We start from the raw sequence: 72,089 nt of genomic DNA, 5'->3' as shown, positions 1-72,089 counted from the left end.
CTGTTGAAGGAGCCTTGGTGAATTGCTGCAGTGTATCTTGGTGTATGGAATGGCACATTGGCGAGACCATGCAGATGCTACGACAATGGATGAATGGACACCACTCAACAATCACCAGGCAGGAGTATTCTCTTCCTGCTGGGGCTCTTTAGCAGTCAAGGGCATTCAGCCTCCGATCTTCAGGTAAGCGTTCTCCAAGGCAGCCTTCACGCTTCAACGCTTCAAAGCTCGTGCTACCAAATAAACCTGTTTGATTTTAAGCTGGTGTTGTGAGACTACTTACTGTGCCTACCCCAGTCCAACGCCGGCAACTCCACATCATATCTTGGAGATGATACATACTGCTGCTACTGTTTGTGGTGGAGGAAATGAATGTTGAAGGTGGTGGATGGCATGCTGCACACAAAAAAAAGCACAGACAGCTTCAGTATCTGAGGAGTTGCGAACAACTCCACTTCTGGCTTTATGATGGAGGGAAGCAATTGAAAATGGTTGGGCTTAGGACACTAATCAGTGATGTCCTGAGACTGAACTTATTGACCTCCAACTAAAACACTGACACTTTCTTTATGAGTACTACATTTCATCCTCTTTACATTTCAAAGCATAAGGTTAGAACTTTTGCTTTGGGAAACTGTGTGGGAAAACCCACCCAAAATGAATTCAAATTCAGTGCAGGTTAGATTACACTTAAAAGTTTTCGATATAAAGTTTAATTATTAATGTCACAAGTGGGTTGCAATTAAGTTACTGTGAAAATTCCCCAGTCACTACACTCCCGCACCTGTTCGGATGCACAGAGGGAGATTTTGGCATGGCCAATCCATCTAACCAGCATGTTTTTCAGACTGTGGGAGGAAACAACACTGCAAGTTAGCATGGCCAATTCACCTAACCAGCACATCGTTCGGATTGTGGGAGAAAACCAGAGCGTCCGGAGGAAACTGACATAGACACAGGACAACATGCTAACCATTAACATGATGACAAAGATAAAAGCTTCCTTGAAGCGGACAATTGAGCACCTCACAGATGTTCATTGAAAGATTTAAGAGGGATAATCTGGTTAGCAGAAAATAGGTTTATCTCAAAAAATTAGCATTTAATGTGAGTCCAATCCATCATAATCTCTCAGTAATCTGATTTAAAGTCATTGGAAATAGTTTTAAAACATCCTATACTGAACCATTTATTTCTTTTGCAGACATTCATCAGTTTCTTTGTAAGTTAAATTTTTTTAATGTTAAACTTTAACAATGTACCTATTAGTGCCTGAGGAAATTACGCAATTAAAAAGCCTTCCCAAATGCAATTGACCTGGGGTCATGGCCAGTTCTTTGGACCAGCATAATAAAATCACAGAATCTCAAGTGCAGATGGCTTTTGATGTATACACATTTACAACTCTGCATCTCCTGTGTTGGCTCAGTTGAAACTACCTGGATTTCACCAGCATCACTGAGTAAAGGAGCAGAAACTTTATCCTCTGTCTTCCTCTTTGCATGTTATTTTATTCAATTATGAATAATGACCATTCGGCCATTGCAGAAAATTATTTTGCTGTGATGTGTGAATTGGTTAGACCGCTGATCATTTATTTCTTGAAACCAAAGTTGCAAATCCAGGGAAGGCAGATTGAATAGCCGTCTCCTCTTTCTGACAGCTGTTTGGTATTAATTGGCACTAGTTCAATGGGCAAACTCCGAATGGCCATATACGTAAGGCATACAGCAAATGGAAATGTTATATTGGTTCAGTTGGAGTTCAGGGACAGTGTCAAGGAGCTGTGCATTGCTTTTGACTCATGCAATACCTGACTTGATACTGTTTGATGTTATCATTGATTGAAGGACAGAAATCTTCATAGAAGACAGAATCCTACAGTACAGAATTGGGCCATTCGGTCCATCAAGTCTGCTCCAACTACAATCCCTCCCAGGCTCTATCCCCATAACCCTATGCATTTACCCTAGCTAGTCCCCCTGACACTAAGGAGAAATTTAGCACGGCCAATCCACTTAACCCGCGCATCATTGGACTGTAGGAGGAAACCAGAGCACCCAGGGAAAACCCATGCAGACACAGGGAGAATGTGCAAGCTCCACACCGACAGTGATCCAAGCCGGGAATCGAACCCTGGTCCCTGGCGCTGTGAGGCAGCAGTGCTAACCATTGTGCAGCTGGAATTTTATTGATTGATTTGTTGGAAAGTCAGGAGGTAACCACACTTGGCCATGGGACCCCTCATGGCAGTTTTAATGCAGAAGGCACTTAACAGTCTGCAGTCAGGACTTTTAACTCTTTAAGAGATGAGGTTTAGCCCTCAGGAGCTGCAAGGCAGCCACAGGGCTGCCAGCTCCCCAGTCCTGTCAGTGCCACTGGGAGCTGTGGACACTGCTGGGAGGTGAAAAGGTAGGACCAGCAGCATGGAGTGGGTATTAAGTAGGGTCAGGCTTACTGGGACCAATCAGCCAAGCATGAGTATTTGTGAGGGCAGACAGTGTCCTTTCAGTGGGGACAGCCTGGAAAAAGGCAATTAAATGGCTCTTAATTGACTACTTAAAGATCTCAGTTGGCCAAAGGGTGGGAAGGCTAACCACTCACTCAGTTTTGGTCTCCATATCTAGGGGAGTATATACTTATTTGCCTTGGAGTGCACTAGCTTGGCTCCTGCGATGAAAGACTGGCCTTGCTGAGATGCTGAATAAATTGGGTCCATACTCTTTGCAGCTTAGAAGAACGTGAAGTGATCTAACTGAAACATACAAGATTCTGCAGGAGCTTGACAGGATGTACACTAAGAGGTTGTTTCTCTTGGTTGGGTAACCTTGACCACAGATACTGTGGGTGGAATTTTACTGCCTCACTCGTCCAAAATCGTAAAATCCCCTCTGAGGTCAACAGACATTTCCGTGGCCTGCCCCTCGCCTGCTCCAATATCTGTGGCAGGTGGGCTGGTAAAATTCCGCCCACAGTCTCAGAGGTCAAATATTTCAGAAGTGAAAAGAAATTTTCTCAATCACTGGGTTCTGAACATTTGGTATATCTGCTTTCTTCTCCCTCTCTCCCTATTGTCCCATTTCTTCTTCTCTCTTTTCCTGTCTCTCTCCTTCCCTTGCTCTAATTCACCTACCTGCCTCACCTCTTCTCTCCCCATCAACAACATTCCCTCCTCCAACCCAACCCTTTCCGTTCCCTCTCCACTCGTTTTCTCTCTCACCTCACCTCTTCTCTTCCCTCCCTAATTGTTGCAGTCCTAACCTTCTCTCCATCTATTCTCCCTGCCCCTCCCTTCTCCATATCCCTCACTGTCCTCTCTCCATCCTCCCTGCCCACTTTCTCCGCCTGCCATGCCCTCCCCTCCCTTTCAACCGCTCCCTTTCATTCCCTCCTTCAATTTGCCCACTGCACCCCCTCCGCCCCAGCTCCTCCCAAGCCATAAGTCTCCCATCTGCCCCTTCCTCTCTTCCCCAGTTTGGGTTGCTCTCTCAGGGCTCATGAATTTTAAAATTGATTTCTTGGCCCTTATGCTATCATCCTGAGAGCTGGTAAGGAAACACTGTACTGTGAACAACAGTATCCAGACAAAATGGACTGTGTTTAGGCCCCAAACGTTGAAGTACTGCATGCATGCAAGCTGTAAAATAGTGATTCACATAAATCACAGCAGCATCGGTCAGGATATAAATCTCTACTGTGGCATAAATCACTGAAAGCAGGAAGATTAGGGTCTCTGTCCTTAGCCCTACATAAAGCTTTTAATAATCATCATATGAGTTAATAATTCAGCAGCAGATAAGTGCATCCTTTCCGACCCTCTATGGTAACCAGGTGAAATGATGGTGCACATTGTATCCCAAGACAATGAAATCCAAAACAACACATGCCCACTTATTCTTTTCTAATATAGTGCTCCAGCTGGACACGTGCCTGTGGCTTTCTATCAGCTGTATAGCGCTTCTCTTTGGTGCAGTCTGAGGGTTGGCATCAGAGCAGCTACTTGGTTGCTCTTGCTCTACATCAAGATACAGGGCTGAGGTGGCCCTCATTTTCTGGCAGGAAGCAACTGCAGGCTGCATCTTTGAAGCTTATTTATTGGCAGCGTGAAGTCACCAACCATGCTGTACCAGTGCAGAGAGTAGTCATGATGTGGAGATGCTGGCGTTGGACTGGGGTAAACACAGTAAGAAGTCTCACAACACCAGGTTAAAGTCCAACAGGTTTATTTGGTAATAAATGCCACTAGCTTTCGGAACATGCTGTTCCTTCGTCAGGTGAGTCTACAGCGTGTTCCGAAAGCTTGTGGCGTTTATTATCAAATAAACCTGTTGGACTTCAACCTGGTGTTGTGAGACTTCTTACTGTGGAGAGAGAACAGAGCAAATGTTTCAAGTCTGGATGACCCTTTGTTAGGGCTGTTCTCTCTCCACAGATGCTGTCACAACTGCTGAGATTTTCCAGCATTTTTGGTTTTAGTTTCAGATCCCAGCATCCGCAGTAATTTGCCTTTATGTTCTACCAGTGTGGTGCTGTGAGGAGGAATGCCAGAATCTGGCATATGTTGCAGCCCTGAGAAACAACTGGTCCAATGGCAGCTATCAGCACCAACAATAAGGTGTATCAATATAGCGTTCAATGTACTAGTTTCACAGGGGTCACTTAAGGCAATTTTGGGGCAGATGACCAAAAGTTGGGTTGGCAGATTTTGAGGTGTGTCTTACAGGATGAAAGAAAGATGGAGAAGTAGAGAGGTTTAGGGGGACAGAAATTCCAGAGCTTACGGCCTTGGGAGCTGAAAACATGCTCACAAATGGTGGTGCAGTTAAACATGGGATGGTCACGAGGATAGGATTAGGACGTGGGGTTGTGGGGCTGGAGGAGATGGCTGGAAACCACCATGTGGACTGCTCACTATTCTACCCTTTTATTCTTCCCAGAGTTGCGTCTCTGTGAGCTGGTCCCTGGCCATTTCTTAGGTGGGGTCTGCTATTGATTCTCATAAGGCTTTCATTGTTATCTGCAACAAAGAAAATTTTGCCACAAAGGAGAGCTGTAGGTTGAAGATTCACATCTGTTAGTTGCTGCACATTCTCAGAGAGTGACCTCCCAGCAAGCATTTTGGTTTAATATTTCAAGAACATTCATTTTTTTCAGGCAAGAACCCACAGTTCAGAACTGTGATGATTCACAGGATTGTAAAAGCAACAGGATGGGTGTTCACTCGCTAACTCCATGTTGGCAGTATGCTGCCAACCTCTTTATTTCCCTCAGCGAAATGAGATGTCTCCTCATTAGCACCATGGTCTTCTTTGAATAAGAACTGGAAGATGGTGATGGGTCTGTCTCTGTTGGATATTGTGTGCCATTTTCAACTGTGAAGTTTAGGAGGGTGATTCTCCCAGCCTGGTGAAGGGAGATGTAAGTGGAGGCCGTATAGCGGGATTCCCGCAGGGTGCCATGGCCTCCGCGCATCTCCAGCCGCCGGATTTCTGGCATTGTCAACTCTGCGTCTGAAATCGGCGTGGAGCTGATTAAAATATTTAAATAAACATTTCAATCTCATTAGCGAGCCCAGGTCTGAATTTTCGGGACCACTAGCCTCTCCCCTACACCCCCACTGGCCAGGAGTGTTTCACTCCAGTGAGGTTTATAATAGCTCCCCACTTGTGGGGAGCTGGTGACCCATTCCCACTGGAGTGAAGGGAGGCCTTGGAAGCCCTCTAGGAGGTCGGGGGTAACAGGGGTGCACCCCCCTCCCCCCACCCCTGGCCATTGTCAGCTTGACAGTGCCAGCCCAACCCCCTGGAACTGGCCAAGGGGCAGAGGCAATTGGCACCGCCCACAGAGCATCAGGCTGTGCCAATGGGTTGGGGCCAGGGAGCAGGATCTATTGGCAGGGCCTGTGGTGGGAAGATTGGTTGTGGGGTGGGAGATTCCCGTTGCCACTTGGCAGTTGTGACTGGTGACAGAGGGAGGGCGGACGGCGCTCGGTGCTGGCCATTGGAGTTGGCGGTCGAGGTTGGGCTGTGGTGGGGGAGGGGGACTGCTGGTGAGAGGGGGTATCAGGAGATTGGGACTGCGGGGTTGGGAGGGATCGAGGCAGGTTTCGTGGATGGGGGGTGTGTCAGGGCTGGCCTGGACATGTCCAGAAGACTAGCAATTGAGCTGTCCTGCCATAGGGAGGCCGGCAGTGTGGGGCTACTGCGCATAGAATCATAGAAACCCTACAGTACAGAAAGAGGCCATTCAGCCCATCGAGTCTGCACCGACCACAATCTCACCCAGGCCCTACCCCCATATCCCTATATATTTTATCCACTAATCCCTCTAACCTATGCAACTCAGGACACTAAGGGGCAACTTTAGTGTGGCCAATCAACCTAACCCACACATCTTTAGACTGTGGGAGGAAACCGGAGCACCCAGAGGAAACCCACGCAGACACAAAGAGAATTGCAAACTCCACACAGACAGTGACCCAAGTTGGGAATCGAACCCAGGTCTCTGGGGCTGTGAATGCGCCAATCTCTACTGTGACAGATCAGCGCATGTGCAGTGGCCTGCCCAGCACTATGCTCTTGGCCTCTCCAGTGGGAATAGGCCCCACCCATTGAATTTTATTGTGATTCACCAACCAGAAACCAATGGGATTCACTCCAGTCTTTACCCAAATTCGGCCCTTGGAATTTTTTTGGGAGAACCCCAACCTTTGACTTACTGCAGGGGAGTCTACCAGGTGTGTGTGTTCCTAATGAATGGGAGAGTTACAGTAAGAGATGTGAGGGTTTAAGCCTTTAAAGATAGAGAAAGGAGTTTTAGGACTGTATATTAATAATTTAAAAGTTAGCCAGGTAGCCATTGTGCAAGATCAGAATTTGCAAATTGTCAAGGGTTAGTTGTTAAACCACTTGATGCATCAAGAGAGTGATTAATAAACCAGTGCAGAGGGTGGAGAAGGAAGAAGAGGTGGAATGTCTGGTGTCTTTCCATGCCTGCACTGGTGAAATCATGGAGCTTCTTTTGGCACTGTTCTACCATCCTAGAAGTGAGAGGTTTTCTCTCTATCCCATTAACACCTCTCTCCAAAAGATATGAACAACATTTTATCAGCAGATGTGGTGTAAATGCAGTGACAATAGTAAAATCATTTTAAAAATCATAAAATATATATGGCTTGAAACTTGGCTTCCTTGCAGACATGCTACAGTGCTGACCTATATGGATTGTGGATGGCACAATTAAACAGCAATGATTCTTACATCTTCATGTGGCAAAGGACATCAGGTGATGAGCTGCACATTCACGTATGTGCCCAATATTTTCCTTCTTTTTATTTTGCCTATTTTATTTTCCCTTGTCCCTTCACCTTTGGCAATGGCTGTTAATGGGCTCAGATGCATTTCAAAGTCTTCAAAGAATTTCAAGTATCTATCTCCTGTTGCGACAGTCACCTCTAATTGGCCACATTCCACCAAGGTTGATGCAATTTCTGCTCCCATCATGATGTCCTCCCCGGGCCAGTTTAAAGGAGCAACTGCCCATAGAAGCAAAGAATTAATAACACTTTGGGAGTGTTATGTATGTTGGGGCATAGCCCCTTTATGGGAATAAGTCATGCGACCTCAGGTGCAGGATGAGCTGTTGGGAGTGGGCAGTCTACATTTGGAATGTGGAACGCATAGACATAATAAAGAATTGCATTCCCTGATGTCTGCTTGTGGAGTAGTTATTGAGGAGAAGCCTCAGTGCAGCAAGATTTAGCAGGGAAAATTTGATTTGGGTAGTTTTTTTGTTTTTAGCGCCAATGGACTCCAAAAAGAATATCTAGTGGAGAAGATTGTTTCCTTTTAACAGAACCTTTAATGGAAGGGAAAGATGGTGGGCTCTGTAATTGTGTCTGTTCTTCTTTGCTAGTTCAACTCTCTGATTCTGTCATCCGCTGCAACGAGGTGTTCCATGCTGCTGTGACCTATGATAGATGAAACATCCTTTCCCTATTCACCTAATCAGAATGAAAACCTCTTAAGTCAGTTCATATAAAGTTTCCTCTACCATCCTGGTGAATCTATGGTATCTGCTTTCTATGACTTTGTTGCCCTTTTTACAATGAGATCCCAGAGACAGCAGGCAGCATTTCAACTGTAGCTTAACCAGTGAATTTTATATAAAATTATCATTCCTTATTTACTCACGTACTCTATCAAACCCAATAGGATGATTTATAAAAATTGGGTGGGAGTTACATACTTTCATTTGTGTTTTTTTTCTTGCCTTCTTGCATCATTGTAGAAACTTTAATGTCTGTGTCGATATGCGCGATCTTCTTGGAGATCCTCACCGGTTCACGGTGTCAGTGGTAGCCATGATGTGGAGATGCTGGTGTTGGACGGGGTGGACTGGGGTGGGCTCCCCAGTACAATGCCAGCCTCTGCACATCACCCATACTTTCACTTGAACCTACCTAAATCATTTGGTGTGAGCCAAGCCTAATATAGAAAAAAAGTTATTGCCTTATATTAACAACCTAATGAAAGTAATTTTTCTTTAACCTCATACAGAGAGCAAGTCTAAAAAAGGACATAACCAATGATGCGTAAACTGGTTCTAAAAGTTTTATTTAAAGCATTTCCTGCTTCCTGACCATTTTGGGCTATTTGAAGAGGATTATTCATTTAGGAAATCTTAACAGGATCTGCTTGTCAGGCTCAACTCTCAGGATTTGTGATTCTGAATCACAATAAACATGATGGCATTTGCAGATGCTACAACTGACATCACTTAGAAGTGCAGATAGAGATCAGTTCTGTAGACTGCTGAGTTCAACTCCTCTTTTCATGAAGCTGCTGTGACCTAATTCTGATTGGATTTATTCATCACAGCGGACAAGTATTTGTGTTTTGAAAACCTAAGCCAGCATAATCAAATTATACTCTAGGATTTGGGAGGGAAGTTATTTTTGATAAAACTGTAACAGGGCATAATGACATTATAAGATAGATTTCCCATCATAGCTAAACAAAAGCTGTATTTGTTGGCACTGTGGTAAATAGTGTAGTGCAAAAAAATACTTTATGTTGCTTCCTGGTGGCGATGACTTTTAGAAATTATTTTATTCCTGGGAGTGACAGACTCTTGTCAACATTTCCGATGCATTATGTGGCAGTCAAGTTATGCAATAAGTGACTCAGTAAATATAGGTAATTTGAATCCCTGACAACTATGAGATATATTATGAAAACTGTCACAACCACAAGAAAGATTAGAGGCGTAGGCGGCATCACTTGAGAAACATCCTGTCAATATATTTTCTAGACATATATAAATACAATAGAGCATACAATACTATTGCCGGTAACAAAAATGCATTTCCTTAATTGTGCTTGCACCTGCATTTATTTCTAATAAAATACCTGGAAAAGATGTTGGGCAAAAATTTAAAAATGAATGTTGAAAGGGTTTGTGTCACCAAAGATCCCGTGGGGTAGATCTTTGAGGACAGAATTTTAATGCCAAGGTGAGGTGGGTTCAGCTGTAGGCCAGGAATTTAAAGCCTTGTAAAGTGGCTGGAAATATGATATGATCCCACCCACATCTGTAGGCGAGTTTGCTGGCGAGCTGGAGCCTGAGTGGTGTTATCTGATAAGTGATTCAATTATTCAAAGAGGCAGTTAACTCAGAATTTAACCAAGCTTTCTGGCTTTAATAACCAGCACACAGGTTCTTTTAAGCTGCATGGAACTTGCTAAGATTAACTTAGGCGAGAGCACAGCATGGGGGTCCTGGATCAATGAAGCTGACAGGCTAGGAAGCCTGCAAACAATGAAACTGATGAACTCCAGCCATGTCCAGAGGAGTGGTTGCTGCTCACAACACCATCTTCTGAGTGTACAGTTACTGCTTGCAGGTGATTTCTAACTCCATAGAAGTTAGTTCACCTGTTCAGTGGTGGAATCTTCAGCTCTTGGCAGCAGCAGGAGCTGTGGTGGGTGGGGAAGCATGATTTGGCGGGAGGCCAAGGAATAGTTCTCTGACATCAGAAGATTAATTAGGAATTTTGTTCTTCTGACTTTCGCGGTAGCTCAAAGGTTGATCTATGACGGAAACTCCATTTGCATCTCATTTAAAGCCTAGAACACCAGACTCTTGTTCTCCCTCCAAACTAAGCACCTCATCAGCAGGAATTTAGAACATTCTGTTTCATAAAGGGGCAGCATGGTGATACAATGGTTAGCACTGCTGCCTCACAGCATTAGGGACTCAGGTTCAATTCCCACTTTGGGTCACTGTCTGTGTTGAGTTTGCACATTTTTCCCATGTCTGTGTGGGTTTCCTCCAGACGCTCCAGTTTTCTCCCACAGTCCAAACATGTGCTGGTTAGAATGATTGGTTATGCTAATTTGACCCTAATGTTAGGAGGATTAGTAGGTTACAGGAATAGGGCCTGGGTGGCATTGTGGTCCATGCAGACTCAATGGGTTGAATGGCCTCCTTCTGTTTCCCGTGCTGTGTTGTTCTTTGTTCTTTGATAGATGCTCCCCCACCTTACCATTGTTCATTTCAGGTTCCACGGTTGCTAGACACCTCCATCCCAAAATCCAGAAGCGGCTGTAGGCATCCTTCAGTAAGTACTAATGAGTTCACATCATGTTGGTCCAGATGTAGTCTGGATTGGTGAGATTTCTCACTAGCAACACAGACAATTGGGCGTGTTGTGGATGTTGCGGGGTGAGGGGGCGTTGATGATGAGTGTGGGTGTGAGTATGATTCATAGAATCATAGAGGTTTACAGCATGGAAACAGGCCCTTCGGCTCAACTTGTCTATGCCACCTTTCTTTTTAACCAGGATCTTTGTTTGCATCCCGATGGATTTGGTGCAAGTTAACAAGAACAGCAGTAGATGTGCTGAGTCATGGGTCAAGCTGAGCAATGTTATGGAGGTGAAAGCAAGTAACCTTAGTGATCGTGCGAATATATGGGCATAAACTCAGCTAGGGCACAGATATGACAGCCAGATTGTGAATAGACCTGTGAACAGATTTAGTCTCAGCCTGCTGCCAGGGAGAGGGATGGAAAGAGTGAGTAAGAAGTAAGCACCGTGGTAATAAAGAATAGACACACCCAAATAGTTAACTAATAAGTTACTATTGCAACTTGATCACTCTACTGTTAGTGCCATTTTTACCTCGATCAACGGGAAAAACAAGTATGGGTGTTAACCCTGAAGGTTTGAGGCTTGAAGCGAAATGAAAGACTGAGTTGGTGAAAAAAAAAATTATAATATGGAGTTTGAAAGGTGGAAGGATGGTTGCTTCCTCTGGTAGTGATAATGTCCCAGATCTTCTGGGCCTTCCTCCAATGGGAAGTTGGATGGGTGGGAAAACCTAATCGGGCTGGAGATTAAAAATCAGTTTCTCAATGACAGGATGAACGTTTACAATGAAGTTCTCGGGATGTTAAAGGCAGGTTGAGCTTCCCAATGAACAGTGTTGGAAATCCTTTTGCATGTATTTGCAAGTCAAGCATGCTCACACCTCACCAGAAGGTACCCCCCCTTGCCCCGTCCAAATTAAATTCCCCCAGAACTTAATAATAAAAACATTCATCTTTATGACTGCATAAAAGTGGTGTGCACCTGACCAGGAGGATTTCCTCCTGGACTTTGAAGTGAGTAGCCACTGTTTTAGTCTTCTTGGAGACCACTCACAAATTTCAATCTCTTAACTCTGATCAGGTGCTGGTAGGTCAAGCTGTGTGAAGGCTGGATGGGGAAGCAGTCAAAGGGGGGAAGGGTAGAGTGAAGGCAGGATAGGGGAGGCAGTCAAAGGGGGAAAGGGTAGAGTGAAGGTTTGATAGAGGAGGCAGTCAAAGGGGGAAAGGGTAGAGTGAAGGTTTGATAGAGGAGGCAGTCAAAGGGGGAAAGGGTAGAGTGAAGGTTTGATAGAGGAGGCAGTCAAAGGGAGAAAGTAGAGTGAAGGATGGACAGGGAAGCAGTCAAAGAGGGAAAGAGTGGAGTGAAGACTGGGTAGAGGAGGTAGGCTCTGGTCAGGTGCTGCTAGGTCAAGCTGTGTGAAGGCTGGATGGGGTAAAGAGTGAGGCTGGGCAGGAGAGGTAGGCTAAGGTGATGAAGGGTGGTACAGAAGTAGGACATGGGAGGCAAGTTGGGGGGTAGTAGGGAGAAAGGGTGGAGCAACTTCATCTGGTGCAGAAGGCGAAGTCGCAAGGGATCAGATGTGAGCTGGCAAGGTGGATACAAAACTTGCTTGGTCAAAGACAAAGGGTAGCAGTGGAAGGGTACATTTCTGAATGGAGGGCTGTGACAAGTAGCATTCCTCAGGGATCAGTGCTGGGACCCTTGCTGTTTGTAATATATGTAAATGATTTGGAGGAAAATGTAACTGGATTGGTTAGTAAGTTTGCAGACGACACAAAGGTTGATGGATTTGCAGATAGCGATGAGAACCATCAGAGAATACAGCAGGATATAGGTCAGTTGGAGACTTGGGCGGAAAGATGACAGATGGAGTTTAATCTGGACAAATGTGAGGTAATGCATTTTGGAAGGTCTAATACAAATAGGAAATAGACAGTAAATGGCAGAACCCTTAGGAGTATTGATAGACAAAGGGATCTGGGTGTACAGGTACACAGGCCACTGAAAGTAGCAATGCAAGTGGAGAAGGTAGTCAAGAAGGCATACGGCATGCTTACCTTCATCAGCCGGGACATTGAGTTTAAAAATTGGCAATCATGTTGCAGCTTTATAGAACCTTAGTTAGGCCACACTTGGAATATAGTGTTCAATTCTGGTCTCCACACTACCAGAAAGATGTGGAGGCTTTGGAGAGGGTACAGGAAAGATTTACCAGGATGCTGTCTGGTATGGAGGGCATTAGCTATGAGGAGAGGGTGGAGAGACTTGATTTGTTCTCACTGGAATGACGGAGGCTGAGGGGGCGACCTGACAGAAGTCTACAAGATTATGAGAGGCATGGGCAGCGTGGATAGTCAGAAGCTTGTTTCAAGGGTGGAAGAATTAATTACTAGGGGGCATTGGTTTAAGGTGCAAGCGACAAGGTTTAAAGTAGATGTACAAGGCAGATTTGTTATATAGAGAGTAGTGGGTGCCAGGAACTCATTGCCAGGGAAAGTACTGGAAGTGGATACATTAGTGACTTTTAAGGGGCATCTTGACAAGTACATGAACAGGATGGGAATAGAAGGATATGGTCTCCCGGAAGGGTAGGGGTGTTTAGTTAAGTTGGGTAGCATGGTCAGTGCAGGCTTGGAGAGCTGAAGGACCTGTTCCTGTGCTGTAATTTTCTTTGTTCTTTGTTCAAAGGCTAGAAAAGGGAAGGAGGGCCGGTGGGAAAGGGTGGGAGGGTGGCTGGAGAAGGAGGTCAGACTTTATGAGGTTTGTTTAGAAGGGTAAAGATGTTGTACATGTCATGATCCTATTGTAGGAAAATGAAAAGCCTTTCTAGACAGTGAGCATCATAGAAAGGTGGAGCTAAAGGTCATGTCCCATGAGTTCAAGAGTTTGTTCCTAGGAGTTTGAATGAGAGTACCAGGAGGCCACAGACACAGCAGGGAGTTGGATCAGGTCGGATGGTTGTGCAAGGCTCATGTGGGGGTAGTGGGTGGTCTCATTGAAGGGGATAGGTGTTACTGAAAGTCAGGGTAAAGCTGACCTGAAGAATGGGAGGGATTAGGGTCAAGAGGGGCATGGCATTGTCACTGGAACTGGAAGAAAGCCAGGAAAGTCCACACAATTAATAATTGGGTCCAGGATAATAGATTGTGATTGAAGGGTTACAGGAGGGAGACGAATGATAAGGTGGTAATTGTGTGGTAGGATGAGGGAAACTTGATGGAAATCAGAGGGAAGGTAACAGGTGATTGATGTGCTGGCAAACCTCACATGCACCATGCTGAAACTGTGAAGGTTGTTGCGCAATTCATAAAACTCAAACATTTGATATGGGAGGAATCTCTTTGCAAGTGGGAGGATTCTTGGGGGAGGAAAAATTCTTTGTCTTTTTTGGCTGGCTAGAAGATCCACTGCAGAGAGAACCAGGCTCAGCTGAGCTCTTGTCTTGTGGCTACAAAGTTCAATACGTCACATTGCTCCATGACTAATAGATCATGTTCACAGCAGTAACCCATCAGGGTCTGAAGCTGCTGTACCGTGTGCGGTGATTGGCATCTGCTGCTGTTACAGGCAATGACAAAGGGAGAGAGAGAGGGAGGGAAGGAGGGAGGGAGAGAGGGAGGGAGGTAGATACCGACCAAGAGGACAGTGAAAGGGATGGTGATGATGAGAACCAGGATGTCACAGAGGAACATGAAGAAGCCTTTGTAATTCAGGTCTGTGACAATCTAATAGCTAACAGGCTAAGCAAGCGGCCAATACATATCTTTGACTATTTTGTTTGCTATCCTCTACCGGCTGGTAACTCACATTATATTTCCCTCTCATGAGCCTTGGTTTCTGATAATTGAATTAAATTACACTAAGATCTGGCCCCCTGTTGGTGTGATCCTTTGCAACCATCAAGCTGTGCTGAATTGCAGAGCCCTTGTGCCAAATGCAAGTTTCAAAATCTGCCCAGCACGCCCTTTTCCAGTGACTTTGGACACCTGTAATTAGATGTTTCTCATGCCCTCACAAGATCTATACACGTGGCAAATTGAACATGAAACCTTGCCTGGACAGCAATGCATTCATGTCACCCTCATACCTGCCCCCATTGGGGAGCAGACCTTGCAGTGAGCTCTGTCAGGTGATCCAGGAACATGGGTGCACAGCGAAGAACAGGATGTGTAGATCAGGATGTGTACACAGGAACAAAAAATAATCAAAAAGGCCACCAGGATGCTGGTTTTTATCTCAGGTAAGCTGCATTAGGAATAAAAAGAATTTAAGCTTCAGTTTACAAAACCTTCCATGTGGAGCTGATGACCTCACCCATTAGTTGCAACATCAGGAGCTAGGCTTGTTCCACTGGTCTGGGAAGCCACGACACAATTTTGCCTGCCTTAGGCAAGTCGTTGCCTAGTTTCTGCCCCATGTTGGAGAATGCTGGCAGTTCATCAGTCCCAGCAGCGCCACTGAGAATGATGGCCAGCTTAGGGATTGCACCCAGCTCCAGACTAAGCCAGTGATGGAGGCCTGGGCCGGAATTTTACCGCCTCGTCTGCCCCAGAAGCAGGGCAGGCAAGGCTCACAGAGCAGCATTCTCCGTTGACCTCAGGCAGGATTTTATGAGCTCAGGCAGGCGAGGTGTTTATATTCCAGCATAGGAGTTCAATTCAGTGGGGTGAGTGTGCTGGGACCCATCAGGCAGATTCCAGCAACATGGGGGCTGTGAGGGGGAGGCAGCAATTGGCAGGCCTAGGAGTAGGAGGGGTGAATCAAGTGGGAGCTGCTGATCTATTGGCAGGGCTTTCTGAGGGGCACAGGGTACCTGAGCAGGAGGAACCACTCCCAGAGGCTGCTGGGTATACCTGGGTATGCCATGTGCATAAAAAACCAGTGACAGCGAGATGAGAGCTTTAAGTAGCCACTTGATCAATGAGGGACTGAATAGATTGGATTTATAATCAGGAGTTTGTAAAAAATGAGAGGTGATCGAATGGAAATGTAGAAGATTCTGAAGGGGCTTTACAGCATAGACACTGAGAGGCTTGGTTCCATTGGTCAGAAGATCTAGAACATAGGGGCACAGTCTCAGGTTAAGGGCCGAATCATTTAGGAATGAAATGAGAGGAAATTTCTTTCATGCAAAGGCCTGTGAAGTCTTGGAATTCTCTATCCCAGAGGGTTGTGGATCCTCCAACATTGAATATATTTAACACTGTAATAGATAGGTGGGGGAGGTGGTGGAAATGTGGATTTGAGGCAGAAGATCAGTCAAAATCATATTGAATGGCAGAGCAAGAGCAAAAGACCCTATGGTCTACCCCTGCTGCTATTTTCTATATACTTACATTAATTTTGCCCAAGGGAGGGCAGGCAGTCTGTCACCTACAAATACCAGTAAAGTGGATAATCGCCTGTATGCTTCAAGCCCCTTGCTACAATCCCAACTTATTTTATGCCCCTCCAAACACTCCACCCCCCCACACATTATTTTATGCTCTCCCCACCACCCCTGTGAACTCACCCCCCCTCCCCCCCCCCCAAAACTGTCCACAGCCTTCTCCCAGGGTATAAGGGGGAAGTGTTAAATTCTGGCCTTGCACTGATCCCATCTGTAGTATTAAATTTAGTTTTATGCGCTGCATCTTAGGAAAGATTTATTGATCCTAGAGAGAACGTAGCACAAATTCAGCAAAATTATATCAGAATTCTGAAGCGAGGTTGCATAAACTCAGTTTCTGTCCTTGTGTTTGGATGGTTAAGGGATGATCTCAAAAAAATTTCCTGCGGTGTGGGAATTCAGAATGAATGGCTTTCATATTAAAATTAGAACAAGGTCCTTCAGAGTGAAAACATGAAGTACATTTTCACACCAAGCATAGTGCAAATTGAAAATTTAGCAATTCTCTCTAAAAGGCTATGGATGCTGGGACAACTGATCAAAAATGAGATTGAAAGATTTATGTTGAAGTATGGATAGCAAGTAATATGTGTGGGGTTCTGGGAATAGGGCCTAGGTGGGATTGTCGTCGGTACAGACTTGATGGGTCAAATGGCCTCCTTCTGTACTGTAGAGATTCTATGATTCTAATATGCAACAAAGATGGTAAATGGCATTGAGGGGCAGATCAGCTATGATCTAATTTCATAGTGGAATAAGGGTCAAGAATGCAAATATTCTACTCCTGTTGCTAATATAATCCTAATGGGTAGAGCTGGTGTTAAAACAGTATGGGCCCTTCATCATTATATGCAAAGGACATAACAGTTGTTTTGCACAGTTGCTCAGGAAATAAGTGCAACATAAACCAATTTGTGCCCCACAGATGGGTGGGTCAAAAATCTTCAACTTTTCTCTGCCCAAGAGCAGAGCAGAATGATGCTAAAGAGAATGCAGGATCAAATCTCGGTTAGTTAATTCATTCAATGGGCACCTGCTCTAGTGTGAGCACAAAATGAGCTCCTGCCATTGAAGTAGGGCAGGAAATGCAGCATTGGCAGCAAATCCTGCACTGTAATCCAAGTTTTCCCACAGATCAATCTCTACAGAGGACCAATCAAGAAATTCTCCAAACTTCTCCATCAATCTAGAGACCACAATGGCCCCCAGCTCTGCCCAGGAACTGACCTGACTACCATGTTTAACTTCAAATCCAGGCTGCTAGGCATAAGGGAGGGCAAGTCTGAGCTCATTCTTGATAGGGTAAAACCCTTCTTTTCGATTCTTACTCCATCTAATATCATATACCATAAGTGGATGGATGGGAACCCTGTCTGACCTAGGTCCCACCTAACATTGTTGGGTTGGGTTGGACACTACCCTATCCAGGTCCTATTCAAATTTCCTCTTGGCTAAACTGCACCTGGTTGAATTATCTTGGCAATGCATCCCTGGCTCCACTTCTGTGCTGGTGCTTGTGGAGTCTGGGGAAATTTTTGGATAGACATGATGTGGATAGACATGATGTGAGAAGTCACACAATAGCAGGTCCAATAGGTTTATTTGACATCACAAGCTTTCGGAGTGCAGCTCCTTTTTCAGAATCTGATGGAGATATCTTTTACATGGGGTTGTCTTATTTTCATAAAGCCATCCACATTCCAGCTGAAATAGTTGAGTGGGAATGTAAATGTTGTGCAACATTGCCACCTACTGGTGGATATAGCTTTGGAGCAAGTGATTATGAAAAAGGTTCTGAAGGGGCTTGACAGAGCTAAATACTGGGAGGTTGCTTTCTTTGGCTGGGGAATCTAGAATATGAGGCCCAGTCTCAGGACAAAGACAGAACTGAGATGAGATGAAGAGAAACTTCTTCACTCAAAGGGTTGTAAATCTTTGGGATTCTCTACCCCATAGATTGGTGGATGCTCCATTGTTGAATATATTCAACATTAACAAGAAGTTATATTTATGTAGCAACTTTAATGTAATCAACCAACCCAAGGCACTTCACAGGAGAATTATGAAAGAAAATATGACACTAAGTCACATAAGGAGATAATAGGTCAGATGACCAAAATCTTGATCAAAAGGGATCAAAAGTTTTAAGGATTGTCTCCAAGGAGAAAAGCAGTGTAAAGACATGGAGATGTATAGGGAGGGAATACCTGAGCTTGGGGTCAAGGCAACTGAAGGCACGACTGCCAATAGTGCAGCCATGATAATTGGGAAAGCACAAGAGGATCAGAGTTGAAAAGCAAAGATTTCTTGGATGGTTGTGGGGCTGGAAGAGATTACAGTGATAGGGACAGGCAAAGCCATGGAGTGATTTGAAAATTTTAAAGTCAAAATGGTGCTTTACTGAAAGTCAACATAAATTACAGAATGATGATAGAGATTGGAACTTGCTGTAAGTTTATCCATGGGGAGTAGAGTTTTAGATGACCTTAACTTTGTGGAGTATTGAATATGGGACATCAGCTTGGCGTGTGTTGGACGAATTGAGGCTTGTGGTAACAGAGGGTTGAATTAGGTCCATGCCTGAGGTAGACAGGCTTTTTATTTTGTCCAGTAAATGAGACAGAAGAGAGCTTAGAGTTACAGAGTCTTCCAGCACTGAAAAGGCCCCATTGGCCCATCAAGTCTGCACTGACAATAGCTACCACTAAAGTTGCACTCATCCCATTTTCCAGCACTCGTCCCATATCCTTGAATGCTTTGATGTTTCAAGTGCTCATTTGAATACCCTTTAAAAGTTGCAAGGTTTTCTGGCCTCTACTACCTTCCCAGATAATGCATTCCAAATTCCCACCACATTCTGTGTAAAACAATGTTTTCTCAAATCCCCTCTGAATCTCCTGCCCCCCAACTTAAAACTATGCCCCCTAGTGATTGACCCTTCAACCAAGGGAACAGCTGCTTTCTATTCACCCTGTCCCTATCCCTCCATAATCTTATACGCTTCAGTCATGTTCCCTCTTGGTCTTTTCTGCTTTAAATAAAATAATCCAAGCTTATCCAGTCTCTTCTTACAGCTCAAATGCTCCATTCCATCCTGGTGAACCTCCCCTGTTGTTAGGATGTAACCAATGATAACATTGGATCTGTTGTAGTGTGACCAATGGTAACATGTTGTAAGAGTCAGCAGACCCAGTAAACTATGTAACCAATGACAAAATGATGTGGTGGTCAGCTGATCAGCTGACTCCATATAAATAAGAAGCTGCTGGGGTTTATGGGAGTTTGGAATGGCCCAGCGTGAGGCCTCAATTGTTGGAGTAATGAAGTTTCTTTATTAAACCTTTTTCTTTGATTTATAAGTTGGAGTAAGTCTTTATTTTATTGCCTACAACTGAAGCCTTCCTTCTGGTGGATCAAGACCTTTACCACCTCTAATGCAATCACATCCTTCCGATAGTACCGGGGTAGGGGTGTTCTGCAATCTGTCTTGTACCACTCTAGAGCCCTGAAATCTGAATGTTACAATCTGAGTTCAAATCCTGACAAAACCAGAACTGCACATAGCACTCCAGTTGTGGCTTACCCAACATTCTGTTCAGCTCCAATGTTACCTCCTTGCTCTTACACTCTATGCCAAGACTAATAATAGCAAATGTCTCATATACCTTCTTAACTGTCCTGTTTACCTGTTCTGTCCCCTTCAGGGATCTGTGAATCTGTGCATCACCTCACACTTATCAGGGCGTAATACCATCTGCCACTGCTTGCCCATCTGACCAACCAATCTACATCTCCCTGTAACCTACAACCTTTTTCTTCAATATTAACCACCCTACTAATCTTGGTGTCATTTGCAAACTTGTTTATCATTCTCCTCCCCCCACATTTTCATCAATATCGTTTATGTATATAACAAACAATAAGGGTCTCAGCACTGAACCTTGTGGCATGCCATTAGACACCAGTCTCCAGTCACTCAAACAACCTTCTAACACCACCCATCATGTCCTATCACTAAGCCAGTGCCTGGTCAACCTAACCAGTAATCCTCTCCCACTCCATCTAGATCCAACAAATGGGGAATGACTGGTCAGGTACTGTGCAAGGATGGAATGCAGGTCAAGTAGTGAGGCTTAGGTTGATCTTGCTACCTAAATGTCCCCTCATTTACTGTGACTAGCTTGTCCAATTCAGACAGGGTCACATTGGAGAATCCAGTTGTGGATCTGTATATTTAGGAGGTCAGATTTGGTTAATCCATCTTCAATATTTTATTTCTAATAGTTAAAGCAGCTAATTCTTTATCTAAAACACACCTTCATGCTTACAGTTACATGATTTTTTAAAAAATGTCTGAATTGGCATACCTAAAGAAGCCACCAATTAAAATAGTCCAGCATTCCTCCATTTTGTTTTAGTACAGTTTATGGGCAGGATTTTATGGCCTTGCTTAGCCCAAAAACCTTAAATCCTGCGTGAGTTCAATGGACCTTCCCATTGTCCGCCCTTCATTCTCTCTGATTCCCTTGGCGGGCGCAATGGTAAAATTCCGGCCTATAACTCTGAGTCCATTACACCTCATTGTTCCACACATGGCTCGAGAGACACAGGCAGGTGTATGGAAATAACCAGCCTGTCCAGGATCCCCACAAGTAAGATGATTCTCCTTATATTTTAGGGGTGTTTTCCACCGCTAATTAGTTCATTATTTTCTACATATGAACTTTTTTGCCAATTTTATGTTGCCAATTGTAAATATATCAAGTTATATAGACCTTTTAAAAATACATAGAAACGCCAAGCTGTCTATACACTTATGTTTAGACCTCGTTCTACTAATCATTTAAGCAACTCATGCTAAAGAACCATCTGGTGTTCATTCGTTCCATAATCAAATAATTATGAGAAGGTTTCCTTGTTACAGAGCCAGTCCCTATCTTACTGTCCTTGGCTAGGTTAATTTAGCTGATATGGGAACTGACAAACCTTATTATATGTATGACTGGTTAATTACAATGTTAGTCAGTACCTGTACTCCTGCTGACAGCAATATGAATTAAGCATCTTATCTATGTGATGATCCCAACCTTGGAGATGTGTTAGCCAGGAACAGCTTGAGGGTATGGATGTGGCAAATTCATGCTGATAAACACATCACAATATTTTTCTTTTTTAATATTGAGTGTAATATTTATCTATGACATGTCAGGTTGTGAGTTTTTTAAAATTCATACTGACTTCTATTTTGTAAATCCTATGTGGCTTTGTACAGATTAAGGCTAAGACTCAATTGATGGCCAATAAACAATGCTATGTTACTTAAGCAGACAAAGGTTATAATCCGATACTGCGAGGTGGTGTGAGAAAAGGATGAACTCTCTGTCTGTGTCTACTCATTTAACACCTTGTATGCACTTTAGACAAAAGCTATACAAGAATAATGGATGCTTATTGTCATTCTGTAAACTTGGCACCATCTGTATCCCCATGTGATAATTTGCTGCCAGCATACTCAGCGATAAATTAGATCAAATTTGTAGTTTTGCCACCTTGATAATCAGAAATGTCAGATACTCTAAGCATAGAAAGAGAATGATTTGATCAAATTGCCTGAAAACTAATAGAAGATTTAAAGAAGAATGATGGGAAGGATCATTAGTAAGGCAATGCAATAAATTGTTGATAGAAGATGGGTTGAATTTATTCAATTACCATCCAATATTAAGCAGTACAGGAGGTGGAGAAAATAAGAACGATGCTTTCTCTGTTAATACAGGCTAGTTGCCTTACATACTGGAGGCCCTTTTCCAGCCCAGCTACAAATGTAAATCTGAGTAACTGTAAATGAACAATGTCAATAGCATCTTAAATTTAAATAACATCTTTAATATAGAAAAATGCCCCAACATACATTACTGAAGTGCAATAAAAAAACTGGATGCAAGGTCAAAAAAGGAAATCTTAAAATGACTAAAACTCGTTCAAAGAGATGAACTTTAGAAGAGACAGAATGGAGAAGAGATGTGGTTGGTTTGTCAACTTCATAATAGTGTTTGAGAAATAGACAGAGGTTGTGGAATTGTTGTATTTGTATTTCAAAGCGTTGTGAGAAAACAGTTCTGCTTAATCATAAAAACTTCAGGATATCTAAAACTTTATAGGACTTCCCTCTAGGAAAATTCTTTTACCATATTTACAATTCTTAACAACTTTCAGGAATTTTCCACTCAGAATTCCCTTCTTCCTTCATTAAAAGAAACAGGATCGTAATGGACCAGGAGAAAACGAGGGAAAAAACTAAAGACCATAGACACTGTCTTGTGCATCATAGAATCAACAGTGCAGAAGGAGGCCATTTGGACCATTGAGTCTGCATCAATCACAATCTCACCCAGCTCCTATCCCCGTAAACCCTCATATTTACCCTGCTAATCCCCCTGACACGCGGGTCAATTTAGCATGGCCAAACAACCTAACCCACACATCTTTGGACAGTGGGAGGAAACCAGAGCACTTGTAGGAAACCCACACAGACACAGGGAGAACGTGCAAACGCCTCACAGACAGTGACCAGAGATGGGAATTGAACCCAGGTCCCTAATGCTATGAGGCAGCAGTGCTAACCACTGTGCCATTGTGCTGCCCATGCATCCATGCATTCTCCCTGCAGTGCGGGATACCAGCTGAAGACTCATTTTTTCAGTTTTGCAGAAATTTTTTTTACAGAACTGTTTCATAACGTTCTAGCAAAACTTCCTTGTGGTTAAATTTTATGCCTGGAATAGTGAAGGAATATATCTTAGCCAGTTTATCTACTTACTTGGTATCTTTATGGATCTATGGCCATGCACCCAAGCCTATTCTTTCTCATGAAATTGGGAGTGATGGTGACGGATGCGCATCCTGATGACACCCTGCACTCTTGCAATATTTTAGTTGGTGAGCGCAGGCAAAGATTGGTAGCATGTCCACTCATAGTTATTGAGCCAATTGGGATCATCTACCCAATTTCCTGGAATGTATGCAGCCCATGTGATTTTTAGGTTCTCGCTCAGGTAGAGCGAGCATGTAGGCATTCCGTCTACAACTTACTCTTCATCTTGGGGGGCAATGGAGGAAGTACCTCAAACTGGAGGCCCCTTCATAATTGGGTCACCCCCTTCTCCAGGACCTGGAAACTCTAACCGTCCCTCTCCCCCCACCCCCGGTTGATACCTTGATCGTTACCCCTCCTAATCCCCCAGGACATCCCAAATTATTATGCCCCCAAAATCCCTGGGATTAATTTGCGGACAGTCCTAGGGCTGTGTTGCAGGCAGAGCCTGCAGTACCTCTTCTGACAACTGCAATGCTGTGACTGTTTGGCTGATAGCTCTCCAAGGCAGGACTTCCCTTCAAGAGCAGATGCAAGTCCTGCCCACTGGTAATCAATGCTCAAATGATTAAGAAATGGCAGTGGGCTTTTGAGAGTTGGCAGAAGTGCATTACGCACCGACTCTCACTCACCATCCTCAAAATTCTTCCCCATGTTTTTCCTTGCCTTGTTTATTTTCCCAAAATGCATTACTTCCCAGTTCTCTGGATTGAATTCCATTTTGCCACATTTCTGTCCATTTGACCTGACATCCCCCTGACATCTTCCTGCAGTCCACTGCTTTCTTCCACACCATCAATCACATGACCAATTTTTATGTCATCTGCAAATTTCTTAAATATGTCCCTTTCCTTTAAGCCTATACTATTGATATCCGTCACACTGCTGCTAATATACACTCCAATTGATGTCTTTGTATCTGCAAAGATTTATTTCCAAAAAATGAATTTCAGTATTTCCCCTTAACTTGTTGTTGCAATATAAAGGCTAAAAAATGGTTTCATTAGTACCTTCCAAGAATGCCCTCTATAGCTGTTACACTGATTTTATCCTGGTTAAAATCAGAGGAATTGAAATCCCCGACTAGTATTGCCCTATTGTTTTTGCTTTTTAATTATTTGTCAACCTTGTTACTTTTTTAAATTCAATCATGGGACATGGGCATCGCTGGCTTGTCAGCATTTATTGCCCATCCCAAGTTGCCCAAGGGCAGTTGAGTGTCAACCACTGGAATTACATGTAGGCCAGACCAGGTAAGGATGGCAGATTTCCTTCCCTGAAGGACATTAGTGAACCAGATTTTTTTTTCTGACAATTGCGTTAGGGTCACCAGGAAATTTTTAATTCCAAATATTTTTTATTGAATTCAGATTCTACCATCTGCCGGGGTGGGATTTGAACCTGGGTCCCAAAACACTAGCTGAGTTTCTGGATTAATAGTCTAGCGATAATACCAATAGGCCTCACCTCCCTCTGATGGTTTGGGGTCTATCCATTCCCAGCCATGTGGTTACCTAATTTTGCTTGAATCATATGGCCTCATTTGATATTCATTCCTCATCATAGTTGTAATTGTTTCTTTGTGGCCCACCTCTTTTTTATCCCCCTTGTTTCTAGTTTGCTTGAAAACCCTGTAACCAGGAATGTTGATCTGCTATTCCTGCTCTTCTTTAAGCCAATGGCTGGGATATCATACTCCCAACTGTCTACCTATGACCTCAGGTCAACTGCCTTATTTATAAACTCCTTGCATTAAAATGTATACTATTATGCACAGCCAAACTGCTCTGATGTCTATTTTCCAACTTTTGTTTCTTATGCTTTCAACACTAGTTTACTACCTTCCATTACCATCTTTGTTTCTCTCCCCTCTGATTAGATTCCCAACTTCCTGCCATCTTCTGTTAAACCCTCTCCAACAATATTAGTACATCTTTCTGCCATGATATTAGTCCTGAGATGCAACCTGTTTAGCTTATATAAGTCCCACTTTCCCCAGTACTCTCCTCAATACCCCATAAATCTCAAGACCCCCCTCCTATATCTTCTCTCCAGTGCCTAGATGACTTAGGCCATCAGTCAGCTGCAGTACATGACTATATCTCAGCAGGTGACATTTACTGTGTGAAGCAGAGAGGAAGTCTGTTTTTACACTGTGGCTGGTTTTCCCCAGTTTACCATTAATGGACCATGTTTGACTATAAATGAACCATTTGAACTCGTTCAACAGAAAAGATTTTCACACATGCAGTCTCCAACTGGTAACATCAGTCACAGCATTCTTCATCTGCTCTTCATGTGTCTGCACTGTCTGGAAGCTGCCAGCATGCTTTTCTGCTTCGTTAGTCAGTTATCCCAGAATTGTATCTGGATTGTTACTTAGTCGATAAGAAAGCCTCTTTAAATCATGGCTCTTGGCCACATTCCATTTTCCAAGAAAACAAAGGAGAAAAAATGTAAAGAAATATTAATCGCAGCTGACCAATCAGGATACGATAGTCCCAATTCTAGTGAGTGAAGACAAGCCTATGAATGTATGAAGCCACTCAACCCCTTGAACCTTCAAAGCCATTCAATAAGACTGATGTGATTTCTCCACATTCCTGTCTATCCCCTATAACCTTTCACCTCCCCCTCACCTTACTTATCAAGGATCTATCGACTTCTACCTTAAAAATATTAAAAACTTCTGCTTTCACTGTCTTTTGAGGAAGAGTTCGAAAGGCAACCCACTGAACGAAACAATTTTTTCTAATTTCTGTCTTCAGTGGGTTATCCCTATTTATAAACAGTGACTCTGGGTTCCCTATTCTCCCACAAAGGAAATATCCTCTCCACATTAACCCTGTCAAGACCCCTCAAACATGTTAATTAAGTTGCCTCTTACTCTTCTAAACTCCAGTGGACACAACCTTTCCTCAAAAAATAACCCACTCCTTCCAGACAGTAATTTAGTAAACCTTTCTGAACAGTATGTATTTATATCCTTCATTAAATAAGGAGACAATATTGTACATAGTAGCCCAGTTGTGATCTCAGCAATGTCCTGAATAACGGAAGCATACTTTTGTATTTAATTCTCCTTCCAATAAATGTTAGTATTCTATTAGCTTTCCTATTTACTTGCTGTATCTCCTTACTAACTTTTTGTGATTCATGCATCAAGACACCCAGATCCCTCTGCATCTCAGGGTTCTGCAATCTCTCATCATTCAGATAATAGGCTTTGGCATGATTCTCCTGGTGTGCTGCATATGTCCCAATCAGGGTTATCGCCCATAGTGGGCAATAACTTGAGGAATACTCTTGAGTAGTAATTTTAATTTAGTTACTGGATTTGAGGCTGGATACCCCAGCCATCACTAATGTCCAGCAGGCGACAAACGGTACAGGTCCTGACAAGCATGGACCTGTACCTTGGACCCCAAGGGCTGAGGGGTATGGAGGTACATTTTGAGCCCATGTGCCCCTCTGTCACTGTCAAACTACAGAGGGAGGATTTCCCAAAGTCCCTGTGGCTCAGGCTGGGAGGGGAGAGGTTGGCCTCTGGACTCTACCCCAGGATGGGGGTCTCATGGATGGATTTCCCCTGCTTGCCCTGGGAAATGTGAAGATCCCTCTTCACATTGTGATTTCGGGCAACTTTCTATTAAAAATGTGCACTGTTGCTAGTGTTGTGTAAAACCTATGAAATGGCCTGGTCACACTAATGTCCACATTGTCTGAACACAGGAAACCATCAAAATCATCACAGCACTCCATTCTACAGAAGGGATTGCTTTTGGCTGATTTCATAAGCCCCAGATGTGACCAGGCCTCTCTGAAGTGCCTTGATTGACAGGAGATGTCAGTTTCACTGGGGGAAGGGGAGTCCCCTTGTTTTCTTTCATAAGCCCAAGCTGCTCTGGAGTCTCTGTAGTGCTTTAGTTGACAGCAGGCTGTCCGTTTCACTAGGAAGATCCCACTTTCAAGCTTGAATGAGCTGCAATTTTGGCCTGGCATCTTTGAGCTGCTTTGATTGACAGGAGGTTTGTTCATATTCTCAACCTCAGCTCTACACCATTTTAGGAGCCTGTTTAACTGACAACCCAAATCACATCAATGAGAGAATTACTTGGGTTTGGTTACATAAGGAACAGATGGTACATTTAGCTGCTAAAAACTGTTTGACTGTTGACTCCAGGGGAGATCAAAGCCTGCATTGTTGATGCAATCACTTCACACATTATTACTTCCCCTTTTCAACAGACCTGTTCAGTTTGCCCCATTTTGTTAACACTACAGTTTCTTTTCAAATCTGTGGCCATGCTGAGAAGGCTAACTGCTTTGAAATGCTTTGTTTACATTCAATTTCATGTTCCAATACCTTCAACTAACCTCCTGATTGACAGGTCCATGCTATTTCACTGTAGGCAGTAGCTTTGTTTGTTTTTATGACTAAGGCACAAAATTAGTTATGTTGCATTAGTGTTTACTCAGCAAGAGGACTTTGCCAAATTTATGAGGAACGAGGAGGTTGCTCGGATACTGAATGAGATAAAAATAAAGAGGAGGTACTAGAAAGGCTGACAGTACTTATCATGGATATGTCACCTGGTTTGCTAAGGGAAGTAGGGATAGAAATACTAGATACTAATGTTACGGCCCGAGACCAGAACCCCAAGGTATATTGTGGAGCCAGACTATACCCCAATATTTTTTCTATTTTGGCATAAATGTGATGAAAGGTTACTTCCATCCCGAAATGATTCCACTGTCAAAGTAGGGATCTTTTATAGTAAAACAAACTTTATTTAATAATGCTAACCAATTAAGCAACTTAACTATTAGCAATTGAACAATATTTAAAAATGGAAGGATGAAATGTTACTTTCTAGCTTATGACTGTTCCATTTCCAGATCAGCCTCATTCATGCATAAATCAAATCCACTTTTAAATAAATGCATGTGGGAACCCAGGCATTTTTGCTTTAACAGTTTTTAACAGTCTTGGAGCTTTCAGAGAGAAATAGAGTTCCAGAAGCCTGCAAAATCCTTCTAAATTCAACCAGACTTCAGGTGCAAACCACTTTCTGCAAAAGCCTTTTCTCTACTATAGACCCAGAACAGCACATAAACCACATCACCACATGATCCTGTTAATCACTAATTAGAAATCCCAAGGGAACTTAAGTAAACAAAAGTCCATTAACTCTACTTGACATAACCACTTGCAAGCTAAAAGAACTAATTATCCTGCTCTCCCAGTACCTGAGTTGCATTCCCTCCAAACATAGCAACAACCTGCAGCATAAAGCTGAAAGTTCAAACATTCCCCTAAAACATAAATGCATATATATATATATACATATTTATATCAATTGTGCCATCATCAGCACACTAACCAATTTTCTAATCACCTCTGGATACAGGAGTGATGCTAAAGAGCTGGGTCATTGTTTTAAAAAGGGAAGAGTAATAAATCAGACCAATTAGAAAAGGGGGCCATGGAGGAGATACTCCCTTCCCTGTCTGAGACCTGAGAAGCTAACCTGCTGAGATTCTGCCACCCTCTGTCACTGACATCCTCTCACCAGCAAAGAATTGGGAAATAGCCTTTAAATGTCCATTAATTGGCAACTTAACAGACTCAATTGTAGTGAGGTCAGACATTATCCAGGACACGGGGGAAAGTCACTCACAGAATTTTAACAAGTTCCCACCTCCCGCCTGCAAGCCCACCAATCATAGACTGTAAAATTCTGCTCATAGAGTGCAAAAGATAGGACAATATATGAAATCTATATATGAAGTGCTCATTCAGCCCCAGCCGGAGTGTGATGTCCATTTCTGGACAACACATTTGAGGAAGGACGTGGAAGCTTTGAAGAGGGAATGGTGCCGAGAATAAGAGATTGCAGTATTGCGGATAGATTGGAGAAGCACATTTTTGCACTTCCAGCATGACAAAACAATAATGGAGGAAAATCAAGATCTATTAGAACATGGAAAGTACAGATAGTTAAGATGGCGAAAAGACGTGAAAGAGTCCTCTGAACAAAAATGAGTGAAATTGTAGAAAGAGGAAGAGAAAAACAGCAATGGCTGGAGGTCTCAGATGAGAATAAAAATATTGACAGTACAACTGGTCTGCTTCCCCGTCAAGAAAAGCAAAGCACCATCTGGAACTACAGATCCCTGCTGACATTGATTTGATTTATTGTCACATGTATTAACATACAGTGAAAAGTATTGTTTCTTGCACGCTATATAAAGCATACCATTCACAGGGAAGAAAAGGAGAGAGTGCAGAATGTAGTGTTACATAGAACATAGAAAAACTACAGCACAAACAGGCCCTTCGGCCCACAAGTTGCACTGATTCTATCCCTACCTACTAGGCTTACCTATAACCCTCAATCCCATTAAATCCCATGTACTCATCCAAAAGTTTCTTAAAAGACCCCAATGGGTTCGCCTCCACCACCACGGACGGCAGCCGATTCCACTCACCCATCACCCTCTGAGTGAAAAACTTACCCCTGACATCTCCTCTGTACTTTCTCATAGGTTACAGTTAGAGCTAGGATCCAGAGAAAGATCAATTTATTGCAAGGTAGGTCCATTCAAAGGTCTGACAGCAGCAGGGAAGAAGCTGTTCTTGAGATGGTTGGTACATGACCTCACACTTTTGTATCTTCTGCTTTCTGAAAGGACCTATTCCTTGGATTCATTTCCGTAAGGAAAATAGAAAACAAAACTAATGTCTGAAAGAAAGAACTTACACTAATATAGCACCTTTCGCAACCTGAGCATGTCCCAACACACTTCATAGTCAATCACATTTGAAGCATAGTCACTGTTGTAATGTGGAAACCGCAGAAGCCCACATGAACACAGCAAGCTCCCACAAACGGGACTAAGATGAAAAAAACAGATAACCACTACACCATAACTGATGTTGGTTCCTAATGCAATGCTTGGACTACACTCCACCACTAGCAAAATACTGGCAGCCTGGTAACATTGCCCTTTATAGGGCCTTGAATTACTTAATTAGGCTGGTGGCTTCCATTCAGCAGCCAGCTAATCTCATATTCAGTACTGCCACTGGGAAACTTTGCCCACCAACTCTCAGTCTGCCATCCTGAGGGAAAATCCTGCTGTTTCTGCTGTATCACTGGGAGCCTGATTGGAATAGCAAATGCTGATTTGGCCAGAATTTGTGGATTAAGGAGTAGGCTAACCAAAATGGATATCTGTACCATGAGGCTACAACATCGAAATAATGGGTGCTGGGTGCGCATTAGGCACTTTCAGTGGAGAGAATAGACCAAGTCTCCCTTGACTCCTGTCCAAAGGGAGCCTGTAAAATCTTAGCAAATCGTAAAGATTCCAGCTGTACTGAAATTTCCACCAGCTAGTTTGCTTGGACCAGATTGTCAATTCTCACTGTTCAAAGGGGGTGAGAACTCAAAACCCGGAAGTCCCCTTGCACTGCCAAAACTCCGCTAAGGCCTTCTGAAAACGGATAAGGAAGACATGAATCCAGCATATTCATATCCTGGCCTAATTTTCGAATCACCTGTTGGACCTCTATTGGAATTATGGCAGCAGTGTACTGGAAGGATTGTGGGCTGCCAGTTTCATTGTGTATATTCCTGTGGCTCTGGAAGAGAGCAGCCACATTTTGAGAAGAATCAAAATCTGACATCCCAGGAAAACAGGTAAGTCATTGTTTGGTGAATATTTGCTTGTTTAATTTCAAAATCCATGTAATTGTAAGATTTCATTAGCTGTAGTAAGGTTTACTAGCAGATTATTGGGAGTGGCAGTGTTTATTAATTATAAATTCATGAAGAAAAATATGTTAATTAACACATAATAAAGATGGCCTGGCTACAATGTCTTGTGCTGACTGTGGAGTGTGGGTACTCCCGGATGCCAGTGTGATGCAGGGCAAATGGGCCTGCATTAAGTGTCAGCCCAAAGTCCTTGAGCTGGAGGCTGAACTGTAGACACTGCAATGCATGAGGGAGCAGGAAATTTACCTGGATACTTTTTACCAGGAGGCAGTCACACCGCTGAGATTACAGTCAATACGAAAGTGTGACTGTGAGTGGGGCAGGGATGGGGGAACCAGATGGTAAAGATGGAGAAGCCTCAGTCTTTGCAATTGTCCAACAGGTTTGATGTTCTTGCAATCTATATGACTCTTCCCGCTCAAAAAAGACGGTAGGACTAGGGGGCACAGCCTCAAGATAAAGGGGGGGTGGTTTAGAACGGAGTTGAGGAGGAACTTCTTCACTCAAAGGGTGGTGAATCTCTGGAATTCTCTGCCTGTTGAAGTGGTGGAGGCTGCCTCGCTAAACATTTTTAAGACGCGGGTTGATGGGTTTTTGATAAGAGAGGGGATTAAGGGTTATGGGGAGAGGGCGGGAAAGTGGAACTGAGCCACGACAGATCAGCCATGATCTTATTGAATGGCGGGGCAGGCTCAAGGGGCTAGATGGCCTACTCCTGCTCCTATTTCTTATGTTCTTATATGGATGCAAGTGGTGGCTACAATGTCGATGAGCAACCTGACCATGGCACTGTGGTACAGGAAGCCATTCAAGGTGCGTAGGGAGAGGAGAGGGGGAGATGAGAGAGGGGGAGGTTAATAAGAATGTAGTGGTAGTTGGGAACAGTATACTCAGGGGGATAGAAACAGTTCTCTGCAGCCATGAATGGGATTCAGGTGATCATGTTGCTTGCTCGATGCCAGGATTCAGGAATTCTGCTGTGGGCTGGACAGGAACTTGCAGTGGGAGAGGGAAGATCCAATGGTTGGGGTCCTTGTAGCTACCAGCAACATAGGTAAAACAACATGGATAAACTGTTCTTCTGAAGAGTTGGTGCAGACTTGGCCAAATAGCTCTCCTGCGCTTTAGGGATTCTAAGAAGGAATGGGCTGATGGGGCCAATTAGCCTCCTCCTGCTTCTAATTTGTATGTTCATATCACTGTCTCTAAATCACCATTTAAAGTTATTTAACCCCTCAGTGAATTCACTCCCACCGCGGGAAGGTATGCTGTCAGCAGGACCATAAGATCCCGCTGGTGTGAACAGCCAGAAGGTGTCGCCCCTTATTCTTCTTTCCCTCCATTAATCTCACATCTCATTTTTCTGTGGACTGAATAATGTTTTGCTCATAATGATTAATATTGAAACCAAAACATTGCTATTAAAATAAATCTTAAAGCAATGAGTGGGAAAATGCAAAATACAAATTACAAATCAATGTGTCATCATTTGAAAAACTGCTGTTTTAATGACAGTCGTTGAAATGCACAGAATATGAATACAGTGATCCTATCTCAATTTCCTCCGGTATGAGGATTATCTCCATAAGTTCTGTACAAATTTTACATACAAAAGAGCTTGGAGAAAAGATATGGAATTAATGGACAATAACTCAAAACAAAACCGACCTGGGCAATGTGTTATGAATATTGAAAGAAAGCTTGCGCGCTGTAATCCGAAACAAAGGTTGAATATGATCGTTTTCAGGATTCTAAAGGGGAATTCTGTGTGGATTCCACAACGTAATGAATATTTTGAAGGAATTTGTATTCATTACAAGTGAAGAAGCCAGATGAAGCATGAAACTCCCTGGTGCCTTTCTTTTCTGGTTTCTATTCCCTTGGAGAGTCTAATATAATTATTCTGATATCTTTGTTTCCACTGCCGAACATTGCTTGAAAACTCAATCAGTTTTCAAAATAATGATGACTGTATGAAAGGAAAATCAGATTTTCAGAATGTGATGAGCTGAATCTTTCTGCAAGGGCCCGTTATTGCAACTGAATCTCAGATTTCAATGACCATCATATGAATGATGGTGTTTGTCATTGCACCAAAGCAATATACCTCAGCAATTTTTCTATTTAAATGACTCCTTTAATAAGATCCATGAACTTCTGCCATTGCCTTATTGTTATTCACATGCATAATCAAAAAAATTCAAAGTAATATACACTTGCCTTCTTTGAGCCCTGCACAGTATCTGAAATCCAGGTGCATTCCAATCTAGCAATTCAACGATAAACCAACTATGAAATGTTTCAAGAATACAGAAGATTCTGATCTTAGCTTTCAGAGCTTACTGTGTGTTATAGGTGCTGTAGCAAGAGGTTCAAAGAAACAGTAACAAACCTGTTCTTGGTGGAACATTTGACGGGACATTTTGGACCAACAACAACAATAGCAACCTGTATTTATACAGTCCCTATCATTTAATACAATGCCCCAAGATGCTTCACAGGAGTGTTACTAAGAAAATTGCGTTTCAAAAGGTCACTGGCCCAAAATTTCCACCAGGGATGTTCTGGTCTTCTGCCATAACCTCCGCTGGAGAATTTCAGAATCACTGAGAACTGTCATAAACTCGTGTCCTGCCAACAGGGATCAGGAGATCCACCCACCCCAGGGAAATTCAGAATCTTTTGTGTAGATTTGTCAATATTTCTTCCATTAATAAGAAATGCATTACAAAATGCCATGAATCATGTCAAAATTCATTGTCACATCATCATATCAAAAATTATGCACAGCACACTTCTTGAAACAAAAGCTAGCGAAACACTTTTGAAGGAAACCAGCAGAGTCTAACATCGAGCATGGGAATGGGTGAACAGCATCATAAAAGCATGGGAACATTTAAGGAGTGACCTATCAGCCCATCGAGCCTGCTCTTCCATTCAACATGATCATAGCTGATCACCCACTCCGATGCCTTTTCCCCATGCATTCCCAATATCCCTACATGTTATTAGTACTTAAAAATCTTTCAATCTTTCAAACATACTCAATAACTGAGCTTCCACAGACCTCGGGGATTAAAGATTCCAAAGATTCATAACGTTCTGAGTAAAACTAATTTTCTCATCTTAATCCTAAGTGGTTTCTCCCTGGTTCTAGATTTCCCAGCCAAGGGAAACATCTTATCTGAATCTATCCTGGCTATTCATTTAAATAGTTTATACGTTTCAATGAGATCATCTTTCATTATTTGAAACTCTAGGAAATACAGAATCAGTTTGTCCAATCTCTTGGACAACTGTCCTACCATTCCCAGAATAAGTCTAGTGAACTTTCATTGCACTCCCTTTGCAGCAATAATATCCTTCCTAACATAAGGGCTAGAATTGCACACAATATTCCAGGTGCGACTGAACCAAGGTTCTATACAATTGAAACAAGACTTTATTATCCCTGTACTCAAACTCTCTGATGATAAAGACAAACATACCATTAGCCACTCAGGGGATTGAACTTCCCAGGCAATTCCTGTGTAATCCTTACATGGGGACTTCGGAAAGTCCTCCGGGGCATCTTTTAGGATACCTCCTATGTACGACCCTCAAGACAACGGAAGTTACATGTTAATGAAAGCATTCCTTTTTATGCACCTGGCTAATCTTTTCTCATATATTCTCTTCACCCATCATATTTTATTTTTCAGTTTATCACTGCACTCTCTGTGATCACCTTGTTTCTCTATTGCATTATGAACCTGACCTTTATCAGTAGCCTCACTTTTCTGTTTCAGTTTTACCACTGATTCAGTCAGCCAGGGGGCTCTAACTTTGGATGTTCATAGGAATGCATTTTTCACTTTGTTACGGCGAATTTATTGATTATTTAATTTTAATATTTTTCTCAATTTGGAATCCCCTAATGATTGGAACATATCCAACCAAACTGTCTTTAAAATATCTTAACTTGCCCTATTCTGCAAATAAAGAGCATAAGTTTTCAACATTTCTAATTGTGACATACTTCATATAAAATCCTGCTCAGCACTCACGGAATCATATAGCATGGAAGAAGGCTGTTAGGCCCAACTGTTCAGTGCCAGCCCCACTCCTCTGCTCTTTCCTGGTAGATTTGACTATTTTTTAACTTTTCAATTATCCATATCTGTTTTGAAAGTTATGACTGAATCAGTTTCTCCCACTCTTAAAGACAATGCATTAACAATCATAACAACTCATATATTAAAAATATCTCCCTGGATTTTTTTAAACGAATTATTTTAAGTCTGTGCTCTCTAATTACCAGCTTCTGCCAGTGGAAACATTTCTCCCTGTTTGCTTCTAACAAAACCCCTCAGGATTTTGAACACTTTTATGAACTCTTCTTTCAACCTTCTTTGCTCCAAGGAGAACAATTCCAGCATCTTTTGTCAAAATTGAATTCCTTCATTCCTGGCACCACTTTAATAAATCTTCTCTGTACCTGCTCCAAGGCCTTGACATCCTTTCTAAAATCTGGTGCCCAGAATTGAACAAATTATTCTAGCTGAGCTCTAATTAGTCATACATAAAGATTGGGATTTTCTGGCCACACTCGCCCCAAGGCCAGAAATTCCCACCAGAGGTCAATGGACCTTTGCATGGTCCATGTCCCACCTGCTACAATTCCGTGGAGGATGGGATGGGAAAATTCCGTCCTAAGATTTATCATCGCTTAATTGGTTTTGTCTGTGTACGGCCTCCTAAAGTCTGCTCCCATCCTCCGCATTATAGGCCATTAATCTCCAGGTTCCCCAGCATTGCATTTAGGGGATACCCCATGAAGCACTGGAGAATTCCCCCAGAACATTCCCACGTAAGGGCAATTACTCAGAAGTGCTAACTTTTCTTGGATAATTGCACTGGGCTGGGAAACAGCCCACAGAAGTGATTTAAATGGTTAACTTTGGATGGTTCTGCGAGTTTATCCTGATAGATATTCTGAAAGAGTTAGAAGGAAAATAAAGCACTTCTAACCCCAGGGTAACTATTTAAACACCCAGATCCAGCCTCACATGGGACATTTGTCACATATGCAGATATGGCTCCCCCCCACCCCAGTGGATCCCCAGCCCACCCCCTCCTGATCCTACCGGACCTGACCCACCCACCTCCTCCTCCTCCTCCACCCCCAACGTCTGACCTCACTTGACCCTCCCATTCCAGCTCTACCACCTCTCCCTGTCTCCCTCCAGTGAATGACTTGCCTTTGAAACTTACCAACTCCCTTTAAATTGTCGCTTCAAACATCTCCTTTATGGCATGTAGTGATGTAAAAAGAGGGTTTTCCTTTCTTCCCCGGACCCCAGTAATTCCTCACTGATGTAGTTCGGGGTGCGCTTCGCTGCTCCTGTCTCACCCAGGTGGGGATTTTGGAATTTCAACAGGGGTAAATCTGTTCAGAGTGCCAATCCACTGGAGATTGCCAGTCTGGGGAAATTACCATCCATTGTGTTCAAGTTTTGTGTCTTCAACAAGCTTTAATGACTTTTATACCCATGACCAGATCATTAATGTATATCAAAAACAGCAGCAGCACCAATATCAGCTTCTGTAGAAACTCCACTTAATACTTCCCTCCAATTTAAAAAACTGCTTTGTCTCTGTCTCTTAGCCAACTTTGTATCCGTGCTGCCACTGTCCCTTCACTCTTATGGGCTTCATGATGAATGTTTCAAATTTAGAAAAAATCATTATAGGCTTAGCATGAGCACAATATATCCCATAATAATGGGCAATTACAGATTTATTTTTAGAGCATTGTGTTCCTGGCTTAAACATGGAGATCAGACTTCAACATATGTAGTTCTTGATTTGAGTCATCTTGCTGGACTGACAGATCGGTTCATTCATTGTGCACTGGCAAAGGATATCAACTTCAACAAATGGTAAACATTTCTCCTTCACTCCACTTAATTATAAAGGGTTAGACTATACCGAGTGTGGGACCAAGACTTCTGTTTACTCTGCAGATTAGCAAAAAGGTCAACAATATTCTATCAGTTAGAAATCATCATAACTATAGCTATAGATAAAGCACCATTACAGTTTATCCTCTGCCAGTTTTTACAGGCACTTAACCATTGTTACTCCTCCATTCATAACTGTCATTCTTTTTGGCTGTTTCCCAGTTGGATCAATTCCATCATCTTCTGGGCCCACTGCTGTTCATCCATGCAGTGCACAGGGCCTTCCAATCTGAATCTGCTTGCCATGGCATGCACATAACTCATTCTCATTACTTACTTAATCATGTGTTAGTTTTCTGGTGTGTAGTCCATTTGGAAAGCGGCACAGTGGTTAGCACTGCTGCCCCACAGTTCCAAGTACTTGGGTTCGATTCCTGGCTTGGGTCACTGTCTGTGTAGAATCTGCACATTCTCCCTGTGTCTGCATGGGTTTCCTCCAGGTGCTCTGGTTTCCTCTCAGCCCAAAGATGTGCAGGTTAGATGCATTGGCCATGCTAAAATTGCCTTAGTGTCCCGGAATGCATAGGTTAGGGGGATTAGCAGGGTAAACATGTGGGGTTAGGGGATAGGGCCTGGAGGGGATTGTTGTCGGTGTAGACTCAATGGGCCAAATGGCCTCCTTATGCACTGAGAGTTTCTATGATTTCTGAGCTCTGATACCTTCCAAAGGATTAGCTACCAACGTAACAAATTGTTGATTTGATTCTACTTTCAGACAAGTTTCATTATCTTTCCTCAGAAGTAGCTTGAGCAACAGTAAAGATGCTTGTCCACCAGTTTAGGGAAAACACAACTTGTTCATTTACAGATTAAAACTACAAAGAGGCTCGTAGCCTCATATCTCCAATCAGATCCTAAGATTACTCTGCGTACAAAAGCCCCTCTGATCAGGATGAACTCCCGCTCTGCTGTCCGATTGGTTCCCCGGGTAATGTGACCTTTACACTGCAGATTGATTCTTAAAGGGACAATATTCTTTTTTGATAGGTTTAAAAATTTTCAAGAATAATTTCACCATTGATAGCTACTTCAATAAAACGCAATCATGGAAATTATATAGAGCAGGATTTTCCAACCTCATTAGCCCTGAAACAAGAAAATCCTGTTCGAGATCAATGGATCTTTCCATGGTTCGCCCCTCGCCTGTTCCGATTCTCGTGGCAGGCAGGACGGTAAAATTCACCCCATAAGGTTTTTCCATTATAAATATTTCCATTATAAAAGTATGGAAGTTAAATTATGAATACAAAATATCTGCCACACACAATATTTTTTCTAACATATTCATATATATATGTGAGTGTGTGTGTGGTGAGCAGTGTCCATATTTCAAATGTCACCTTTTGTAGTGTAAAAATAACTATTAACGCAGTAGTTGCACTTAAAAGTTAAGACCAAATCTCCTGTGACACGGTTAACTAAATAGATTTTTTCAACCAGCATCAGACTGTGTTCTGCAATCTCTTACTCCTTTTGTTGGAAGGCGGTACATTGTCACTAAGGGCCTTTCTTCCCCTGGATTTTCAGGATGAGGTCTCTTTGTGAGTGAAATTATGCAGCATGCAGTATATTACAACCTTAGAAAGCTTAACTGGACCACAATGCATGATGACCTCAGATGATGATCTCACAATGTATGATGACCTCAGATGATGACCTCATAATGCAAGATGACCTCAGACCTCAGTGCAGTTATGTGAATCAGTATTTTACTACCCAGTTGGAGATGGGCAATAAGCCAGCTACGCTTACATCCTGTGAACAAATGGAGGAAAAATATGCCAATTGTTTGTTCAACGAGTCAGGTGAATGCATTAAACCTGTACTCAGCTGGTGCCCTGCGATATTGTGAAACAGCCTTTAGAAATTATTACAAAGGATTAGCTAACTACCCAGGAGCCATTCCAAGAGCTGACAGGATCTTAAGCTTCCTTTAAAATGATAGTAACAGGTGCTTGGGAAATTACCACTGACTTGCGGAATTCACAGTTGGCTGCTGCAACCGAGCTAAACATTCAGAAAGTGCAATCCTTTCTGATTCACATACACAGTGATATCCTGCGGTAGAGTTTGTAACACAATATGGTTGAGATCTATACTCCCTTAGACCTTTGGAAATTCTGACATTGAGAAATATTGCATAATTACCATTTGTTGTTGTCAGCTATCTATGGGAGGAAGATGCAATTTTTGTTGAAGTAAACAAGATACCTGCCATTAACTTTATGAATGTATGGACTGTGTGTTGGCTAATGTGGGTAATGTCACCAATGTAAGCTGGAATGCAGGCTTGGAAGCATAAGGTTGTTGTGATCTTCACTGCCACTGGTAGTATCAATTCTTGGGAATAGATTTGACTGGAAGTAACCTAACAGCATGTGAAACAGCTCAGTTTCTAACTCCCTGCTCAATCATAGTCTGTGCCAACTGTTCTGTCACAAGTCAGAATATCTAGGCTCACATGCATTTTTTTAAACAAGATCCATTCTTAGTGCGGTTTAAAAACAATCACAAGGGAAGCAGAAAAGGAAATTAATTACAAAATAGAAACACATTCCCAGATATATGGTAATTGGCAAATAAAAATTGTGATTTATAATCCAATGAATGAAGCTTTAAAATAAAATGTTCAGAACAATGCATTTGTGAACAGGAACACTTGAAGAGAAAAATAGTTTAGGAAAGATATTTGTTTGAATATGTCTATACATAGAATATCAGAGATAAACAGGAGAGGTTACGTGACTGCAATGCAATGTTCAGGCTTTAGTAACAAACTGCAAGAATAAGGGTTGAATCATCCATGATTATCTTTGACACATGAGAGGGCTAACAGCCTTTAGTTCTCTCCCTTTTATTTGCTATTTTACAGACTATGACCCTGAAATCCAATGCAGTTCTAAGAGTCTTCTGCTGTAGGCCTGGCAGGACCACAGAGAAAATAGCATATTAGCTGAAATTGCCACTTTAATTCTCCCCAGAGGTTCTGCTGTCTTCCTAGAGTTACAATGAAACATTGGTGAAATTCTGTCGAATTAGTTTGCATTTTGTTTTTTAGGGATGTGATAACCCCCCCAGGAGGTCAATGGGAAATCACTGATTGATCTCCCTGTGAATGTGAGTAGGCTGCCCATCTGAAACTCATTACCTAAGTCTTTTATAAGGCAGGACCAGGACTGGGCCTGTTGAGTTGAAGTCCTAGGCAGGACTGGTGTGTATATATCACGTAGTGATTTTACTTTGCATTCTGTAATACACTATGTTCCTTTCATGAGGGGCCACGGGCTTAGGATGAGAGGGGAGAGGTATAATTCAGATGTTAGAGGGAGGTTTTTCACACAGAGGGTTGTGGGAGCCTGGAATGCACTGCCAAGTAGGGTGATGGAGGCAGGCACGCTAGAGTTGTTTAAGGCTTACCCAGATAGGCACATGAGAGACCAGAGGTGGACGGGTACAAAAGATTGTTCGAAATACGGATCAAGAGCCTCAAGACATTCCTGAGAATCAATAGATTTCTATGGGCCATCCAACATATTGTATGGCTCACCTGTCTTACGTTTGAGCTTCTGGGGATCTTCCGAGAATGTCTGTATAAGCTGTGTATGTTTATTGATGTCTTTTTTTTACATCCACAGGTGATTCAGTTTGCCTTGTTGGCCAACAAGGGGCATACACACGGTGGGTCATGCAAGGGCTGCTCTTGGATGTTGCTTCAAGAGTTGCCTACTGCTTCACGTCATTAGTGTACGCTTAAACTGGACCAACTGATGAGCAACACGACAGCTCAGTGACTATCACTGTTTGCTGTGCAGATACAGGGACCTGGGTTGGATCTCCGACTTGGGTCAGTGTCTGTGGGAGTTTGCACATTCTCCCTGTGCTTGCGTGGGTTTTCTCCAGGTGCTCCGGTTCCCTCCCACACCCCAAAAACATGCTTTTAGGCTGATTGGTGTTAACAAATTGTCCCTAAATTAGACCTCCCTCAATCTGGCACACATATATGATTCTCTAAATTTGCACCCCTTTATTGTGGAGCCCAAGAGGCGTAGGCAAAAGTCATAGGTAGAAGAAGGATTGGAATGAGGCGCTTACTGAATATTAAAATGGTGGCGTGGGCTTGTTGGGCCAAAGGGCCTGTTTCCTGTGCTGTGTTGTTCTTTGTTCTTTGTTCTTTCTAGTCAGGTTTGCTCAGTGATTACAAGGTACAAAGTAGAAGTAAAAAAAGAACAGGGTTAGGCTATTTAGTCCCTGGAGCATATATTGCCATTCAATACACTCATGTTGCCTGTGATCTGACTCCACATACCTACCTTTGCTCGATATTCCTGAAAACCTTTAGTTAACAAAAATCTATCAATTTCAAAATTAAAGTTAACAAGTGACCTAACATCAATAGGCATTTGTGGTGGTTGTTCCAAACTTCTACCACCTTCATTTGTTAAGTGTTTGTTAGCTTTACTCTTGAAAGGCCTGGCTGTAACTTTTAGGCTATGTCCCCAAGTCCTGGACTTCTCAATCTTCAAAATAGTTTCCCTCTGTTTACCCTATCCATACCCCTCGATATATTTAAAACTTCAATCAAATCTCCCTTTAACCTCCTGAATTTCATGGAATACAACCCTTGTTAATGAAATCTCTCTTCCTAATTTACTCCTTGGATTCTAAAGAGCATTCTTGCAAGTATCCACTAGATTCCATAGCCAATACATCTTCTCTAACTGTTCACAGTATTCCAGATGTTGTCTAATCAGGGCTTTGTATAGCTGGAGCAAGGCAAACAACTGTCTGTTACCAGGGGAACTCAATGAGCCTCATGGGGTCCATACAAGTATACCACTGCCTGTAGGTCTTCGGCTAACTTAAAGCTTATTTATTAGTGACACACTAGGCTTATATTAACACTATAATGAAGTTACAATGAAAATCCCCTAGTTGCCACACTAGCACATGTTTAGGTACACTGAGGGAGAATTTAGCATGGCCAATGCACCTAATCGTCATGGTAGCACAGTGGTTAGCACTGCTGCTTCACACTCCAGGGTCCAGGATTCGATTCCTGGCTTGGGTCGCTGTCTGTGTGGAGTTTGCACATTCTCCTCGTGTCTGCATAGGTTTCCGCCGAGTACTCTGGTTTCCTCCCACAATCCAAAAATGGGCGGGTTAGGTTGATTGGCCATGCTAAGAAATTGCCCCTTAGTGTCTAGGAATGCGTAGGTTAGAGGGATTAGTGGGTATAATGTGTAGGCATATGGGGATGTGGGGGTAGGGCCTGGGTGGGATTGTGTTTGGTGCAGACTCGATGGGCCGAAGGACCTCTTTCTGCACTGTAGGGTTTCTACGATAATCAGCATACCTTTTGGACTGTGGGAGAAAACTGGAGTTCCCAGAGTAAACCCATGCAAACATGGGGAGATCCCACACAGACAGTGACCCAAGGCCGGAATTGAACCCGGGTCCCTTACAATGTGAGGCAGCAATGCTAACCACTGTGTCATTGTGCTGCTCTAACTTGTTCTGACATTCAATTTGTGCAGTCGGGCCAGCGCTATATTTCAAACCTGTCAAAGATCATGCTGTTGAGTGGAATTGCAAAGCTGAGCAGTCGGCATTATAGCTCATTTATATGTTCAGCGTGATAGATTGTAATGTGATTGGCGTGATGTGTGGAATTAATAGTCTGAGACCAGCTGCCTCCATTCATCCAGTCACAGGAATGGAACTTGGTGATGTCACCCACACTTTATATAGAATGCCTCTTTTCAGGTTAGTCTAAACAGCAGTTCGAAATGAGGGGAACAACTGTTTAATTTTATTCATTCTCAGGATGCAGCACATGCTGGGAAGGTCAGCATTGATTGTCTATCCCTAACTGCCCATGAGAAGATGATGGTAAGCTTTCTTCTTGAACCACTTCAATCCATGTGGTGTAAATACACCCAGACTGCTGTTAGCAAGTTCCAGGATTTAGACTCAGCAACAGTGAAGGAGCAGTGACATTGTTCCAAGTCAGGCTGCCATATGACTTGCAGGGGAACTTTGACGTGATGGTATTCCCCTTCAACTGCTGGCCTTACCCTTCTAGCTTGGCACTGATTTGGGAGTTGCTGAACTAGCCTTGGCACATTGCTGTAGGGGGTAGTAAACACTGCAGCCTATCTATGGGTGCCAGTCAAGAAGGTTGCTTTCTCCCAGACCATGTTGAGATTCTTATATTGTTGGAGTTGCTCTCCTTCAGGCAAATGGGGAGTTTTCCACCACAGTTCCAACTTGCAGCTTCCAGACAGTAGAAAGGCTTTGGGAAGTCAGAAGATGAATCACGTGCTACAGAAATCTCTGACCTGCTCCAGGAGCTGCACAAAGTACAATTCTGATTTGGGCAATGGATCTGATCAGTAGTGGTGCCTAGGATGCTGATAAGGTGATGGTAAATACATTGGGGAGATGACTAAGTTCCCTTTCATTGGAGATGGTGATTGCTGGCTATTGCACGACACAAATATTATTTACCAATTATCAGCCCAAACCTGGATGTTGTCCAGGTCTTGTTGCACGTGAGCATGGCTTCAGTGGCTGAAGGTTGTGAAAGGATTTGAAAATTGTACTATCATCAACAAACAGCCCTGCTTCTACAGGTTGGAGGAAGATCTTTGTTGACGAAGAGGAAGATAATTGATCCAAGGATGTAGCCCTGAGGAACTTTTGCCTTCCTGGGGCTTACTTATGATTGAAAAACAGTAATATATATCAATTACCAACATTTCTAATATTATTATCTGTCAATTGACCATCTATTTAAATAGGTCAGTGGAGCAATAATGGCACACTGAATGGCATTCACTGAATTTTCCAGTCCAATAAACACATCTAAGATGAGTTTTCCTGATATCATCTGTTAGTAGCAGAGGTGCCGTATCACTGATGTACTTGGAAGCTTGAGCTAATAATAGTAGTCCAATTCTGTAATATCCAAAGAATCAATATACTGATCTCTAACTTAGAGCAATTATGTAATCAAAATGCCAAATTAAGAAAAGCAAGGCCTTTGATAACTTCTGATTCAAGTAATTATTTGTCAAGAATACATACTTTAGAGATACCTCAGATTTCTTTGAAAATATCTGATTTTTGTTTAGAAAAGTAGAAATGTTAAAAGACAGTATTTGTTTGGATTGAGACTACAGCAGTAACAAGATGACATTTGGTGCTTATGTACGCAAGGGACATCTGGCAGCAGAGTGGGAGGACAGAAGAGACTAACTGAGCTCAGGCTTAGACACTACACAAACGTAGGCCTCACTACCAGATTTTCCCCCTTTACCGGCACTGTCAAGCCCAATTTCAGGCAATGTAGCAGAGGAAAATACAGCCCAAGATTTTTATTATCCAGTGAACTGTATGGAGAAAATTACAGTGTAATAATTTAGCCATTACCTTACGAGAGGGCTAAAAGTTGTGAAAGTGTTAAAAGATCAGTGAGTTGGAGCAATGAGAATAGCAAACAGCTGTTCATTCTACTCATGGAAACTTTCTGGGCTGAAAAGGTCAACTGCATTTTGTAAATGAGGCTATAATAAATTTCATTACCAGCATTTCCAAGTAAGATTCTCCTTCCCCTCGCTGATTTTATTAACTGAATGTCATAGGACGTAGATGATGAAAGGTCACTCGGTTGTGCTTCTTGGTACTGGCACCTTAATAGTAAATGAGTCTCATCCTTGAAAATATTATTCTATTGGGTTACAGATTTTAATAATAGCAAAAGATCACAAGTGCTTGAAAGGCATCAGGTGGCATCCATTGAAGTACTAACAGACAGAGCTCCTGAACACACTTTATGATCCCCACCAGTACTGAATCTTTGTAGCTCCATGGTAACGGTTGACAATAATGCCTGAGGCCTTATTTTTCACCCAGAGCAGGGTGGCATGGTGGCACAGTGGTAAGCACTGCTGCCTCACAGCTCCAGGGACCCTGGTTCAATTCCAGCCTTAGGTCACTGTATGGAGTTTGCACATTCTTCCCGTTTCTGCATCGGTTTCCCCTGGGTGCTCTGGTTTCTTCCCACAGTCCAAAGATGTGCAAGTTAGGTGAGTTGCTGATGGTAAATTGCTCCTTAGTGTTCCAAGATGTGTAGGTTAGATGGATTAGTCATGGTAAATGTGTGGGGCTGTGGTGATAGGTTGCGGGTGAAAGCGTGGGTAAGCTACTCTGTCAGAGCTGATGCAGACTCAATGGGCTGAATGGCCTCTTCTGCACTGTTGGGATTCTATGATTCAATGGATCAGGCAGGTGAGTAGACAAGGAAAAGCTGACCTTCTTTTTTAACTCCTGAACCCATTGTTTAGGCTCAGTTGCCTATCCAAGTGGTTGGAAAGCTTTGGCTGGTCAATGGACAGGATAATACTGGTTGAATTGAAAGAGCGTTCTTTGACATTGAAATAACTTGTGGGAGGACTTTTTGGAGGATATCGCGATCAGGAAGAAGGGAACCAGCAATGACCATCTCCAACAAGAGAGGATCTAACCATCAGCCCCTAACATTCAATAAGGCATTACCATCACTGAATCTCCCACTACCAACATCCTGGGGGTAACCACTGACCAGAAACTGAACTGGATTGGCTATATAAATGCTGTGCTTACAAGAGTAGGTCGGAGGCTAGGAATTCTGTAGTGACTAACTCACCTCCTGACTCCCCAAAGCCTGTCTACTATCTACAAGGCAAAAGTCAGGAGTGTAATGGAATACTCTCCACTTGCCTGGATGAGTGCAGCTCCAACAACTGAAGTGGCTCAACGCCATCCAGGAAAGAGTAATGCATTTAATTGGTATTCCTTCCATGAACATTCAATCCCTCCACCACCAGCAAAATGTGGCTGCTGTGTACCATCTGCCAGATGAACTACAGTAACTCACCAAGGCTCCTTAGGTAGCACCTTTCAAACCCACAACTGCTACCATATAGAAGGACAAGGACAGCAGATGCCTGGGAACACCACCACCTCAAGATTGCTCTCCAAGTCACTCACCTTCCTGATTTGGAAATACATCATCGTTCCTTCACTGTCACTGGGTCAAAATCCTGGTACTCCCTCTGTAAGAGCACTGTGGGCGTACTTACCCCTCAGGGACTGCAGTGGTTCAAGAAGGCAGCTTACCATCACCTTCTCAAGGGCAGCTAGGAATGGACAATAAATGTTGGCCAGCCAGCAACCCCACGTCCCATAAATTATTTATTTTAAAAACTATTCCTTGTGAGCCCCGGAAGAACACAAAACAGTAAAATGAAATAAGTGCAAAGACATTCCTTTTGGGTCTGGATCGTTTTCCTGCTATCTTGACTTGGTGGGAAAGTCACAATGGCTTTCCCATTCAAGCTAGCTGTTAAAATGATAGGCAGAGACATTATTGAAGGCTCCCAACAGCATGTTGTAAGAAGAACCCACCAACATTCAGGTGGGTGTCCTTGTCAGCTGCTCCGAAGAACAAAGAAAGAAAGACTTATATTTATATAGCAGTGTTCATGACAGCCAGATGTCTCAATGCACTTTATAGCCAATAAAATACTTCTGAAATATTGTAATGTAAGAAACACAATGGCAATATGCAATCAGCAAACTCCCCAAAACTGCAATGTCCGAATGAACAGATAATCTATTTTTATGATGTTGACTGGGGACAAATATTGCTCCCCTTCCCTTCTTTGAAATAGTGCCTTGGGATCTTTAACATGAGTCGTGAGATCAAGCCTCAGTTTAATGTCTGAAAGACAGCACCTCTGACAGGGTAGCACTCCTTCAGTTGCACCCCTGCCCTGAAGTTTGAGTTTTGACTTTTGTGCTCAGCACTGTTGCGGAACCCAAACCCAGAACTTTGTGAGTCAGAGATGGGATGCTACCACTTAGCCATACCCAGAATCACAGATTACTACAATACAGAAGAGGCCCTTCGGCCCATTGAGTCTGTATCAATGCATGAAATGCCCTGACCTTCCCACCTAATCCCACTTACCAGCACTTGGCCCATAGGCTTGAATGTTATAGCGTGCCAATGTGAGGCATCCCAGCTCCATCCCCTCCCAGGCAGTGCATTCCAGACTGTCACCACGCACTGTTTCTTCGTCAAATCCCCTGTAAACCTCCCGCCCTTCACTTTTAACTTGTGTCCTCCTCATAACTGAACCTTCAGCTAAGGAGAACAGCTGCTCCCTATCCACCCTGTCCATGCCCCTCATCAAAATAAGCTGGTGAAAATAGAAGACAGTAAGAAGTCTCACAACACCAGGTTAAAGTCCAACAGGTTTATTTGGTAGAAAATGCCACTAGCTTTCTGAGCGCTGCTCCTTCGTCAGGTGGCTGGGGAGTTCTGATCACAGACAGGGCATATAAAGGCACACACAGTTTAAAGAATACTGATTAGAATGTGAGTTTTTACCGCTAATCAAGTCTTAAAGGTGCAGACAATGTGAGTGGAGATAGCATTTGGTTAGCTGTAAAGACTTGCATTCTAATAAGTATTTTGTAAACTGAGTGTGTGCCTTTATATGCCCCGTTTGTGATCAGAAGTCCCTACTTACCTGACGAAGGAGCAGCGCTCCGAAAGCTTGTGGCGTTTGCTACCAAATAAACCTGTTGGACTTTAACCTGGTGTTGTGAGACTTCTTACTGCGTTTACCCCAGCCCAACGCCAGCATCTCCACATCATGAAAATAGAAGACAACAGGTATAGTGTGAGACATGAGAGTGTAAGTCTCCTGACCAATATGAGATATTTGTTCAAATGGTTTAAAAATATAATTAATTATTTGTGGATTGGAACCTTAAGTTAAACATTTGGATTGCTCCTGGAGATGCTAGAAATTTCGATAGGATTAGGATTCCATCAGATTTCATCATTGAACAACCTGCAAGTCCAAAGACACCTCAGGCTGTATGTGGACATCCACATTGCTCAGGACCATTTTGTACACACCATGCCACCTCCACCTCAGTAAGCCAGTCAAGACCTGAATACACTGCCATCACTTCATAGAATCCTACAGTGTAGAAGGAAGCCATTCAGTCCATCCAGTCTGCATTGACCACAATCCCACCCAGGCTCTATCCCCATAATCACCCCTGCCCTGGAGTTTGAATTTTGATTTTTGTGCTCAGCACTGTTGCGGAACCTAAATGATGTGGAGATGCACATCTCCACACCATGACTACTATCGACACTGCAAACTGCCTGATCCAAGTGGAGAGGATCTCCAAGAAGTTGCGCAAATCGACCCGGAACCTAAACCCAGAACTTTGTGAGTCAGAGATTGGAATGCTACCAATTTAGCCACACCCAGAATCACAGAATCACAGATTACTACAGCACAGTAGAGGCCCTTTGGCCCATTGAGTCTGCATTAGGTGCCTTTACATAAGAACATAAGAAATAGGAGCAGGAGTAGGCCATCTAGCCCTTCGAGCCTGCCCCGCCATTCAATAAGATCATGGCTGATCTGTCTTGGCTCAGTTCCACTTTCCCGCCCTCTCCCCATAACCCTTAATCCCCTCTCTTATCAAAAACATCCTAGCTAGCTAGGATGTTTATCCTAGCTAGTCCCCCTGACACTAAGTGGCAATTTAGGATGGCCAATCCACGTAACCCACGCATCTTTGGACTGTTGGAGGAAACCAGCGCACCCAAAGGAAATCTAACAGGCATGGGGTGAATTTGCAAATTCCACACAGAGAGAGAGAGACTCAAGCTGGATCCCTGGTGCTGTGGGGCAGCAGTACTAACCACTGTGCCACCGTCTCACCCTTCACTGTGGGTTGAGCTGTTGTATCCGCCACGATCTGATCAAGGACAAGGTGTTTTCTTCTGGTTATTAGAATCATCACAGGTTTCAGGTTCAGTTCTTTTAGATCATTACAAGTGGCACCTGCCAGGGAACAACACAATAACTTGATTTATATAGCATCTGTAATATAGGAAATTGTCTCAAGATGATTCATAGGAGTATTATCAAACAAAGTTTGACACTGAAACACTTAAGGAGCTGGAAGAGGTGACAAAATGCTTGGTCAAAGAGATGAGCTTGATGGAGTGTCTTAAAGGAAGAAAGAGAGATAAAGAGGCAGAACGGTTTAGGGAAGGATAAGCTCATGTCTGCATCAAGCAAACAACTACTGCCATGTTTACTTGAGGAAATGCTTATCACTAAAGAAGGCTAAAACAAAACAGCAAACTGGATTTCAGGAGGAACCTTTTTCTCCTGAGCACACTATTATAAAGACTAGTTGAGGCAAATATCACAGATGCATTTAAAGAGAAGCTAGGTAGGTACATGAGGAAGAAAGGGTCAGAATAGTATGCTGGTAAATTTAAATGGGAGGAGTCTTGTGTGAGCCCTAAACACTGTCATAGCCCAGTTGGGCTGAAAGGTGTAAATTATCATACCATTCAATGGAAAGGGACAGAATCTTCAAAACCTGCAAGGATTTCCAGAGTCAAGAACCATATAGGTGGAACTAATGTGGCTATCAGCAAGCTTCATGATAACCTGTGATGACTACTAACCAGAAGAAGACAACACCATATCCTTAAATCAAATGTTCCCTGGAGCGTAGAAGAATGAGGGGAGATTTGATAGAGATGTATAAAATTATGGTGGGTATAGATAGAATGAATACAAGCAGGCTTTGTCCACTGAGGCTAGGGGAGAAAAAAACTGGAAGACATGGGATAAGGTGAAGGGGGAAAAGTTTAAAGGGAATATTGGGAGGGGGGTCTTCTTCACACAGAGAGTGGTGGGAGTGTGGAATGAGCTGCCGATGAAGTGGTGAAAGCAGGGTCACTTTTAACATTTAAGAAAAACTTGGACAGGTACATGGATGAGAGGGGTGTGGAGACATATGGTCCAGGTGCAGGTCAGTGGGACTAGGCAGAAAAATGGTTTGGCACAGCCAAGAAGGGCCAAAAGGCCTGTTTCTGTGCTGTAATGTTCTATGCTTCTAAGGTTCTATGTTAGATGGAACCAGTGAGCACATCTCAAGATAAACCTATAGTGCATTTATAAAGGAGAAGAGATCTGACCCCAATAATTCACATGTGGTTTTTAATTTCCACAATTCCATCCTCCATGTTAGTGTCCACTATCTGGGAATGCAATCCTTCATCAGTCCACAACACTGCTCTTGCTTGAAGTAGTTCAGAAATGTTCCTTTTTTCTGAGAGACCTTGGCTACCCTTTACTCTGGCTCCAATGAAAAATCCAAACACAGAAGTTGAGATATTGCCAGACCCTGAGGAGCAGGCATGGAGCGGGCCCGAACTGGTTGATGCAATTAAAAGTTTAGAAATGTATGGAAGAAAAAAATCAAGAGAAAATAATCTTCAGAAGCATGAGCTGTGGTTTTAAGTTTAGGAAAAGTGGAAATTAAGTTTAAAAAAAGACAAAGAGTTGCTGCAGAGTTTTTTGAATAAAGAAGAAAGGGGAGCATGAAAGCAGTGTTTAAAGCTAAAAGGGGAAAGTGCTGGGGTCCCAGTTAAAGTATAGCCTGTGTGTGGGGGGGGGTGGGGGGACGACGCGATCTTGGTCAAAGAGATGAGAGATGAGAGAGGAAAGAGATGATCATTGTCACTGCAAATAATGAAATTCTGCACAAGAGAAGCACATAGATAGGACAGGCAGCTGCTGACAGTTTAACAAAAGGTTGACAACCTTAAAGTGCTAAGGTTTATATAGAGGTAATGCATTTAAAGTGGTAAAACATTTAATTGGCAATACACTTAAAGCAGCAACCACAAGAAGGAACAAACAACAACGAAACATGGAGAAAACCCCTGATAGAGGGATAAAAAAGTCAACAAGCAACGAAGACCTCAAGGAAGAGGCAAGGCAAGATCTCAAAGGAGGCAATGAAGACCTCAAAGGAGAAGCAACAGAAGACCTCAGAGAAGATAATGAAAGACCCCTGGAGGTGAGACCTGAAAGACCCTGGAGGGAGGGTAAAAAAATAGGCCGAAAGGTACTGAAAGATCCCAGAAAGGGGATACTGAAAGATCCCAGAAGGAGGACAATAAAAGACATCAATGACCAAATGAAGAGCATAATTGCAGAATTGCTGTGCACATCAGCCATGCAGAATTTCGTTATTGGTAGTGACTGTTACCCAGACCACATCCCCCTACCCTCCCCGACATAGGCTCTGCTGTATCCAGGAGTCCAGCAATCTCAGTTTCTTGAAGCATTTTCCCTTTTTAATTTTAAACACTGCTTTCTGTGCTCTCCTTTCTTCTTTCTTTGAAAACCTTTGCAGGTCCAACCAAAGGGGAAGCCAAAAAGGGGTTAGCTGAAGTTAAGACAAGTAAGAATGAACTTTCCGTTTGTGAAATGTATATATGCAGTAAGAACATGTTGGCTTCACCTTGGAAGAAATGCAGGAATTAAAGGACTCGAAAGAAACTAGGAACAATTGAACATAAAGAATCAGCAAAAAGAATTAAATCTTCAAAGAGGATATGGAAGGGTAAAAACCTATCAATAAAAGTGTTTATGTTTGCACACGCAAACCTCAAAATCTCATCAATGAGCCATCACTCAAGATCGGAAAATCCCACTCAAGGTCAATGGACATTTCCATTGTGCACCCTTCACCTGTTCCAATTCCATGGCAGGCAGAGTGGCAGAATTGCGGTGATTGCCTCTGAGTCCCGACTCCTATCATACCCAGCAGACATAGAGGGATGGATCGCTCATAAACATGTGGATCACCTGTGGAATAGACGCTCATGCAGTCAGTGTTGCCATCAAGAAATGTTTTCAAACCTGTAAGCACCAAAGTACCTGAGTACGTGATTGACCTATTATAGACACAAGTGAAGTCTCCATGGAAGTAGCAGTGAATTGCCCATGCCAGAAGGGCTACCTGTTTTTGAGTGGTTCCTGTTAATGTCAATCCTGCAGAGGCATCTCAGGCTACAGAATTACATCATTCTACACAAAATAGAAAAAAACTCTCAAAGACTCAATTTATAATTGCCCAACTTGTTTAGTTAGAGTTGGGACTAAGTAACTTGGTTATTGAAGATTGTATAAAATATTAAAGGGGAAGGGATGTAGTGAATGTAGTGATTGTAGTGATTGTCCCTTTAAGGACAACACAGCAGAAGAGGGTCACTTGGCTTGAGGGACCAATTAGGATTGAAAGTGGGTATTCACTTCAATGGAGAGAGTTCTCTCTTAGGCAGAAGGCATCTAGAAGGCATGTAGAAGACAGGTACGGATTGGGGCAGTTTGTGGGCAGCTGGCTTCTGTACAGTTTTTCCTTATTAATAAATATGCTTTGTGTTTCTGACAAAGTCTATGAGTGTGCGTCATTACAGATACACGCACCTGATGAAGGAGCAGCACTCCAAAACCTTGTGATTCCAAATAAGCCTGTTGGATTTTAACCTGCTGTTGTGAGACTTCTTACAAATACATAATAGTAGTGTACAATAAAACTGCTGTATGATGTGTTATGATTTGAGCTGAAGTATAATCTGGCAGAAATATAGCAAGAAAGAATTTGCATTGCACCTTTTATGTGCCAAAGGAACCAGCAGAATCAGATATTATGGTAGGGTAACTCAGGGAGCGTGGGCTGCAGCAAGAGAGGAAAGAAAGTAAAGGGTTAAACAGATAGCCTGACTGTAGAATCCACACTCACTACAGGCAGACACGACAAATTACAAATAACTACATCCAGACAACACTAAACAGTCATACCCCACGTGAGGTCTTTCCACGGCTACAGCAACAATAAGAGAATCGATATCATTTATTGAGACTCCACAATGTCTAGAGGAGTCATTTTGCCTCTGGGAAACTAATCAAGTATCAGGTAAATTAACACACTGTTGACATAAGCTTGATAACTACAGTGCTTTGGTATTGCATATAGGTGGACAAGATATTTTCTGAAAATGATTAAAGATAAAGCACACAATGGATCAGCACAATGAGATCAAAATAGAACTTTAACAAATTTAAAGTAACAATATGATGACTTAATCAAAATGTAGTACTTTGTAATGTGAAAATGCATTAAGAATGTGTAAGCAGTTATGATGGGTAGAGTAGCTTGGGAACAAGCTGGAATTACAGCTCCGAGCACTGCTCTCCCGCATGCATGTTAATAAAGCCATTTTTGTTGAAGTCCTATACAGTCTTGGAAGATTCAGCTTGTTCATTCTCTCCCACAGGTATCATAGATCTTTCTATGTGAAGAAGGATATTTGAAGAAAGTAGTGCCAGCCTGCAGCCAGGAATTTACTCTTGGAGGATAATGACAAGGCCACAGCCCTTAACGTCGCAACATCAAGGAAGCTTTTTCCTCATCATGGGCATCAGTAAAACATGTTGCAGCTTCACGCAGGAATCTAAGGCAGGAATACATTATTAAGCCTTATCTCACAATGACATTGATTTCAGGTTGGAAGTGGAGAAAAATCAGGCCTGTTTAACCTCTTTTTTAAAATGATCAAGCGGAGAGAGTTTGCAGCACCACCTCTGGTGCAAATATGAACATCAAGCGTTTTTGTCATTTTTCATCAGATGTTGGACCATTGGATCATGTGGAGGAAATCAGAAAAGACAACATGCATTTATATAACACCTTCAGTGTAGAAAATGGCCCATGTAGGAACTGCAAGTCTTGTTGTTAACGTTATATCCTGAGCACCGTTTTCAATGGGCTGTGAGTATGACAGCTTTACCCATTGGTTAAATCGCCTGAGATGTTGCTTATCAATAGAGGATAGAAATGTTCTATCTTTTCCCAGCTTTTGTCGTAACGATTCCGCCTCCACAGCAAGTAAAGATGGTCGGAGTTATTGTTGTTGTTTTCCGAGTAAATGGCGCCATCCTGTGGAGGGTGGAAGAATGCAGGCATTGCCATCACTGTTGTGTATTGCACCTTGTTTTCACTGCACTGGGGGCATTAGCTTTATCAATGGAAACATTACAGACAGCCCTTTCCCCATTGGTGTGTAATACAGAAATTTGCAATCGATTGTGTAATGCTTGGAGCCTGAGACCTGGAACCTAACACCTGGAACTTGACAACGCAACTGTTGAATAGTATTAAGATGTCACTAATGAAGTTCTTGTGATCTAGCTTGCTACATGTCAGATTTAATGTCTCATAATAGAAACATAGAAAATAGGAGCAGGAGTAGGTAATTTGACCCTTCAAGCCTGCTCTGCCATTCATTATGATCATGGCGGACCATCCAACTCAATTGCTGTTCCTGCCTTCTCCCCATAATCTTTGATCCCATTCGCCCCAAGGGCTAAATCTAACTCCTTCTTGAAAATGTATAATGTTCTGGACTCAAGTATTTTCTGTACTTTTTGAGTCCTTTAACCCCACAGGCTTACCTGTCTTCTCACCTCAGTCCTAATTGCTCTACTCCATATCCTCAGAGTGTAGCTCTGGTTCTGCACTCCCCCACCATCTGGAATGTCATTCCTGCATCTACCCTGCCTAGTGCTATCAGAATTTTATAGGTTTCTATGAGATCCATCCCTTCATTCTTCTGAACTCCAGCAATGATAACCCAAACCAACCAAACCTCTCCTCATATATCAGTCCCACTATCCCAGGAATCAGTCTGGTACATCTTTGCTGCACTCCTTCCAGAGTAAGAACATCTTTTTTCAAATAAGGAGACCACACAACTGCACACAACATTCCATGTGGTTTCACCAAGGCCCTGTATAATTGCAGTAAGATATCCCTGCTCCTGTGCTCGAATCTTCTCGCAAGAAGACCAACATGTCATTTGCCTTCTTCACCACCTGCTGCTCCTGCACACTTACCTTCAGCAACTGGTGTGTGAGGGCTCCCAGGTCTCGTTGTACATTCTCCTGTCTCAACTTATAGCCATTCAGATAATGATTTGCTTTCCTGATTTTGTTATTGAAGTGGATAACCTCAAATATATCCACATTATACCTCATCTGCCATGCATTTGCCCACTCACTGAGCTTGTCCAAATCACACCATAGGACCATAAGGCATAAGAGCAGAATTAGGCCACTCGGCCCATCGCTCTGCCATTCAATCGTGGCTGTTATTTTTTTCATCCCCATTCTCCTGCCTTTTCCCCATAACCCTTGATCCCCTTATTAATCAAGAACCTATCTATTTCTCTCTTAAAGACACTTAATGACCTGGCCTCCACAGCCTTCTGTGGCAATGAGTTCCACAGATTCACCACTCTCTAGCTGAAGAAACTCCTTCTCGTTTCTGTTTTAAAAGATCATCCCTTTAGCCTGAGGTTGTGCCCTCTGGTTCTAGTTTTTCCTTCTAGTGGAAACATCCACTCCACGTCCATTCTATCCAGGCCTTGCAGTATCCTAACAGTTTCAGTAAGATCCCCCCATCTTCCTTCTAAACTCCAATGAGTACAAACCCAGAGTACTCAACCGTTCCTCATACAACAAGCTCTTCATTCCAGCGATCATTCTTGTGAATCTCCTCTGGACCCTTTTCAAGGCCAGCACATCCTTTCTTAGATACAGGGCCCAAAACTGCTCGCAGTACTCCAAATGGGGTCTGACCAAAGTCTTATACAGTCTCAGAAGTATATCCCTGCTCTTGTATTCTAACCCTCTCGACATGAATGCTAACATTGCACTTGCCATTCTAACTGCTGACTGAACCTGCACGTTAACCTTATGAGAATCTTGAACAAGGACTCCCTTTGTTCTTCTGATTTCCTAAGCGTTTTCCCATTTAGAAAATTATCTATGCCCCCATTCCTCCTTCCAAAGTGCACAACCTCACATTTTTCCACATTGTATTCCACCTGCCACTTCTTCGCCCACTCTCCTAGCCTGTCCAAGACCTTCTGCAGCCACCCTGCTTCCTCAATACTACCTGTCCCTCTACATATCTTTATATCATCTGCAAACTTAGCAACAGTGCCTTCAGTTCCTTCTTCCAAATTGTTAATGTATATGGTAAAAAGTTGTGGTCCTAGCACTAACCCCTGCGGCACACCCCTAGTCACTGGCTGCCACCCTGAAAAAGATCCATTTATTCCCATTCTCTGCCCTCTGCCAGTCTATCCATGCCTGGATCTCCCCATTAACACCATGGGCTCTTAATTTATTTAACAGTTTCCTATGTGGCACCTTGTCAAAGGCCTTTTAGAAATCTAAATAAATCATGTACACTTGTTCTCCTTTATCTAACTTCCTTGTTACCTCCTCAAAAAACTCTAACAGATTTGACAAGCATGGCCTCCCCTTGATAAAGCTGTGCTGACTCAGTCCTTTTTTATTATCGACTTGCAAGTACTCTACGATCTTATCTTTAGTAATGGACTCTATGATCTTGCCAATGACCAAAGTTGGGCTTTATTCAGAGATTCAGTGCTCCAAAAGCTACTGGCATTTGCTACCAAATAAACCTGTTGGATTTTGACCTGGTGTTGTGAGACTTCTTATTGTGTTTACCCCAGTCCAACGTCAGCATCTCCACATCAAGTCGGGCTAACAGGCCTATAATTTCCAATCCACTGTCTCCCATCCTTCTTAAACAGCGGTGTTACATTAGCTACTTTTCAGTCCTCTGAAACCCTCTCTGCCTTCAGTGATTCCTGAAAGATCATCACCAATGTCTCTACAATTTCTAGTACTCTGTAATGTAGATTATCAAGCCCTAGGGACGGATTAGCTTTCAATTCCATCAATTTCCCTACTGTTACTGATTCCTTTCAGTTCCTTCCTCTCATTAAACTCTGTACCCCAACATTTCTGGTATTTTATTTGTGTCCTCCTTTGTGAAGATAGAACATAAATATGTATTTGGTTGGTGGCAAAATGTTGCTCCAGTGTCCCACTGCCTGCTGATGCAGAGTCAGCTCCTGCTTTTGATCCTAGCAACAGGATTTCATCCCCTTTTGCAAAATTTAGTCCCTGGTTATAGGAGGAATAGCACAATGAAGAGAAGGTGTAGATGCATTTACAGGTCTTTTCAATAAATACTGATACTATGTCAAGAAGATTAGGATCACGAATATGGTTCCAGTGATAGTGATTCTCAATAGCATACCTCAATAATTATCTTTGCCTAGTATTAGCAAATCATACTTGGCCAGCTTCATGCAGATCTGCATTTAATGTCTGTTGCTTCTCTTTGCTCAGGTTCCGGCTCCTTATGTATCCCCTTTCTCTTCCCCTTGTCAATGCCCCCAATGCCTTTAGCCATCAAATTATCCCTATATCAAAGAAAAGCCAGGCAGCATGCCTAAATCATAGATCATAGAATCCTACAGTGCAGAAAGAGGCCCTTTGGCCCATCGAGTCTGCACTGAATACAATCCCACCCAGGCCCTACCCCCATATCCCTACGTAATTGACCCACTTTATCCATGCTTTTTATCATCTTGTATACTTCAATCTGATCTCTAAATTCCTGAGTTTAGGCCTAAACTGTTCAATCTCTCTTCATACAACAAATCCCTCATCTCTGGAATCAATCTAGTGAACCTCTTCTGACCTGCCTCCAATGCCACTTCTTCTTTCTTCAAATACGGGGACCAAAACTATGCACAATACTCCAGGTGCGGTCTCAGCAATATCTTGTACAGTTGCAACAATACTTCCTCACCTTTATATTCTATTCCTTTAGCTATAAATGCCAACATTCCATTTGCTTTCCTTATCATCTTTTGTACCTGCAAGCTAATTTTCTGTGACTCATGAATGAGGACACTCCAATCCCTCTGTACCGGAGCACCCTGAAGTCTCTCCCCATTCAGATAATAAGTCACCTTATCCCTTTTCTGACCAAAATGCATGACCTCACACTCATGCACGTTAACCCTATCTGCCACATTCTGGCCCACTCACCTAACCTATCTATATCCCTTTGTAAAGTTCTTTTTTCCTCATTGCAACTTACTGTCCCACCTATTATTGCGTCATCTGTAAATTTAGCTGTAGAGTCTTCAATCCCTGTATCCACGTCATTAATATAGATTGTAAATAGTTGGGCCCAAAGGCTGAATCTTGTGGCATCTCATTACTTCTTGCCATCCAGAGAAAAAAACCATTCATCCCAACTTCCTGTCTTCTGTCCATCAGCCAGTCATCTATCCAAACTAATAAATTACTCCTAATCCCATGTGATCAAACCTTGTGAATTAACCTTTTGTGCAGCACCTTATCCAACACTTTTGGAGTCCAGATACACTACATCTACAGGATCCCCATTATTCACTTTGCTTGTCACATCTTTGAAGAACTGGAACAAATCAGTAAAACATGATTTGCTCTTCATAAAACCAGTTTAAGATTATTTTTGGTGTCACAAATAGACTTACATTAATACTGCAATGAAGTTATTGTGAAAGTCCCCTAGTCGCCACACTTCAGCGCCTGTTTGGGTACACCGAGGAAGAATTTAGCATGGCCAATGAATCTAACCAGCATGAGTTTCAGACTGTGGGAGGAAACGGGAGTACCCGGAGGAAACTCACGCAAATTCAGGGAGAACATGCAGACTCTACACAGACAGTGATTCAAGGCAGGAATCGAACCCGGGTCCCTGGCAATGTAATTACTGTGCCACCGTGCCACCCATTGTCGGTAAGAAATGAAAGACTTGACTAGATGTTTCCCCTATTGTTTTTGGGGCTACGCGGGTGATTTATTTAAGATCCCCCCTGGTAAAATGGCTTTGCCTGCTTTGCACGTTCTAACTTAAAGAGGTCAATTCATGTGAATCTGTGTAGCCTCTTTCAGGTTATTACAAGCCACACCACTTAATGAGAAGATTGCTTGTGACAATATCCAAGGTACACTTAATTCCCCCTGTGGTTACTTTTCTATTGTAGCTTCCATCTCTTATTATTAAATAGATCTAATTCACTCAATTTCAGGAAGAGATAACTAACTGTGCTGTGCTTTGAATTACATAGCATGCACATCAAGGACACATTTTCAAAAGATTTTTTGATATCTACAATAGTCACAACAAAGGACCTAGGCTAGATTTTGGAAGATTTTATTTTGCATATAGTGGTTGGTGAAGCAATCAGGGTGGACAAACTATCTACTGGAATGGGGCAATCTGGGCTGCCTTTGCTTTCCTTTCCACCACGTACAGCAGCTACATTGAAGCACTGGGGAAAGAGTGGGGAAAGGCTTAGCTAATGGATCGAAAGGCCCAGGGTAGGTTTACAGATTCAGCAATGGTGGAGGTCAGAGCAATAATGATACAATGGAAAGATCATAGGATGATCAGAGTCCTACAGTGGAGAAGGAGGCCATTCAGCCCATTGAGTCTGCATCGACCGCAATTTCACCCAGGCCTTATCCCCACAACCTAACTAGTCACCCTGTCACTAAGAGGCAATCCACCTAATCTGCACAGCTTTGGACTGTGGGAGGAAACCGGAGCACACGGAGAAACCCATATAGACATGGGGAGAGCATGCAAACTCTACACAGACAGTGACCCAAGCTGGGAAGCGAACCCGGTCCCTGGCGTTGTGAAGCAGCAGAGCTAACCACTGTACCATTGTGCTGCCCAATCTGGCAATTGGACAGAGGGCATGAAAAGAGGAAACCACCACAAATTATGCTTCATATCTTGGTATAGGAATAGGTGTTGAGGAGAAAATAGTTTTCTAAAAAGGATTAGATCAGAACTTTCCAAATATTGAACAGGTAGAAACAGTGAAAGTCCAAGGAGTCTTCAATGTAAATAAGTCATTGATAGATTATGGATAGATTCAGAAAATGAACAAGGTAGAGGGATATCTAGTCTTCATAGCTAAAGGACTTGAACACAAGATTGGAGAAGTCAAGGCTGCGATTTTCCCAAAAGTGCTGAATTGGTGGGAAAACTATTCTAGATCCCAAATGTTTTGTTAGTTCAGTTTCTCATCCGAATTTCTGCACTCTGTGCACTGCAAAGATCCCAATCAGGAACCTCATTAAAAACCTGGGGGGGGGGTGGGGTCTATTCACACCAGAGTTTGACAGTTCTGGATCTCTGTGCATGCGCAGTGGCCCTGATCTGTCAGACTCCCCATTTGCTGGCCAGCTCAATCACTGGTCAGCCCGGTACCACCACAGTGCTGCCCCTCCACAGCCCGATTGTGACCCCCACAACAATTCCTGGGGCAGCCCTGACCCTCCCCCCATCCCGGGGTGCCCCGATGTCCAGCCCACTCCCTGCCCTCAACAATGGCAACCTCCCTGCCCCCCACTCACCCCTGGCAGAACCCCTCCCCCCCCGCTCACTACCCCCGGGGTCAGACCTCCCCCAGGAGGCAGGACCCCTGCCGGCCGACCACCCCACCCAACCTGCCCCAATCGCTGCCCTCCCTCTATCTCAGACCAATCCTGTCTGCAGAGTGGCAGCGGGACCCCCAACCTTCACCGATCGCCCTTAGGCCACAGTAGGCCCCACTCTCTTGGCACTGTCCAATGACCCTTGGGCAGTGCTGGGGGCACAGGCTGGCACTGCCAGGGTATTCATGCCTGGGGGCATCACAGCTGCTGCCCGACCCCTTGGGGGGGGGCCTCGATTGCACCCCCCCCCCCGCCTACTTCATTCCGGAAGGGTCTGCTGCTTGTTTCCCAAATTTGGGGAGCTACCCTAAACCCTGCTGGAATGAAGTGGGAAACTCAATCAGGACCGGGACGTTCGCAATAATTGCATTGAAAACATATTTAAAACAGGTTCAACTTACTTATCTGCCTTCCCGCCGGTTTCCAGCATGTCTGACTGGCGACTGTTCACATGCATTCCCATATCGCTGGCGACATGCATCTCGCACCCCAACCTGCCAGAAAAGTTGCGGATCGCGATGGGAGAATCGCGGCTCATGTTGCAGTCCTACAAAGGCCTGGTAAAGTGCTTCCCTGCATTAGACTGCACTTTGAAATATATCTTTGACTGTGAAGTGTTTGGAGATGATCTGTGGCAATGAAAGACATGATTATAAATACAAGTCTTTGTTTATTTTCTTTTCTATATTACATCTCACTTGGAGTATTGTGAACAATTCTGGGCACCATACCTTAGGAAGGATGGCCAGAATTTTACATCCCCTGGAAGCAAGCGGGCATTCTGCAAGGGCTCCATAGCTCTCCCCTCCTCACATCCGCTGGAATTTTACCAACAGCAGGATAGGTATTGACCATTTAAGGACCTCCCTCGCTACCACCGGTATTTTAAAAATGGTCGGGGGTGTGTGTGTGTGATGAGGTCTTGGGCTGCATCTGATTGAGATAGGACATCCTTCCACATGGGGTGGAAGTCATGAACTTCAGGCAGTTATATGCAGGAAGACCATAAAGTTCAGTTATGGCTTTCTGGGCTGACAGAGGTGGGTTTGCTCCAGGCACTTCAATGAGTGGCCACCAACTGCACAAACAATTCTTGTCGATATATTGGCTTGGAGGTAGTGCAGGATAAATTTACTAGAGTAATACAGGACACCAAGGGTTAAATTAAGACAGATTGTACAAGGGCAGCGTCAAGGTTCACTCCCGCCTTTGGTGACTGAGCATGCGGAGTCTGTATGTCCTCCCTGTATCTGTGTTGGTTTTCTCCCAGTGCTCCGGTTTCCTCCCAAAGACATGCAGGTTAGGTGGATTGGCTGTGTAAATTGCCTCTTCGTGTCATAGGATGTGCAGTTTAGATGGATTAGCCATGGTATATGTGTAGGGGTAGGGTGATAGGGCAGGGACAGGGAGCCTGGATAAAATACTTTTCCAGAGAATGGGTGCAGACTTGATGGGCCATAGGTCTCTTCTGCACTGTCAGGATTTTATGATTCCATGATTCTATGAACCTCAGGTTGTATTCCCCGGATTCTGAGGTGTGGCTGAATTGAAGTTTTCAAATTTCCTTTAGGGAAGGAAATATGTCATTCTTACCTGGTCTGGCCTACATGTGACTCTAGGGCCACAGCAACGTGGTTGACTCTCAATTGTCCTCTGAACAAGGGCAACTAGGAATGGGCGATAACTGCTGACCAGCCAGCAATGCCCATGTCCCACAAATGAATAAAAGAAGGGGAATTACAGTATCGATACAGAGAAACCATTCTGCTGGCTGGGGAATCTAAAACTAAGAGATAACCCTAAAACTAGAACCATGCTTTTCAATAATCAGGTTACAAAATTCTCTGCACAATGTTATGGAGTTTGGAATTTCATGGCAACTTATGCTTAATCTATTGTAAACTTAAAATTTGATTTTGTTCACCAAAGTTATGATGGGATGTGAAGAAGGAGCAATCACATGGTCAATTGTCAGCCACAATTACCCTGAATGGTTGAACGCGTCCACAATGCTGAACTTCCTAGTCCTGTTGCTATGTTTCAAGAAACGGTATTATGTCATGTCATGCACAAAACAGGCAGCTGCTGAGGGTGCTGTCTGATGTGTATCCCACTTATGGCCACTTGGTGTCAGATGGTTGCCAAAAGTCAAGCTGAAAGTTCAATGTTTGATGAGGAAAGGTTATATATTTAACTCTGTATACAGCTTTAACAATAGACCAAGATAAATGGAAATGGCTGAAATACACAAGTGTACAGGTCAATTCTAATGTACAGTGTGTAGCTTTGTTTCGTTTTTGCTTTTTTTTCTTTCATTGGACACTAATCCTGTTGTCTCAATGTCCCTGCAAATAATCACAAGAATGGATATTTATGATTGAAACGGGGTCCTCCAATGTCAATATGTTTTACAAAAGGATGCAATCTAGCAAAATATCTCTGGTTGTAATTTCTTGTTGTATTACATTTAAAACTAAATAAAATTATGCCACTTGGGAATTATATTATCATGGGTGCATTGACTTTGGTCACACTGAGATCGTTTGATTTGATTTGATTTATTATTGTCACATGTATTAACAATGAAAACAGTGAAAAGTATCAGTGATTGCTGTTCCATAACTGTGGCACTCTGTCCTCCTGGCAGCTACTGTTTATATATATAAATATGAAGTCCCAGAGGTAGAATGGTACACAGCGAACCAAGAGTTGTGACTTGCTGGCATGGGTTTAACTGAGTCTGCCATCTTATTCATGGCACAAAAAAGAAATATTTGCATTTATATAGCACCTTTCATGACGTCAGGATATCCTAAAGCATTTTACAACCAATGAAGTACTTTTGAAATAAAAACAGAAACTGCTGGATAAACTCAGCTGGTCTGGCAGCATTTGTGGAGAGAGAAAGAGAGTTAATATTTTGAGGCAATACAGTGGCACAGTGGTTGGCATTGCTGCCTCACATGGCCAGGGATCTGGGTTCGATGCCTGGCCTTGGGTGACTGTCTGTGTGGAATTTGAATGTTCTCCTTGTGTCTGTGTGGATTTCCTCCTGGTGCTCCGGTTTCCTCCCATAGTCCAAAAATGTGCAGATTAGGTGAATTGGCCATGCTAAATTGCCCCTTAGTGACCAAAGATGTGTAGGCTAGGGGGAGTAGTGGGGTAATGCTGGCCTTCATAGCGAGGGGGATTGAATATAAAAGTAGGGAGGTCTTGCTGTGGCTGTATAGGGCATTGGTGAGGCCGCAGCTGGAGTACTGTGTGCAGTTTTGGTCGCCGTACTTACACAAGGATATTTTGGCCTTGGAGGGAGTGCAGAGGAGGTTTACTAGGCTGAAACCGGAGTTGAGGGGGTTGAGCTATGAGGAGAGGCTGAATAAACTAGGCTTGTACTCATTAGAGTTTAGAAGAATGAGGGGAGATCTCATTGAGACATATAAGATGATGAATGGGATGGATAGGATAGAGGTGGAGAGACTCTTCCCGCTCAGAAAAGACAGTAGGACGCGGGGGCACAGCCTCAAGATAAAGGGGGGGAGGTTTAGAACGGAGTTGAGGAGGAACTTCTTCACTCAAAGGGTGGTGAATCTCTGGAATTCTCTGCCCGTTGAAGTGGTGGAGGCTGCCTCGCTACATATTTTTAAGACGCGGGTTGATGGGTTTTTGATAAGAGAGGGGATTAAGGGTTATGGGGAGAGAGCGGGAATGTGGAACTGAGCCACGACAGATCAGCCATGATCTTATTGAATGGCGGGGCAGGCTCGAAGGGTTAGATGGCCTACTCCTGCTCCTATTTCTTATGTTCTTATGTAAATACATGGGATTACAAGTATAGGGCCTGGAGAGTCAGTGCAGACTTGATGGGCCGAATGGCTTCCTTCTGCACTATAGGGATTCTATGAATCCATATGACATTTTTACAGAACTCAAAGTACTTAAGTAAGTACTTTTGAAGCTTGGTCACTGCTGCAATGGTGGAAACATGGTGATAGTATCTATATTTGCTACCAGCAGCACGATAGCTCGCAGATAGCTCTGGAAAGTTTATTGAGATCTGTTTTCACCAGTGCCAAGGCAGCAGGAAGTTGATATAGCTCTTGTGCAGCAATGGGGCTGCAGTCAGAAGCACTGCTGGGGAGTCCAAAACCAGGGGACAGAGTCTCAGAGTAATGGGTGGTCATTTAGAGCTGAGATGAAGAGGATTTTGTTTTACTCAGGAAGGGATGAATTTTTGAAAGTCTTTACCCCAGAGAGCTGTGGAGGCTGTTATTGAGCATGTTCAAGTCTGAAAGCCATATGTTTCTAGATATTAAAGACATTATGGGATGTGGGGATAGTGTAAGGAAATTACGTTGAAATAGAAGACCAGCCATGATCTAGTTAAATGGCAGAACAGGATTGATGGACTGAATGGCCTACTCCAGCTCCTATTTGCGTTCTTATGTTCTACTTGTAATATAAAGAGACCAGGATAAACCTGCTTGCTTCACAATCAGGAGGAAATGCCTGATTGAGCTCAGATTCCTGAGTTGAGGACAAATGAGACAATCAGTTTCTTTTTGAATAATGCCGCAGTTTAAACGTTGGGACATTTTGAAGATATGCAGAATGCTGAGTGGTTAGTCAGCTCTGCACTATACAGCTCCCTGTGATATGTGTCTTTAGCACATCCTCTTTAAGCATTAGCAAAACAATGGGCAGTGATGTTACCCTGTTCTGCCGTTAGCAAATGTTTAGAAATGTTAATTTCACACTGCTTTTCGACTATTGAGACTGTAGTCAAACTGAGATTAGATTAGACAGAAAGGTAACACTGGTATTTTCCCGTAGACATATGCATGATACCTATTTGCTTCTTCAATAAAAGGAAGTTAATGGGGGAGGGATAGAGTCAGATAAAATAATCGGTGATAAAGCAATCACCCTCCCCCAGAGTTTCCCACTGGCTAGCCCGTGCAGTCAATTCATTTCTAAACTCTCTGTTCAGTGAACATAACACAAAGTCACAATTCACTATGAACCTGACACTGATGAGTATAACTCGAATTACCTTTTCACATTTGATATCCCTTCATTGCCATGGGGCACTCATGCTCCCTGACATTTTTTCTTACAGATTGATTCTCACCGAGATATCAGAATTTTTTTTTATACGTCAGATCACTGGAAACCAAGTGTTTTTTTAAAGGAACAATCCCAGATCCCATTTGAATGCAATTGTTCACATAATAGCTAAAATTATGTCCTGGCATACTGTACACATACTCAAACTATTGGCAAACTATTGGCCGGTACGGTGGCACAGTGGTTCGCACTGCTGCCTGACAGTGCCAGGGATCTGGGTTCAATTCCGGCCTTGGGTCACTGACTGTGTGGAGTTTGAACATTCTCCCCATGTTTGTGTGGGTTTCCTCCAAGTGCTCCAGTGTCCTCCCACAGTCCAAAGATGTGCAAGATTGGTTGATTTATCATGCTAAATTGCCCCTTAAAGTCAGGGGGATTAACAGGGTAAATACATGAGGTTACAGGGATAGAGCCTGGGTGGGATTGTTGTTAGTGCAGGATCAATGGGCCAAGTGGCCACCTTCTGCACTGTAGGATTCTATGATTTGATTAAACGAGATAAAAACGTACTGTTTCTGCTCAGTTGTCCAAAATTCAGGGTGGGGGTGAAGATAATCTTACATTTATGACTCTTAGCTTTGTACCCTTCCATGAATGGAATTATTCTCTTTGCATCTACCGTATCAAACCTTTTTATAATTATAAAGAACTGTATCAGACAATTCAACAGCCTTCCATTTTTCAATGAGCCCAAGCCTGTTGAGTCTTTCCTGGAACAAAAACAGAACATTCTGGAAAATCTCAGCAGGTCTGAAAGCATCTATGGAGAGCCAATGTTTCACTCTGATGAAGGGTCTTCAAAACTTGAAGCATTGGCTGTATTCTCTCTCCCCACAGATGCTGTCAGACCTGTAGAGATTTTTCAGCATTTTCTGTTTTTGTTTCAAATTCCAGCATTCACAGTATTTTGCTTTTATCTTAGTCTTTCCTGAATTTCTCAGTTCTGGTATCATCTTTGTAATTCTTTTTTGCATTAAATCCCAACGTCTCATAAATCAAGAGATAAAGCTTTTAAAATCATGTTTGGCATAAAATCATGAGTATTTTCCAAACGAGAATAAACATGGATTGAAAGTTGGTTCATAAACTTCATTAGTAGTTTTTGTAATCACTAACAGCCCCTCACTCTAGATCTCAGGCGGCAGCGTGACACAATGGTTAGCACTGCTGCCTCAAGGTGCCAGAGATCCGGGTTCAGTTCAGACATCAGGTGACTGTCTGCGTGGAGTTTGCACTTTCTCCCCATGTCTGTATGGGTTTCCTCCAGATGATCCAGTTTCTTCCCACAATCCAAAGATGTGTGGGTTAGGTTGATTGGCCATGCTAAATTGACTTTTAGTGTTGGGGGATTAGCAGGGTATGTGGTTCTGGGGATAGGGCTTGAGTGGGATTGTGGTTGGTACAGACTCGATGAGCCCAATGGCCTTCTTCTGTACTGAAGGGATTCTGTGATCTATGATCCACCTGAGGGGGGAAAGGATCCTATACCATATTAGTTTCTCAGAGCCCAATGAACCTGTATCAAAAAACATTGAATGCAGGCCTCATCCAGCTACTGGATGACAGACAGGAAGTGCAATGGTTAGGGTTGGGTTCATTAATGCATGTGATATCAAGCCAATTCTGGGCACAGAGAAACTAAAGTGGGCACAAGGATTCAGGAAGAGTTTCCACTACATTATCATTCGCCAACTTCATACACCCAATCGAGACTCTTGCCTACCAATATATTGTTGATCAGAAATTTGAGTTAGCACTCCACACACTTTCTGAACATTAACTTCAGTGATTGTAAAATGATGCACACAGTCCCTTCCATATTTATTTTTGATAGCTGAGGCTCCCAGTGAGGAGTGTGAAGTTAAAAGATACCTTTGCCATATCCTGCAGTAGAAGCCATGCTTTGAGGTGTGCCAAGGAGCCAGCGTTCTCACATTGTTCTTTTTTTGTTATTATTATTGCAGGCTGAAGGAGAAACCCCAGAGTCTGACCAGTATCCATAATAACAAAGCGAGCCACCGCAATTTCTATTTCTCTTAGTAACATTTGCAGACACCAGAATTGCATAGAGCCCAGATGACTTAGTTGGTGAACTTTGCTAGTTCAGTCAAAATGCACGAGTGAGAGTCAGCAAGTGATGGGTGGATAAAGCCAACAGGAACCTGAAGCGTGGATGGTCAGTCGATGCCCAGAACATCATCTGCTATGGGGTGGCCAGCTGAAGCCTGACACGCCATCAAATGTCCGAATGTCTACTGAGTGGCTGGATGGCCTAATGATTTCTGGATGATTATCCCTTGTCTGGATGGCCCCTTGATGCCCTGATGGTTATCTGATGGGTGACTTTTTGGTATCTGGATAAACACCTGAGGCTCAGAAGAATCATAGATCATAGAAACTCTACAATGCAGAAGGAGGCTATTTGGCCCATCAAGTCTGCATTGACAACAATCCTACCCAGGCGTATCCCCGTAACCCCACATATTTATCCAATTAATCCCTCTAACTTACGCATCCTGGGATGCTAAGGGACACTTTAGAATAGCCAATGCGCCTAACCTGCAAATCTTTGGACTGTGGTAAGAAACCAGAGCACCCAAAGGAAACTCATGCAGACATGGGGAGAAAATGCAAACTCCACGCAGACAGTTGCCCAAGTTGGGAATCGATCCCAGGTCCCTGGGTCTGTTAGGCAGCAGTGCTAAGGTGCCCCAATGATCTGATAACAATGACATGCTATAATGTATAAAATGTAACTGCAAAATGATATTGGGCCGCTAGATCATGGTGTTGAGTGAGGAAAGAGATGAAATGCTAGATCAAGTTGATGGGTGCATGTTTGATCCATCTGTGATCATCGTGCAGACTGATACTGCGGTCGATTCCTCAGTAGTCTGCAAGGAAATGGAAGTGACCTTGACTGTCACTGGCAGTGGGATTCCCTGTGTGGAAAGTTGGCTACAGATGTTGTTGCAGCAGATGGTGCAGTCTGACCTGTCTCCATGACCAAAGCCCATGGAGGCAGTTGAACTTCATCATTGCCAACTAGGTCTGCCAGACACTAGATATATCTTGAGGCATCTTTGCATGACAAGGAGTTAAAATATCCCTAGCCTTTTCCTTCTAGAAGGTGAGCTGACACCCAAACCCACCCATCAAAAACTTGCCCCCAGCTAAAATTGGGGTTCTTTGTAAACTTTTAAACCAGCCCCCGTGTTTAAGCTAACTTCACTTGCTGAACTGAGTGAATGTGTGTATTCGAACCAAGCTTTTTCAGACTACATTTCCTGTTCTTCCTGTTTGCTTAAATCTTATTAGTGCTTTGTTTACATTCAGCTTAATGTGCCGATTTTAATGACATTACTTAGATGCTTTTGTTTACTAAACCTTCCCCACCTTTTCTAATATAATTGCTTTTTTAAAAACTGAGCCCCACCAAAAGATGTTTAAAAACAAATTGCAAAATGAAACAAAGTATCATACAAAAAAAAACCACAACCTGAGTAAGATGGAAATTACTTTTACACCAAGTGGGGAGGAAAATTTCACAGTGCAGTTGTATCTTAAAAATTGATGTAATCCCAAATTCAGATGTATCTAAATTAATTTTAATATTTCTATTGAGCTGCTTACATATTTTGTATAAGCACAATTTAGTCCAACTTGAATTCTTTTTCCATTTAATGATCTATTTGATCAGAATTTTACTTGTTGTGGCTGGACATGCTTCTGACACAGAAGCATGCAAAATTATGTGGGTGTGTGTTGCACGATGTTTCGGTTGGTGGGTGCAAGTGGGAATCAGCTGCATGCCTGTTTTAATTAAAACTTTAGTTAAACTTGTTAAAGGGGCAGTAGGGGTGGCATAGTGGCACGTGGTTAGCACTGCTGCCTGACAGCTCCGGGAACCCCGGTTCAATTCCCGATTGGGTCACTGTCTGTGCGAAGTTTGCGTGTTCTCCCTGTGTCAGCGTGGGTTTACTCCAGGTGCTCCACTTTCCTCCCACAGTCCAAAGATGTGCAAGTTAGGTGGATTGGCCATGCTGAATTGTGCCATAGTGTCAGGGGGACTAACTAGGATAAATGCATGGGGTTATGGAGATAGAGCCTGGATGGGATTGTGGTTAGTACAGACTCGATAGGCTGAATGGCCTCCTTCTGCACTGTAGGAATTCTATAGTTGAGCTAAATTTTATGTTGCCCATATGATTTTTTTGGTCAATGCACAGGAAACATGATCCGATATTGCCAGGCTCTCATGCAAGGGCAGGGTAAAAGGAGGCAGGAGTACAGGCAGGGTGAGATGTTTTTTATTCATTGGTGGGACACAGGCATCTCTGGCTGACCAGCATTTATTGCCCATCCCTATTTGTCCTTGAGAAGGTGGTGGTGGCAACTGAATGTCCTGCTAGGCCATTTCAGAAGGCAGATAGGTAGGAGTTTGTGAGAGTTTGGTATAATTATATTATAAATTTCTGTCAGTTTTCTGCACGCTCTTGTGAGCTTTTTACAGAGTTTAAGTTGTTCTTAGGACTCTTTAGCTTTGTAAGATTTCAACCCATTGACATCTGCAGTGCACGTGTCAGCCCCATCTGTAAATGGATATTGTTTATTCAGTGGGGGCACCTCCTCTGGGGAGGAAGAGAGGGGCCAAAGGGAGACCCTAGTGTCACAGGCATCACTTCAGGGTGAGATCTTTGGTAGGAGAGGGGTTGGCAAAATATGTGCAGGGTTAACAGGGTGGGCAAAGAGGACAGACCCACAGAAGATGCTGCTATACATCAGCTGGGGTTTACAAGTAGTGATCCAGTGCCTTGATATGACAATGGTCTAATGTTGTAGGAGTCTCTGCATCTCCAGGGAAGCCATCACTTGCTTATTCCGGATGATTGGGCTGAAGATCGCCTCCAATGATATGGGTGAACACCCAATATCCATGGTTCTGAAAGTCGCAGTAGCCCTGAACTTTTATGTATTAATATCTTTCCAGGGGTCACAGGGTAATCTTTTTGGAGTCTCCCAGTCAGTTATGCTTAGCTGCATCAAGCTGGTGACTGACACTCTGTTCAGGTGAATAAGCACATTCATCCACTTCAGGATGGACAAAGACAGCCAGGCTGTGTCAGCCAGAGGCTTTGCATCCATTGAAGAGTTTCCCCACATCCATGGTGCCATGAGGCCATCAAGGTGCCAGTGGGCCAGCTGGGCACCTTTGTAAATAGGAAGAGGCATCACACCACAAACATACAGATTGTCTGTGATCACAGCACCCAGAAATGGTATTGAGAAAATTATTGGATCTGTGGGCTGACAAATCCTTTGCACTAGATGGGCTTCAACCTTCTTCAAAGAAGTGCTTAATGAGACAGCTGATTGGTTTTAATTTTCAAAAATTCCCTTTATTCGAAGAAGGTTCCATTAGATTTGAAGAAAGCTGATGTGACTCCTTTATTCAAAAAGAGAGGGGAATTATAGGCCAGTTAGCCTAACATCTGTCATAAGGAAAATGTTGGAATATATTTTTAACTGTGTTATGGCAGGGTTAAGGTTAGGGTGAGGCACTGGAAAAATTCATGGCAATCAGGCGGTATCATCATGATTTTGTGCAGGGGAAATCATGTTTAACCAATTTATTGGAGTTCTTTAAAGGACTCACATGTGCTGTGGATAAATGGAAACAGTGGATGCACTGTACTTAGATTTCCAGAAGACATTTGATAAGGTTATTATGAAAATAAAAGCCCATGGTGTAAGGGGTAAAATACTGGCATGGATTGAAGATTGGCTGGTTAACAGGGACTGAAAAGTTGACATAAATGGATCTTTTTCTGGCCATCAGGGTGTGATGAATGGTGTGCCATGGGGAACACCAAGACCCTTTTTACAATTCATATAAATGACAAGGATGATGGAGCAGTGGCACAGTGGTTAGCACTGCCGCCTCACAGCACCAGGATCCCAGGTTCAATTCTGGCCTCAGGGTCACTATTTGTGTGGAGTTCGCACTTTCTCCCCTTGCCTGCATGGGTTGCCTCTGGGTGCTCCAGTTTCCTCCCACAATTCAAAGATGTGTGGTTTAGGTGGATTGGCCATGCTAAATTGACGCTAGCGTCAGGGGGATTAGCAGGGTAAATGTGCGGGGTTACAGGAATACTGCCTGGGTGGGATTGTGGTCGATACAGAATCGGTGGGCTAATGGCCTCCTTCTGCACTGTATGGATTCTATGAAGGGGCTGAATGTATGATTGCTAAATGTGCTGATGACAGAAAGATAGGTAGGGAAGTAAATTGTGAAGAGGATGGAAGGAGGCTACAAATATCCATACATAGGTTAAGTAAGTGGGCAAAAAACTGGCAAATAGAGTATAACGTGGGTAAATATGAAATGACCCATTTTGACAGGAAGAATAAAAGAGAAACTTATTATCTAAATGGTGAAGGGTTGCAGAGCTCTGAGGTGCAGAGGGAACTCAATGTCTGCATGTGTGAATTGCAAAAGGTTAGGATGCAGGTACAGAAAGTAATTGGTGAAGCTAATAGAATGTTATTGTTTATTGCAAGGATAATTCAGTACAAGAGTAGGGCAGTCATGCTTCAGATATACAGGGTATTGGTGAGACCACATCTGGAATACTATGTGCAATATTGGTCACCTTATTTAAGGAAAGATGTAAATACACTAGAAATAGTTCAAAGGGTTACTAGACTAATTCCAGCAATGGGTGTGTTATCTTATGAGGGAAGATTGGAGAGGTTAGGTTTGTATTCACTAGAGTTGAGAAGAGTAAGAGGTGACTTGATTGCATCATTTAGGATCCTGAAGGGAAGTGACAGGGTAGCTGTGGGGAACATGTTTCCATTTGTTGGGAAATCTGAAACTAAGTGTCACTGTTTAAAAGTAAGTGGTCAATCATTTAAAATGGATATA

Source organism: Carcharhinus amblyrhynchos, chromosome 2 (assembly GCF_965287045.1).
Source record: "Carcharhinus amblyrhynchos chromosome 2, sCarAmb.v2.hapA, whole genome shotgun sequence".
Lineage (NCBI taxonomy): Eukaryota > Metazoa > Chordata > Chondrichthyes > Carcharhiniformes > Carcharhinidae > Carcharhinus > Carcharhinus amblyrhynchos.
The sequence above is the reverse complement of the archived record's forward strand: the minus strand, read 5'-3'. Positions refer to the sequence as shown.